The sequence below is a fragment of the Hordeum vulgare genome, chromosome 5H (assembly GCF_904849725.1).
Source record: "Hordeum vulgare subsp. vulgare chromosome 5H, MorexV3_pseudomolecules_assembly, whole genome shotgun sequence".
NCBI lineage: Eukaryota > Viridiplantae > Streptophyta > Magnoliopsida > Poales > Poaceae > Hordeum > Hordeum vulgare.
The window spans coordinates 552,235,779-552,307,867 of NC_058522.1; positions in this window are offsets into that span (position 1 = coordinate 552,235,779).

Genomic DNA, 72,089 nt, shown 5'->3' on the forward strand with positions numbered 1-72,089 from the left:
ACACTGCGGAACTCTATCGAGACGAAGCAACCCGGAAACACAAATCAACACACGGAATTCACCACACGATGCAACAACACAAATGATGCATGAGCAGCTGAATACATGCAAGTCACGGCATGGTAAATCACACAAACAAACACTACACATTAAGTGAAGTTCAATATGCAACGAGTTGCATATTGACGAAACTCCGTGTTAATTATTTAGTTCTATCCCGATTAGATACACGGCAATATTAAATGTGATTAAACATGGCAAGAGGTGAAGCGCAAATTAAACTACCCATCTAGACATTTTAAATGAGGTCGGAAATGACATATAGCATCTCCGAGACGACCTCACATGTTAATTTACAATTCTGTCCAGATCTGAATTAACACATTTAATTAGTTGTTAAACAGCAAAACAAATAGGTTCACGTGATGCTACGCGTCATTTCAAGCAATCTACACATAAAGAACATCTCCAACGGAGCTACGGTTCAAAAGTTACAAGCATCGCAAGATATGATGGCATGAATGCAAAATGTGTGCAACAACGGTCACGGGCACTTCAAAACATACAAACCGCAAGAGAACATGAAACTACACGAGATTCTAAGAAAGTTTCATATAGGACACGATCAAATCGGAGCTACGGTTCAACAACTACGAGCACAACAAGAAATCACTGCAATCTGCCAAAATCAGCCACATAGCAGTTTCTACACCCCGCAACTACGGGCTACACAACTCCGATTAACTCAAGCAAGGCATGACACGAAAGAGGGCAAGAATCACTACTACAAACAACTAACAACAACTAGCATGGCATCATGGATCACTAGGGAAAGAAGTCACAAAATGGCATCTCACTCACTATTTCAGACTTAGTGAAAATAACACCTCATGAAAGTGCAGTTTTCGATCTGAAGCAATATTGACAGCATGAAAACCTATAGCTATAGGGCAAATGGTATGAAAATTTACAGCATGCTAGAGAAACACAAGGGGTACAACTAACTCCATTGGATTAACCTCAAAAGAGCTACAAATCACAAGATAGAAGCAAGACAAGACAGCAACAAAATATAACAGACTCCAGACTTAGAAATATTTCAGCTCCTCCAAAACAGCACTATTTCAGCAACTTGAGAGCAAGCAAACCACACCTAAACATGCGTTTCTATTGCAACCAAAAATACCAGGGGCTAGTCTAAACATCCAAGAACAACTTCCTAGTTGACAACTCCTTCACGAAGCACGGAATAAATCCTACGAATTAAACAAAAGGACATCACGACAAAATATCGCGCGAACTAACTTGCTCTAATGCTAAAACTAATTGCACCCGGAAACATATAAAATATGTGGGGTTGCAACACAAAAAATAATGCCACACGAAAATGCGAGAAAATAACCTATACACGGGAAAATAAACTAACGGCAATTCCCTACACGCAAGAATACAAATGAGTGCTCTAAAATACATGGAAAAAAGGTTCCTAAAAGATGGGCATTTAATCTAAGGCATACGGGCTATCAGGGCACTCGCGAAAAATAATGCTGGACGCAAACATTATAGGACAGCACGTTAAACTAGGCGTTTGACACGTAAAACTACGTCAAATAATTATGCATGTTGCGAAAATGGATTCTATGCGCAAAGCTACCCAAAATCCATATAAAATACTCCTCGTTCTGACTTACGGATAAAAAGATACGTACGTTTAAAAATATGACATTTTTCTGAAAACAGAATAAATCGCAGGGAAAATAATTAAATACCTAAAGCCTAAATGGGCCGAAAGCGCAGGCGCATGAAAGCTAAAAGATGCCGAGGGCGTTGGATAGGGCACGGGCTAACTCACCTTTGGCCATCGGGCCAGGAGAGGAGGCACGCCGGTGCTGGCCGGTCGGGGCGCTACAGACAGGGGCAGACTGGGCCAGGGCGCGCCTAGCGCTGGGCGAGGCCCAGCTGGGCCGACGGGCGAGGCAGAGGCGCGCTTGGGCCGACGGGGCAGGCCTGGGGCTGACAACGCGAGGCGAGTGCCTCGTCCTCCTGTGCTCTCCACGAGCACGAGGTCATGGCCGTGGCGGCGGCGCACCTTCTGCCAGCGGGCGCGTGGTGCAGGGCCACGGCGGGGAGGGGATCCGGTCGGATCTGGTTGGCCAGCGCCGAATCTGGCCGTTTGGAGGCGACGGCGACCGGAGGGGCGGCGGCAGGAGGGAGATCGCGGGCGGCGCGCCATGGCAGGGCGGCCGGCTCCGATGAGCTGCTGCTGCTGGCGGCGAGGCAGGGTCCGAGGGCGAGGGAGCAGCGCGGGGTTGGCCACGGCGAGGGCGCGCTCCGGTAGCGGCGGCTGTTGGCCGGCGGCGGCGCGGCGACAGGGAAGGTGCGGGTGGAGGAGAGCTGCAGGGAGCTCGGGCTTGGCGGCGGCGGCGGATGGGCTCGGCCGGGCTCGATCTGGGCCTGGCGGGACCTGTCGGTGGGAGGAGACTGGTGGGAGGAGAGAGGCTAGGGTTTCGGGGTTAGGTGGCACGGATTTCGAGGCAGGGGAGAGGGGGCTGTCTAAAATGCACCGGGGGTATTTATAGAGGAAAAGGGGGCTAGGTTAATCGGAATCGCGTTCTAGATCCAACCGTGCGGTCGGATTCAGACGATTCCGCACGCGGGAATGGGTACGTGGCCGTGTAGGGTGGTTTACCGGAGACGAGAGAGAGAACGGGCGGCGCGGCAACGAATTATAACACACCGAAAGACGTCCGACACTAGACCGAATACGGTGCCGCTACGGGCGACCGTTCGGGTACCAGACGGTCTCCGATCGCAACGGAATTCGACAGGCGGTCTAGCGAGAACTAATTACGACCGCATGCCAATTTTCACCTCGATCACAGAAAGTTTTACGCACACTTTAATAACAGGGTTTCGACGGTGCCGCGGGCGCGTGCGAGTGCGGTCGGGCTTAGAACGGACAACGACGAGAACCGGCAACTAACAACGGATGCAAGTTTTGAAAACGGGCGGCAATGGGATGCCGATGCAATGCTGATGATGCGCATGATGCGATGATGATGCAACAAATTGAAATAACCGCACGATGAAAACAGAATAGAAGGGGAATCTTCTAGGGCGTCGGCATCGGGCTGTCACAAAATCCTTCTGCTGTTGTAACAAAAGACCTTTCCCGGCAACGGCGCCAGAAATCCTTCTGCTGCTGGCTATGCCTATAGGGATTTCCTTGGAAATATGCAAAGGATTCCCCCACGGCCTTGGAGCCTTGTTTTGCTGTTCCCTTGAAGAGGAAAGGATGATGTAGCACAGCGGCGATAAGTATTTCCCTCAGTTTGAGAACCAAGGTATCAATCCAGTAGAAGGATCGCGTCAAGTCACAAGTACCTGCACAAACACAAAGAGCTTGCACCCAACGCTATGAAGGGGTTGTCAATCCCTTATAGATTGTTTGCAAAGTGAGAACTGAAAGCAAAAAAATAAACAAAGCAAAGTAAAAGTGAAAGCTGAGATGATAGTTGTGAGTAGACCCGGGGGACGTAGTGTTCACTAGTGGCTTCTCTCATGAAAGCAAGTAGATGGAGGGGGAACGAATTACTGTCGAGCAATTGATAGAACCGCGCAAAGTCATGACGTTATCTATGGCAATGATCATACATATAGGCATCACGTCCAAAACAAGTAGACCGATACTTTCTGCATCTACTACTATTACTCCACACGTCGACCGCTATCCAGCATGCATCTAGAGTATTGAGTTCATAAGAACAGAGTAACGCCTTAAGCAAGATGACATGATGTAGATGCACAATCTCAAATCTATGATGAAAGCCCATCTTGTTACCCTTGATGGAAACAACACGATGCGTGCCTTGCTGCCCCTTCTGTCACTGGGAAAGGTCACCGCACGGTATGAACCCAAAACCAAGCACTTCTCCCATTGCAAGAATCATATATCTAGTTGGCCAAACAAAACCCAAGACTCGGAGAGACTTACAAGGATATCAAATAATGCATATAAGAAATCAGCAAAGACTCAAATATAATTCATAGATAATCTGATCACAAATCCACAATTCATCGGATCTCGACAAACACACCGCCAAGAGGATTACATCGGATAGATCTCCATGAAGGTCATGGAGAACTTTGTATTGAAGATCCAAGAGAGAGAAGAAGCCATCTAGCTACTAACTACAGATCCGTAGGTCTGAAGTAGACTACTCACGAGTCATTGGAGAGGCAATGATGTTGATGTAGAAGCCCTCCAACTCCAAAGTTCCCTCCGGCAGGGCACCGGGAAGGGTCTCCACATGAGATCTTGCGGAAACGGAAGTTCGCAGCGGTGGAAAAGTGGTTTCATGGACGCCCTGATTTTTTCTCGGATTTTAGGTAATATATAGGCAAAGAGCTAGGGCAGGGGAGCTCCAGGGAGGCCACAAGCCTGGTGTCCGCGGGCCCCCCTGGTCGCGGACACAGGGCTTGTGGGCTCCCTGTGGGCCTCCTGCCTTGGCCCTCAAGTCCCCCGATCTTCTTTTGTTTTGGAAAAAATCATTTCGGGGATTTTATTCCGTTTGGACTTTGTTCCAAAATCAGATCTGAAAATAGTCAAAAACACAAAAAAAAACAGGAATTGGCACTTGGCACTGAATTAATAAGTTAGTCCCAAGAAAGATATAAAAGGTATATAAAACATCCAAAGTTGACAAGATAACAGCATGAAACCATCAAAAATTATAGATACGTTTGAGACGTATCAAGCATCATCAAGCATAGGCGACACATCAAGATTTCTAGCAGGAGGTGGTGTCGCAAACTTACTCATAACTGAAGGTGAATCAAGTGCAGAGCTAGATGGCAGTTCCTTACCTGTCCTCGTAGTTGAGGGCAAGACTTTAGTTTTTGGATCTCTCGGATTCCTCATAGTGATCAGCAGACGTAAATCCCAAGTGACTCAGAGAATATAGTATGCCTCCCCGGCAACGGCACTAGGAAATAGTCTTGATAACCCACAAGTATAGGGGATCGCAACAGTTTTCGAGGGTAGAGTATTCAACCCAAATTTATTGATTCGACACAAGGGGAAGACAAAGAGTATTCTCAAGTATTAGAAGTTGAGTTGTCAATTCAACCACACCTGAAAGATTTAGTATGTGCAGCAGAGTATCATAGCAAGGTAGTGTGATAGCAACAATAGCAACGGTAACCAGTAGCAATAGTGACAGCAGTAGCGACAGAGTAACAGTAGCAACAGTAATAGCAGTAGCGACAGAGTAACAGTAGCAGCAGTGACAACAGTAGCGGCAAAGTAACGTAGCAAGGACCAGTAGGAAAAACTCGGAGGCATTGGATCGGTGATGGATAATTATGCCGGATGGTATTCATCATGCAATAGTTATAACACAGAGAGATATGTAACTAGCTCCAGTTCATCAATGTAATGTAGGCATGCATTTCGTATATAGTCATACGTGCTTAGGGAAAATAACTTGTATGACATCTATTGTCCATCCCTCCCGTGGCAGCGGGGTCCTAACGGAAACTACGGGATATTAAGGTTCTCCTTTTAATAAAGAACCGGACCAACGCATTAACACTCGGTGAATACATGAAGTCCTCATACTATGGTCATGTCTGGGAGTGGTTCCGGCTATTGTCACTCCGGGGTTGCCGGGTCATAACACATAGTAGGTGACTACAACTTGCAAGATAGTATCAAGAACACAAATATATTGGCGACAACATAATAGGTTCAGATCTGAAATCATGGCACTCGGGCCCTAGTGACAAGCATTCAGCATGGCAAAGTAGTAGCAACATCAATCTCAGAACATAGTGGATCCTAGGGATAAATCCCCGTCAAAACTAACTCGATTACATGATAGATCTCATCCAACCCATCACCGTCCAGCAAGCCTACGATGAGATTACTCACGAACGGTGAAGAGCATCATGTAATTGGCGATGAAGGAAGGTTGGTGATGACAATGGCGACGATCTCCCCTCTCCGGAGCCCAGAACGGACTCCAGATCTGCCCTCCAGAGGAAGAACGGGAGGTGACGGCACCTCCGTATCGTAAAACGCGATGAACTCTTCTCCTTGATTTTTTTCCGGACGAAAGGGAATAAATAGAGTTGGAATTGGAGGTGGTGGAGCAACATGGGCCCCACAAGCCTGCCAGGCGCAGCCAGGGGGGCCCGCGCCTGTTGGGCTTGTGGGCTCCTGATGACCCACAAGTATAGGGGATCAATCGTAGTCCTTTCAATAAGTAAGAGTGTCGAACCCAACGAGGATCAGAAGGCTCTGATAAACGGATTTCAGCAAGGTAATAACTGCAAGCACTAAAAGTAGCGGTAACAAGTGATGGTGTAGTGAGGTCAAACGTAACAAGTGAAAAGTAACAAGTAACAAGTAGTAGCAACGGTGCAGCAAGTGGCCCAATCCCTTTTGTAGCAAGGGACAAGCCTGAACAAAGTCTTATAGGAGGAAAAACGCTCCTGAGGACACACGGGAATTTCTGTCATGCTAGTTTCATCTGTTGGAATTATGCCCTAGAGGCAATAATGAATATGGTTATTATTATAATTCCTGTATCAAGATAATAGTTTATTATCCATGCTATAATTGTATTGAATGAAGACTCATTTACATGTGTGGATACATAGACAAAACACCGTCCCTAGCATGCCTCTAGTTGGCTAGCCAGTTGGTCAATGATAGTCAGTGTCTTCTGATTATGAACAAGGTGTTGTTGCTTGATAACTGGATCACGTCATTGGGAGAATCACGTGATGGACTAGACCCAAACTAATAGACGTAGCATGTTGATCGTGTCATTTTGTTGCTACTGTTTTCTGCGTGTCAAGTATTTATTCCTATGACCATAAGATCATATAACTCACTGACACCGGAGGAATGCTTTGTGTGTATCAAACGTCGCAACGTAACTGGGTGACTATAAATATGCTCTACAGGTATCTCTGAAGGTGTTAGTTGAGTTAGTATGGATCAAGACTGGGATTTGTCACTCCGTGTGTGACGGAGAGGTATCTCGGGGCCCACTCGGTAATGCAACATCACACACAAGCCTTGCAAGCAATGCAACTTAGTGTAAGTTGCGGGATCTTGTATTACGGAACGAGTAAAGAGACTTGCCGATAAACAAGATTGAAATAGGTATGCGGATACTGACGATCGAATCTCGGGCAAGTAACATACCGAAGGACAAAGGGAATGACATACGGGATTATACGAATCCTTGGCACTGAGGTTCAAACGATAAGATCTTCCTAGAATACGTAGGATCCAATATGGGCATCCAGGTCCCGCTATTGGATATTGACCGAGGAGTCTCTCGGGTCATGTCTACATAGTTCTCGAACCCGCAGGGTGTGCACACTTAAGGTTCGACGTTGTTTTATGCGTATTTGAGTTATATGGTTGGTTACCGAATGTTGTTCGGAGTCCCGGATGGGATCTCGGACGTCACGAGGGTTTCCGGAATGGTCCGGAAACGAAGATTGATATATAGGATGACCTCATTTGATTACCGGAAGGTTTTTGGAGTTACCGGGAATATACCGGGAATGACGAATGGGTTCCGGGAGTTCACCGGGGGGGCAACCCACCCCGTGGAAGCCCATAGGCCTTTGGGGAGACACACCAGCCCTTAGTGGGCTGGTGGGACAGCCCACAAGTTCCCTATGCGCCAAGGAGAAGAAAATCAAGAGAGAAAGAAAAAAAAGGAGGAGGTGGGAAGGAAGGGGGACTCCCTCCCACCAAACCTAGTCCAACTCGGTTTGGGGGGGGGAGAGACCTCCCCCTTGGCTCGGCCGACCCCCTTGAGGGTCCTTGGACCCCAAGGCAAGGCCCCCTCCCTCCCACCTATATATACGGAGGTTTTAGGGCTGATTTGAGACGACTTTTCCACGGCAGCCCGACCACATACCTCCACGGTTTTTCCTCTAGATCGCGTTTCTGCGGAGCTCGAGCGGAGCCCTGCTGAGACAAGGTCATCACCAACCTCCGGAGTGCCGTCACGCTGCCGGAGAACTCTTCTACTCTCCGTCTCTCTTGCTGGATCAAGAAGGTCGAGATCATCGTCGAGCTGTACGTGTGCTGAACGCGGAGGTGTCGTCCGTTCGGTACTAGATCGTGGGACTGATCGCGGGATTGTTCGCGGGGCGGATCGAGGGACGTGAGGACGTTCCACTACATCAACCGCGTTCTCTAACGCTTCTGCTGTACGGTCTACAAGGGTACGTAGATCACTCATCCCCTCTCGTAGATGGACATCACCATGATAGGTCTTCGTGCGCGTAGGAAAAATTTTGTTTCCCATGCGACGTTCCCCAACAGTGGTATCAGAGCTAGGTTCATGCGTAGATGTCTTCTCGAGTAGAACACAAAAGTTTTTGTGGGCGGTGATGTGCGTTTTTCTTCCCTCCTTAGTCTTTTCTTGATTCCGCGGTATTGTTGGATTGAAGCGGCTTGGACCGACATTACTCGTACGCATACGAGAGACTGGTTTCATCGTTACGAGTAACCCCCTTTGCTCAAAGATGACTGGCAAGTGTCGGTTTCTCCAACTTTAGTTGAATCGGATTTGACCGAGGAGGTCCTTGTGTGAGGTTAAATAGCAACTCATATATCTCCATTGTGGTGTTTGCGTAAGTAAGATGCGATCCTACTAGATACCCTTGGTCACCACGTAAAACATGCAACAACAAAATTAGAGGACGTCTAACTTGTTTTTGCAGGGTATGATTGTGATGTGATATGGCCAACGATGTGATGTGATATATTGGATGTATGAGATGATCATGTTGTAATAGAAATATCGACTTGCACGTCGATGGTACGGCAACCGGCAGGAGCCATAGGGTTGTCTTTATACTAACGTTTGTGCTTGCAGATGCGTTTACTGTTTTGCTAGGATGTAGCTTTAGTAGTAATAGCATAAGTAGCATGACAACCCCGATGGCAACATGTTGATGGATGATCATGGTGTGGCGCCGGTGACAAGAAGATCGTGCCGGTGCTTTGGTGATGGAGATCAAGAAGCACGTGTTGATGGCCATATCATGTCACTTATGAATTGCATGTGATGTTAATCCTTTTATGCACCTTATTTTGCTTAGAACGACGGTAGCATTATGAGGTGATCTCTCACTAAAATTTCAAGACGAAATTGTGTTCTCCCCGACTGTGCACCGTTGCTACAGTTCGTCGTTTCGAGACACCACGTGATGATCGGGTGTCATAGACTCAACGTTCACATACAACGGGTGCAAAAAAGTTGCGCACGCGGAACACTCGGGTTAAGCTTGACGAGCCTAGCATGTGCAGACATGGCCTCGGAACACATGAGACCGAAAGGTCGATCATGAATCATATAGTTGATATGATTAGCATAGGGATGCTTACCACTGAAACTATACTCAACTCACGTGATGATCGGACTTGGGATAGTGTAAGTGGATCATGAACCACTCAAATGACTAGAGAGATGTACTTTTTGAGTGGGAGTTTAGCATATAATTTGATTAAGTTGAACTCTAATTATCTTGAACATAGTCTAAGTCCATTTTGAATATATTTGTGTTGTAGATCATGGCTCACGCGACAGTCATCCTGAATTTTAATACGTTCCTAGAGAAAGCTAAGTTGAAAGATGATGTAAGCAACTTTGTAGACTGGGCTCGTAATCTTAAACTAATCTTACAAGCTGGGAAGAAGGATTATGTCCTTAATGCTGCGCTAGGAGATGAACCACCCGCTACGGCTGATCAGGATGTTAAGAACGCTTGGTTAGCACGTAAGGAGGACTACTCAATAGTTCAATGTGCAGTCTTGTATGGCTTAGAACCGGGACTTCAACGTCGCTTTGAGCGTCATGGAGCATTTGAGGTGTTCCAGGAGTTGGAGTTTATCTTTCAGAAGAACGCCCGGATCGAGAGGTATGAGACCTCCGATAAATTCTATGCTTGCAAGATGGAGGAAAACTCGTCTGTCAGTGAACATGTGCTCAAAATGTCTGGGTACTCAAACCGTCTAGCTGAGCTGGGGATTGAACTCCCACAAGAAGCTATCACTGACAGAATCCTTCAATCACTGCCGTCAAGCTATAAAGGCTTTGTGTTGAACTACAACATGCAAGGGATGAACAAGTCTCCCGGCGAGTTGTTTGCGATGCTGAAAGTCGCAGAGTCTGAACTCCGTAAAGAGCATCAAGTGTTGATGGTGAGCAAGACCACTAGTTTCAAGAGAAACGGCAAAGGCAAGAAGGGCAATTCGAAGAAGAGCGGCAAGCCTGTTGCCAATCCGCCGAAGAAACCCAAGGCTGGACCTAAGTCTGAAACAGAGTGCTTCTATTGCAAGGGTATGGGTCACTGGAAGCGCAATTGCCCCAAGTATCTGGCAGATAAGAAGGCGGGCAAAGAAAAATCAGGTATATTTGATATACATGTTATTGATGTGTACTTAACCGGCTCTCGTAGTAGTGCCTGGGTATTCGATACCGGTTCTGTTGCTCACATTTGCAACTCGAAGCAGGAACTGCGGAATAGACGAAGGCTGGCGAAAGATGAAGTGACGATGCGCGTAGGAAATGGTTCCAAGGTTGATGCAATCGCCGTCGGCACAGTGTCACTTCAGCTACCATCGGGATTAGTGATGAACTTAAAGCGTTGTTATTTAGTGCCTGCGTTGAGCATGAACATTATCTCTGGATCTTGTTTATTGCGAGACGGTTACTCTTTTAAGTCTGAGAATAATGGTTGTTCTATTTCTATGAGTAATATCTTTTATGGTCATGCACCGAATGTGAGAGGATTGTCCATATTGAATCTTGATAGCGATACGCATATACATAACATTGAGACCAAAAGAGTTAGAGTAAACAATGATAGCGCCATATTTTTGTGGCACTGCCGCTTGGGTCATATTGGTGTAAAGCGCATGAAGAAACTCCATGCTGATGGACTTTTGGAGTCACTTGACTTTGATTCACTTGACACGTGCGAACCATGCCTCATGGGCAAGATGACTAAGACTCCGTTCTCCGGAACAATGGAGCGTGCAAGTGACTTGTTGGAAATCATACATACCGATGTGTGTGGTCCAATGAGCGTAGAGGCACGCGGCGGATATCGTTATTTTCTCACCTTCACTGACGATTTAAGTAGATATGGTTATGTCTACTTGATGAAGCACAAGTCTGAAACATTTGAAAAGTTCAAGCAATTTCAGAGTGAAGTGGAAAATCATCGTAACAAGAAGATCAAGTTCCTACGGTCTGATCGTGGGGGTGAATATCTGAGTTTCGAGTTTGGTGCTCACTAAAGACAATGTGGAATTGTTTCGCAGTTAACACCGCCTGGAACACCACAGCGTAATGGTGTGTCCGAACGTCGTAATCGTACTTTGTTAGAGATGGTGCGATCTATGATCTCTCTTACTGATTTGCCGTTATCATTTTGGGGTTATGCATTAGAAACAGCTGCATTCACTTTAAATAGGGCACCATCAAAATCTGTTGAGACGACACCATACGAACTGTGGTATGGCAAAAGGCCAAAGTTGTCGTTTCTTAAAGTTTGGGGATGTGATGCTTATGTCAAAAAGCTTCAGCCTGAAAAGCTGGAACCCAAAGCGGAAAAGTGCGTCTTCATAGGTTACCCAAAAGAGACAGTTGGGTACACCTTCTATCTCAAATCCGAGGGCAAAGTGTTTGTTGCTAAAAATGGAGCTTTTCTCGAGAAGGAGTTTCTCTCGAGAGAATTGAGTGGGAGGAAGATAGAACTTGACGAGGTTGTCGAACCTCTCATCCCTCTGGATGGTGGCGCAGGGCAAGGGGAAACCTCTGTCGTTGCGACGCCGGTTGAGGAGGAAGTTAATGATGATGATCATGAAACTCCAGTTCAAGTTTCTGTTGAACCATGCAGGTCGACGAGATCACGCGCTGCTCCAGAGTGGTACGGTAATCCCGTCTTATCAATCATGTTGTTAGACAACAATGAACCTGCAAATTATGAAGAAGCAATGGTGGGCCCAGATTCCAACAAATGGCTAGAAGCCATGAAATCCGAGATAGGATCCATGTATGAGAACAAAGTGTGGACTTTGGAGATACTACCTGAGGGCCGCAAGGCTATTCAGAACAAATGGATCTTTAAGAAGAAGACGGACGCTGACGGTAATGTGACCGTTTATAAAGCTCGACTTGTGGCAAAGGGTTTTTCACAAATTCCAGGAGTTGACTACGATGAGACTTTCTCACCCGTAGCGATGCTTAAGTCCGTCAGAATCATGTTAGCAATAGCTGCATTTTTCGATTATGAAATCTGGCAGATGGATGTCAAAACGGCGTTCCTTAACGGTTTCCTTAAGGAAGAATTGTATATGATGCAACCCGAAGGTTTTGTCGATCCTAAAAATGCTAACAAGGTGTGCAAGCTCCAGCGATCCATTTATGGACTGGTGCAAGCATCTCGGAGTTGGAACAAACGCTTTGATGAGGTGATCAAAGCATTTGGGTTTATACAAGTGGTTGGAGAATCCTGTATTTACAAGAAAGTGAGTGGGAGCTCTGTGGCGTTTCTAATATTATATGTGGATGACATATTACTGATTGGACACAACGTAGAGCTTTTGGAGAGCATAAAAGGTTACTTGAATAAAAGTTTCTCTATGAAGGACCTAGGAGAAGCTGCTTACATTCTAGGCATTAAGATCTATAGGGATAGATCAAAACGCCTGATAGGACTTTCACAAAGCACATACCTTGATAAAGTTTTGAAGAGGTTCAAAATGGAACTGTCCAAGAAAGGGTTCTTGCCAGTTTTACAAGGTACGAGATTGAGTAAGACTCAGTGCCCAGCAACTGATGAAGATAGAGAGCATATGCGCTCCGTCCCGTATGCTTCAGCCATAGGTTCTATCATGTATGCGATGCTGTGCACTAGACCGAATGTTAGCCTGGCCATAAGTATGGCAGGTAGGTTCCAGAGTAATCCAGGAGTGGATCACTGGACAGCGGTCAAGAATATCCTGAAGTACCTGAAAAGGACTAAGGAGATGTTTCTCGTGTATGGAGGTGACGAAGAGCTCGCCGTAAAAGGTTACGTCGATGCAAGCTTTGACACAGATCCGGACGACTCTAAGTCGCAAACCGGATACGTATTTATTCTTAATGGGGGTGCAGTAAGCTGGTGCAGTTCCAAGCAAAGCATCGTAGCAGATTCTACATGTGAAGCAGAGTACATGGCTGCCTCGGAGGCGGCCAAGGAGGGTGTCTGGATGAAGCAGTTTATGACGGATCTTGGAGTGGTGCCAAACGCACTGAATCCAATAACCTTGTTCTGTGACAACACTGGTGCCATTGCCTTAGCAAAGGAGCCACTGTTTCACAAGAAGACCACACAAATCAAACGACGCTTCAAACTCATCCGCGACTACGTCGAGGAAGAGGACGTAAATATATGCAAAGTGCACACGGATCAGAATGTAGCAGACCCCCTGACTAAACCTCTTCCACCGCCAAAACATGATCGACACCAGAACTGTATGGGTGTTAGATTTATTGCAATGTAATTCACATGGTGATGTGAGGGCTGGATTATTGACTCTAGTGCAAGTGGGAGACTGTTGGAATTATGCCCTAGAGGCAATAATGAATATGGTTATTATTATAATTCCTGTATCAAGATAATAGTTTATTATCCATGCTATAATTGTATTGAATGAAGACTCGTTTACATGTGTGGATACATAGACAAAACACCGTCCCTAGCATGCCTCTAGTTGGCTAGCCAGTTGGTCAATGATAGTCAGTGTCTTCTGATTATGAACAAGGTGTTGTTGCTTGATAACTGGATCACGTCATTGGGAGAATCACGTGATGGACTAGACCAAAACTAATAGACGTAGCATGTTGATCGTGTCATTTTGTTGCTACTGTTTTCTGCGTGTCAAGTATTTATTCCTATGACCATGAGATCATATAACCCACTGACACTGGAGGAATGCTTTGTGTGTATCAAACGTCGCAACGTAACTGGGTGACTATAAAGATGCTCTACAGGTATCTCCGAAGGTGTTAGTTGAGTTAGTATGGATCAAGACTGGGATTTGTCACTCCGTGTGACGGAGAGGTATCTCGGGGCCCACTCGGTAATACAACATCACACACAAGCCTTGCAAGCAATGCAACTTAGTGTAAGTTGCGGGATCTTGTATTACGGAACGAGTAAAGAGACTTGCCGATAAACGAGATTGAAATAGGTATGCGGATACTGACGATCGAATCTCGGGCAAGTAACATACCGAAGGACAAAGGGAATGACATACGGGATTATACGAATCCTTGGCACTGAGGTTCAAACGATAAGATCTTCGTAGAATATGTAGGATCCAATATAGGCATCCAGGTCCCGCTATTGGATATTGACCGAGGAGTCTCTCGGATCATGTCTACATAGTTCTCGAACCCGCAGGGTCTGCACACTTAAGGTTCGACGTTGTTTTATGCGTATTTGAGTTATATGGTTGGTTACCGAATGTTGTTCGGAGTCCCGGATGAGATCTCGGAAATCACGAGGGTTTCCGGAATGGTCCGGAAACGAAGATTGATATATAGGATGACCTCATTTGATTACCGGAAGGTTTTCGGAGTTACCGGGAATGTACCGGGAATGACGAATGGGTTCCGGGAGTTCACCGGGGGGGCAACCCACCCTGGGGAAGCCCATAGGCCTTTGGGGAGACACACCAGCCCTTAGTGGGCTGGTGGGACAGCCCACAAGTGCCCTATGCGCCAGGAGAAGAAAATCAAGAGAGAAAGAAAAAAAAAGGAGGAGGTGGGAAGGAAGGGGGACTCCCTCCCACCAAACCTAGTCCAACTCGGTTTGGGGGGGGGAGAGTCATCCCCCTTCGCTCGGCTGACCCCCTTGAGGGTCCTTGGACCCCAAGGCAAGGCCCCCTCCCTCCCACCTATATATACGGAGGTTTTAGGGCTGATTTGAGACGACTTTTCCACGGCAGCCCGACCACATACCTCCACGGTTTTTCCTCTAGATCGCGTTTCTACGGAGCTCGGGCGGAGCCCTGCTGACACAAGGTCATCACCAACCTCCAGAGCGCCGTCACGCTGCCGGAGAACTCTTCTACCTCTCCGTCGCTCTTGCTGGATCAAGAAGGCCGAGATCATCGTCGAGTTGTACGTGTGCTGAACGCGGAGGTGCCGTCCGTTCGGTACTAGATCGTGGGACTGATCGCGGGATTGTTCGCGGGGCAGATCGAGGGACGTGAGGACGTTCCACTACATCAACCGCGTTCTCTAACGCTTCTGATGTACGGTCTACAAGGGTACGTAGATCACTCATCCCCTCTCGTAGATGGACATCACCATGATAGGTCTTCGTGCGCGTAGGAAAATTTTTGTTTCCCATGCGACGTTCCCCAACATCATCATGTTCATCTGATTTGCATTCGTTACATTGATAGTTTGATATGTGGGTGGACCGGCGCTTGGGTGCTGCCCTTACTTGGACAAGCATCCCACTTATGATTAACCTCTCTCGCAAGCATACGCAACTACAAAAGAAGAATTAAGACAACGTCTAACCATAGCATTAAACTAGTGGATCCAAATCAGCCCCTTATGAAGCAACGCATAGACTGGGGTTTAAGCTTCTGTCAATCCAGCAACCCATCATCTACTTACTACTCCCCAATGCCTTCCTCTAGGCCCAAATATGGTGAAGTGTTATGTAGTCGACGTTCACATAACACCACTAGAGGAAAAGACAACATACAGCATATCGAAATACCGAACGAATATCAAATTCACATGACTATTATCAGCATGACTTATCCCATGTCCTCAGGAACAAAAGTAACTACTCACAAAGCATAATAAGAATCATGATCAGAGGTGTAATGAATAGCATCAAGGATCTGAACATAAACTCTTTCACCAAGTAATCCAACTAGCATCAACTACAAAGAGTAATCAACACTACTAGCAACCTTACAAGTACCAATCGGAGTCGTGAGACGGAGATTGATTACAAGAGATGAACTAGGGATTGGAGAGGAGATGGTGCTGATGAAGATGTTGATGAAGATGCCTCCCCTCCGACGAGAGGAGTGTTGGTGATGACGATGGCGACGATTTCCCCCTCCGGGAGGGAAGTTTCCCCGGCAGGATCGTCCTGCCGGAGCTCTAGATTGGATTTGCTCAAGTTCCGCCTCGTGGCAGCGCCAAAACCACGAAAAAGCTCCCTTCTGATTTTTTTCTAGACCAAAACCCTTCATATAGCAAAAGAGGGGGGCTAGTGGGCCGTCAGGCAGCCCACAAGCTTGCCCTCCACCACCAGGGGGTGGCGGTGGCAGGGCTTGTGGAGCCCTGGAGGCCCCCCTCCAGTACTTCTTTCGCCCAGTATTTTTTATATAATCCCAAAAAAATCCACGTAACTTTTCAGGGCATTTTGAGATGTGCAGAATAGTGGACTAAAATTTAATCCTTTTCCAGTCCAGAATTCCAGCTGCCTGAATTCTCCCTCTTCAAATAAACCTTGCAAAATAAGTGAGAAAAGGCATAAATATGGTACCACAAAGTAATATAACAGCCCATAAAGCAATAAATATCAACATGAAAGCATGATGCAAAATGGACGTATCAACTCCCCAAGCTTAGACCTCGCTTGTCCTCAAGCGAAAACCAAGTTCCATAAACATGTCCACATGTTTAGGGACGAAGGTGTCGATAAAACATAATACAGACATGAGGGCATCATGATCACACATAGAACAGCAATACATCATAAAGATTCTTATGGGAAAGTAACAATTCCTTCACAAAGCAAAGCATGAAGCAAAAACCATACCGAGAAGTAACCAACAACAGTCCAAAGTCATTGAACCAATTGCAATTTATCACAACATCAGAAAGAGTCAAATAAATGCTTGTAAGGCAAACCCACATACTCAATCATCTCTTTGTTGGAAATATGCCCTAGAGGCAATAATAAATTAGTTATTATTATATTTCTTATTTCATGATAATCGTTTATTATCCATGCTATAATTGTATTGATTGGAAACAGAATACTTGTGTGGATACATAGACAAAACACTGTCCCTAGTAAGCCTCTAGTTGACTAGCTCGTTGATCAAAGATGGTCAAGGTTTCCTGACCATAGGCAAGTGTTGTTACTTGATAATGGGATCACATCATTAGGAGAATCATGTGATGGACTAGACCCAAACTAATAGACGTAGCATGTGGATCGTGTCATTTTGTTGCTACTGTTTTCTGTGTGTCAAGTATTTGTTCCTATGACCATGAGATCATATAACTCACTGACACCGGAGGAATGCTTTGTGTGTATCAAACGTTGCAACGTAACTGGGTGACTATAAAGATGCTCTACAGGTATCTCCGAAGGTGTTCGTTGAGTTAGTATGGATCGAGACTGGGATTTGTCACTCCGTGTGACGGAGAGGTATCTCGGGGCCCACTCGGTAATACAACATCACACACAAGCCCTGCAAGCAATGTGACTTAGTGTAAGTTGCGGGATCTTGTATTACGAAACGAGAAAAGAGACTTGCCGGTAAACGATATTGAAATAGGTATGCGGATACTAACGATCGAATCTCAGGCAAGTAACATACCGAAGGACAAAGGGAATGACATACGGGATTATATGAATCCTTGGCACTGAGGTTCAAATGATAAGATCTTCGTAGAATATGTGGGATCCAATATGGGCATCCAGGTCCCGCTATTGGATATTGACCGAGGAGTCACTCGGGTCATGTCTACATAGTTCTCGAACCCGCAGGGTCTGCACACTTAAGGTTCGACGTTGTTTTATGCGTATTTGAGTTATATGGTTGGTTACCGAATGTTGTTCGGAGTCCCGGATGAGATCAGGGACGTCACGAGGGTTTCCGGAATGGTCTGGAAACGAAGATTGATATATAAGATGTCCTCATTTGATTACCGGAAGGTTTTCGGAGTTACCGGGAATGTACCAGGAATCACGAATGGGTTCCGGGTGTTCACCGGGGGGGGGGGGGGGCAACCCACCCCGGGGAAGCCCATAGGCCTTGGGGGTGGCGCACCAGCCCTTAGTGGGCTGGTGGGACACCCCAATGAGGCCCTATGAGCCATAGGAAGAAAATCAAAGAGAAAAGGAAAGAAAAAAAGAGGAGGTGGGAAAAAGGGGAAGGACTCCTCCTTCCAAACCTAGTTAGATTCGGTTAGGAAGGGGAGGACTCCCCCCTTGGCTCGGCCGACCCCCTTGAGGGTCCTTGGACCCCAAGGCAAGGCTCCCCCTCTTCCCCCTATATATACGGAGGTTTTAGGGCTGATTTGACACAACTTTGCCACGGCAGCCCGACCACATATCTCCACGGTTTTACCTCTAGATCGCGTTTCTGCGGAGCTCGGGCGGAGCCTTGCTGAGATTAGATCACCACCAACCTCCGGAGCGCCGTCACGCTGCCAGAGAACTCATCTACCTCTCTGTCTCTCTTGCTGGATCAAGAAGGCCGAGATCATCGTCGAGCTGTACGTGTGCTGAACGCGGAGGTGCCGTCCGTTCGGCACTAGATCGTGGGACTGATCGCGGGACGGTTCGCAGGGTGGATCGAGGGACGTGAGGACGTTCCACTACATAAACCGCGTTCACTAACGCTTCTGCTGTGCGATCTACAAGGGTACGTAGATCGAATATCCCCTCTCGTAGATGGACATCACCATGATAGGTCTTCGTGCGCGTAGGAAAATTTTTGTTTCCCATGCGACGTTCCCCAATAGTGGTATCAGAGCTAGGTTCATGCGTAGATGTAATCTCGAGTAGAACACAAAAGTATTTGTGGGCGGTGATGTGCGTTTTGCTGCACTCCTTAGTTTTTTCTTGATTCCACGGTATTGTTGGATCGAAGCGGCTCGGACCGACATTACTCGTAAGCTTACGCGAGACTGGTTTCATCGCTACGAGTAACTCCGTTGCTCAAAGATGACCGGCGAGTGTCGGTTTCTCCAACTTTAGTTGAATCGGATTTGACCGAGGAGGTCCTTGTATAAGGTTGAATAGCAATTCATATATCTCCGTTGTGGTTTTTGCGTAAGTAAGATGCGATCCTACTAGATACCCATGGTCACCACATAAAACATGCAACAACAAAATTAGAGGACGTCTAACTTGTTTTTGTAGGGTATGCTTGTGATGTGATATGGCCAACGATGTGATGTGATATATTGGATGTATGATATGATCATGTTATAATAGTTAATATCGACTTGCACGTCGATGGTACGGCAACCGGCAGGAGCCATAGGGTTGTCTTTAAACTAACATTTGTGCTTGCAGATGCGTTTACTATATTGCTAGGACGTAGCTTTAGTAGTAATAGCATGAGTAGCACGACAACCCCGATGGAGACACGTTGATGGAGATCATGATGATGGAGATCATGGTGTGACGCCGGTAAAAAGAAGATCGTGCTGGTGCTTTGGTGATGGAGATCAAGAAGCACATGATGATCGCCATATCATGTCACTTATGAATTGCATGTGATGTTAATCCTTTATGCACCTTATCTTGCTTCAACGACGGTAGCATTATGAGGTGATCTCTCACTAAAATTTCAAGACGAAATTGTGTTCTCCCCGACTATGCACCATTGCGACAGTTCTTTGTTTCGAGACACCACGTGATGATCGGGTGTGATAGACTCAACGTTCACATACAACGGGTGCAAAACAGTTGCACAAGCGGAATACTCGGGTTAAGCTTGACGAGCCTAGCATGTGCAGACATGGCCTCGGAACACATGAGACTGAAAGATTGAGCATGAATCGTATAGTTGATATGATTAGCATAGAGATGCTTACCACTGAAACTATTCTCGACTCACGTGATGATCAGACTTGAGATAGTGGATTTGGATCATGTACCACTCAAATGACTAGAGAGATGTACTTTTTGAGTGGGAGTTCTTAAGTAATATGATTAATTGAACTGATTGTCATGAACATAGTCTAATGGTCTTTGCGAATTACGATGTAGCTTGCGCTATAGCTCTACTGTTTTTATATGTTCCTAGAGAAAATTTAGTTGAAAGTTGATAGTAGCAAACTTTGCAGAGGATTGTCCTCGTTGCTGCGCAGAAGGCTTATGTCCTTAATGCACCACTCGGTGTGTTGCACCTCGAGCGTCGTCTGTGGATGTTGTGAACATCCGACATACACGTTTCTGATGACTACACGATAGTTCAGTGCAAAATACTTAATGGCTTAGAAGCAAGGCGCCGAAGACGTTTTGAAACATCACGGAACATAAGTGATGTTCTAAAGAGATGAAATTGTGATTTCATGCTTGTGCCCTTGTTAAGAGGTATGAGACCTCTGACAAGATTCTTTGTCCACAAAGTAAAGGAGAAAAGCTCAATCGTTGAGCATGTGCTCAGATTGTCTGAGTACAACAATCGCTTGAATCAAGTGGGAGTTAATCTTCCAGATGAGATGGTGATGGTTCTCCAAAGTCACTGCCACCAAGCTGTGAGAGCTTCGTGATGAACTATAACATATCAAGGATAGATACAATGATCCTTGAGCGATTCACGATGTTTGACACTGCGAAAGTAGAAATCAAGAAGGAGCATCAATAGTTGATGGTTAGTAAAACCACTAAGTTTCAAGAAAGGCAAGGGCTAGAAGGGATACTTCGTGAAACGGGAAAACAGTTGCTGCACTAATGAAGACACCCAAGATTAAACCCAAACCCGAGACTAAGTGCTTCTGTAATGAGGGGAACAGTCACTGAGGCGGACCAACTCTAGATACTTGGTAGATAAGAAGGCTGGCAAAAGTCGAAAGAAGTATATTTGATATACATGATGTTGATGTGTACTTTACTAGTACTCCTAGTAGCGTGAGGGTATTGGATACCGGTTCGGTTGCTAACTGATTAGTAACATGAAATGAAAGCTACGGCATAAACGGAGACTAGCTAAAGGCGAGGTGACGATACGTGTTGGAAGTGTTTCCAACGTTGATATGATCAAACGTCGCACGCTCCCTCTACCATCGGGATTGGTGTTAAACCTAAATAATTGTTATTTGGTGCTTGCGTTAAGCATGAACATGATTGGATCGTGTTTATTGGAATACGATTATTCATTTAAAGAGAATAATGGGTACTCTATTTGCTTGCATAATCACCTTCAATGGTTTATTGAATCTCGATCGTAGTGTTACACATGTTCATGATATTGGTGCCAAAAGATACGAGGTAATGATGATAGTACCACTTACTTGTGGCACTGCCGCTTGAGTCATGTTGGTATAAATTGCATGAAGAGGCTCCATGCTGATGGATCTTTATACTCACTTGATTTTGAATCACTAGTGACATGCAAATTATACCACATGAGCAAGGCCTTGTTTTCATTGAGATGAAACAAGATAGTAACTTGTTGGAAGTGATACATTTTGATATATGCAGTCCAATGGGTGCTGAGGCACGCAGTGGATATCATTATGTTCTTACTTCAATGACGATTTGAGTGGATACAAGAGTATTTATTTAATGAATCACAAGTCTGAAATATTGAAAAGTTCAATTCTGTTTCGGAGTGAAGTTCGTCGTAACAAGAGGATAAACTGTCTACGATATGATCATAGAAATGAATATCTGAGTTACGAGTTTTGGTACGCAGTTAAGACAATGTGGAAATTGTTTCGCAGTTCATGCCACCTGGAACATCATAGTGTGATGATGTGTCTGAACGTCATAGCCACACACTATTTGGTATGGTGCATGCTATGATGTCTCTTATCGAATTACCACTATCGTTTATGGGTTATGCATTAGAGACAACCGCATTCACTTTAAATAGGGCACCGCGTATTTCCGTTGAGATGACACAGTATAGACTGAGGTTTAGAGAAATCTAAATTGTCGTTCCTTGAAAGTTTGGGGCTTCAACACTTATGTGAAAAAGTTTCAGTCTGATAAGCTCGAACCCAAAGCGGATAAATGCATCTTCATAGGATATCCCAAACCGTTGGGTACATCTCCTATCTCAGATCCGAAAGCAAAGTGTTTGTTTCTAGAAACGGATCCTTTCTCGAGGAAAGGTTTCTCTCAAATGAATTGAGTGGGAGGGTGGTAGAACTTGATGAGGTTATTGAACCATCACTTCAACCAGTGTGTAGCAGGGCGCAGGAAGTTGTTCCTGTGGCGCCTACACCAATTGAAATGAAAGCTGATGATGGTGATCATCGAGCATTGGATCAAGTTACTACAAACCTCGTAGGTTGACAAGGTCGCGTACTACTGCAGAGTTGTACGGTAACCCTGTCTTGGAGGTCATGTTGTTGAGCAACAGTGAACCTACGAGTTATGAAGAAAGCAATGGTGGGCCCGGGTTCCGACAAATGGCTGGAGGCCATGAAATCCGAGAGAGGATCCATGTATGAAAATAAAGTGTAGACTTTCGAAGAACTACTTGATGGTCATAGGACTATTGAGTAAGGATGGATCTTTAAGAGGAAGATAGACGATGATGGTGATAAGTCACTATTAAGAAAAGCTCGACTTGTCGCAAAGATGTTTCCGACAAGATCAAACAGTTGACTATGATGAGACTTTCTCACTCGTAGTGATGCTAAAAGTCGGTTAGTAGTTGCTGCATTATTTATGAAATATTGCACATAGGATTTCAAAACATTGTTTCCTCGATGGTTTCCTTGAGCAAACATTGTATGAGGTTTTGTGGATCCTAAAGATACTAGCAAGTATGCAAGCTCCAGCGATCCTTCAATGGACTGGTGCAAGCATCTCGGAGTTGGAATATACACTTTGATGAGATGATCAAAGATTTTGGGTTTGTACAAGGTTTATGAGAAACTTGTATTTCCAAAGAAGTGAGTGGGAGCACTATAGAATTTCTGATGAGTATATGTGGTTGACATATTGTGGATCAGAAGTAATGTAGAATTTCTGTAAAGCATACAAGGTTGTTTGAAAGGAGTTTTCAAGGAATACCTGGATTGCGCTACTTGAACGTTGAGCATCAAAGATCTATGGAGATAGATCGAAAGCGCTTAATAGAAGTTTCAACAAGATGCATGCCTTGACAAGTTTTTGAAGGAGTTCAAAATAGATCAGCAAAGAAGTAGTTCTTGGTTGCGTTGTGATGTGTGAATTTGAGTGAGACTCAAAACCCGACCACGGCAGAATAAAGTGAATAGACGAAGGTCGTCTTCTATGCCTTAGCCGTAGACTCTAAAGGATGACATGCCGAGTACCGCACCTGATGTGTGCCTTGCAGCAAGTCTATTAAGAGGTACACACAGTGATCCAGGATTGAATCACTGATCAGTGGTCAAAGTTATCCTTAGTAACTAAATAGACCAAGGGATTTTTCTCGATTATGGAGGTGGTTAAAGAGTTCGTCGTAAAGGGTTACGTCGATGCAAGCTTTGACACTAATCCGAATAACTATGAGTAGTGAAACGGATTCGTATAGTAGAGTAGATATTTGGAGTATTTCCGAATAGCACATAGTACCAGCATCTATAAGATGACATAAAGATTTGTAAAGAGCACACGGATCTGAAAGCTTCAAAACCGTTGACTAAAACCTCTCTCACGAGCAAGACGTGATCAGACCCCATAACTATATGGGTGTTGGATTCGTTGGAATCACATGGTGATGTGAACTAGATTATTGACTCTAGTGCAAGTGGGAGACGGTTGGAAATATGCCCTAGAGGAAATGATAAATTAGTTATAATTATATTTCTTAGTTCATGATAATCGTTTATTATCCATGCTATAATTGTATTGATTGGAAACACAATACTTGTGTGGATACATAGACAAAACACTGTCCCTAGTAAGCCTCTAGTTGACTAGCTCGTTGATCAAAGATGGTCAAGGTTTCCTGACCATAGGCAAGTGTTGTCACTTGATAACGGGATCACATCATTAGGAGAATCATGTGATGGACTAGACCCAAACTAATAGACGTAGCATGTTGATCGTGTCATTTTGTTGCTACCGTTTTCTGCGTGTCAAGTATTTGTTCCTATGACCATGAGATCATATAACTCACTGACACCGGAGGAATGCTTTGTGTGTATCAAACATCGCAAAGTAACTGGGTGACTATAAAGATGCTCTACAGGTATCTCCGAAGGTGTTCGTTGAGTTAGTATGGATCGAGATTGGGATTTGTCACTCCGTGTGACGGAGAGGTATCTCGGGGCCCACTCGGTAATACAACATCACACACAAGCCTTGCAAGCAATGTGACTTAGTGTAAGTTGCGGGATCTTGTATTACGGAACGAGTAATGAGACTTGCCGGTAAACGAGATTGAAATATTTATGCGGATACTGACGATCGAATCTCGGGCAAGTAACATACCGAAGGACAAAGGGAATGACATACGGGATTATATGAATCCTTGGCACTGAGGTTCAAACGATAAGATCTTCGTAGAATATGTGGGATCCAATATGGGCATCCAGGTCCCTCTATTGGGTATTGACCAAGGAGTCAGTCGGGTCATGTTTACATAGTTCTCGAACCCGCAGGGTCTGCACACTTAAGGTTCGACGTTGTTTTATGCATATTTGAGTTATATGGTTGGTTACCAAATTTTGTTCGGAGTCCCGGATGAGATCACGGACGTCACGAGGGTTTCCGGAATGGTCCGGAAACGAAGATTGATATACAGGATAACCTCATTTGATTACCGGAAGGTTTTCGGAGTTACTGGGAATGACGAATGGGTTCCGGGTGTTCACCGGGGGGGCAACCCACCCCGGCGAAGCCCATAGGCCTTGGGGGTGGCGCACCAGCCCTTAGTGGGCTGGTGGGACAGCCCAAGAAGGCCCTATGCGCCATGGTAAGAAAATCAAAGAGAAAAAAAAGAGGAGGTGGGAAAAAGGGGAAGGACTCCTCCTTCCAAACCTAGTTGGATTCGGTTTGGAAGGGGAGGACTCCCCCCCCCTTGGCTCGGCCGACCCCCTTGAGGGTCCTTGGACCCCAAGGCAAGGCTCCCCCTCTTCCCCCTATATATACGGAGGTTTTAGGGCTGATTTGAGACAACTTTGCCACGGCAGCCCGACCACATATCTCCACGGTTTTACCTCTAGATCGCGTTTCTGCGGAGCTCGGGCGGAGCCCTGCTGAGACGAGATCATCACCAACCTCCGGAGCGCCGTCACGCTGCCGGAGAACTCTTCTTCCTCTCCGTCTCTCTTGCTGGATCAAGAAGGCCGAGATCATCGTCGAGCTGTACGTGTGCTGAACGCGGAGGTGCCGTCCGTTCGGCACTAGATCGTGGGATTGATCGCAGGACGGTTCGCGGGGCGGATCGAGGGACGTGAGGACGTTCCACTACATCAACCGCGTTCACTAACGCTTCTGCTGTATGGTCTACAAGGGTACGTAGATCACACATCCCCTCTCGTAGATGGACATCACCATGATAGGTCTTCGTGTGCGTAGGAAATTTTTTGTTTCCCATGCGATGTTCCCAACAAAGTCAACAATAATAAAGCATGAGTACTCAACTCCAAGTTGATATATGAATATAGATCTTTCCCAAGCAGGTGACGGTAGCCAAGACTAAGGCAAAAATAGGGAATTGGTGAAGATCACCATGACTCTTACAAGGGCAAAAAGTAAAGGTACAAGATAGGCCCTTCGCAGAGGGAAGCAGAGGTTGTCATGCGCTTTTGAGGTTTGAATGCGTGTCCTCTTAGTGTGGAGGAACGTCACTTTATATTGCCTCCTGTGATAAAGAACTCTATTATGCAGTCTGTCGCTTTTATGTCTTCCTCATCACAGGTTCATACAAAGCTTATTTTCCACACACTAATAGATCATACATATTAGAGAGCAATTTTTATTGCTTGCACCAATGACAACTTACTTGAAGGATCTTATTCAATCCATAGGTAGGTATGGTGGACTCTCATGTCAAAACTGGGTTGGAGGTTTATGGATGCACAAGTAGTATCTCTACTTGGTGCGGGAGTTTTGGCTAATATGAGGTGGAAGCAATCGTCACAAGCTAAGGGATCTCCAATCTTATAACATTGTTTGGAACCAAGCAAACACAATTCATTATGTTGTCTTCCTTGTCCAACATCTACTCCTAAGCATGCAATAGTTTGGTGAGTGCTCACAATTGTAAAAAGTGTCTAAGATGATAAATTTATATGTGAACCTCTCTTTCCTTATTACTTCTTATTAATTGCAACAATGACTGAGGTCTATGTTGATTTATTATCAACAAGTTTCAATCATCATACGTGTCATATGTGAAGCTATCACTTTCCATAAGATCGTCTCATGATCTTTCATGCTATCGTTCTTTTCATACTTTTGATCATGGCACAAAGCAAAGCCCTTGACTAAGATACTCTTTATTATATAGCTCGCGAGCTCGAATACATCGGGGGAGAGACAAAAGCAAAAGACTCAAACTAAATACTAAAGACTTATTCCTCTAAGAGAAGAAATAAAAACTGAAAAAGGAAAGGACTAAAACAAAGGTAAAAGCAAAAGATATAAAGGTGATACGATACCAGGGAAACTACCCCAAGCTTGGCAGAAGCCAAGGGGATTGCCCATACCAATGCTTAGTTGTCTTCCTTTGGCGGTGATGGTGGTGGAGCTGTTGAAGTAGTGTGATCCTCCGTCTTCCAAGGCATAGGTGCTCCATCATGGCAGGATGAACGAGTCGCCGGAATCCTCAAATCTGCAGCCAACCTTATTGATTTAAATATGTACTCATACTCACAGTTTTGGTTATGCAGGTCATAGATCTGGCCCTGAAGTTGATCAACCCTGTCATAGAGCCTGGAGAGTTGTTTCCCAATGTCAATGGCATCCATCTTGTGATTGCTACTGAACTCTGTGATCATCATGTGGTTGGCGTTGAGTTCGCGCTCCACCATCCCTTGGCACTTGAAGACTTGTTGCTCCATTGCTTCGAGCCTCGTCTCCACACTTCCGGTCTTCTTAGGCCCCTCAACATCACGGATGTGCAACATCCCCTCGCTCATCTTGATAGATTGAGGGTGTTTTAGCACTTCCGTGAGGTAGGGATTGATGACCTTCTCGAAGATCTTGTCCTTAGGAGCGTTTGGGGAAGTTGTGATGATCTAGATCTGTCACGGAAACAAGCTCGAAATGAAAACAAAGGAAAACTGCACGATACGGAGATCAAAACCTTCGGGCGAATATATATTGATTTTTTATAGACCAGAAGGAGTGCTCCACAAGAAAACGGAGTCCGAGAGGCACACGAGGTGCCCACAAGCTTGCCCTCTGCCACCAGGGGGTAGGGGCGGTGGCAGGGCTTGTGGCCGCCTCGTGCGCTCTCCAGACTGCTTTTTATTTTTCTAATTTTCCAAAAATTCCAAAACGGAGGAAATTTCCTATTGGAAAAGCATCGGAGTCCAATTTCTTACCGAAACAGATACTTCTTCGTTTTGAGGGTCTGAAACAGGTTGATAAACATCCCTTATGTACTCCTCTGGAGTTATGACATTGATTATATTGGTCTCAATATTTATGGGAGTACCAGAGATGTAATGCTTGATTCTTTGCCCATTTACCACTCTAGGAAAATTTCCTTCTGTGTTATTGATTTTGATGGCACCGGAACAATATACTTCCTCGATAACATAGGGACCTTCCCATTTAGAGAGAAGCTTGCCTGCAAAGAATCTCAAACGAGAATTGTATAGCAAGACATAATCACCTACATTGAACTCTCGTTTCTGTATTCGTTTGTCGTGCCATATCTTAACCTTTTCCTTGAACAACTTGGCATTCTCATATGCCTGGGCCCTCCATTCATCTAACGAGTTGATATCAAACAACCGCTTCTCACCGGCAAGTTTGAAATCAAACTTGAGCTCTTTGATTGCCCAATAAGCTTTGTGTTCTAGCTCAAGAGGTTAATGACAGGCCTTACCGTAAACCATTTTATACGGTGACATGCCCATGGGATTCTTATAAGCAGTCCTATAAGCCCATAGTGCATCGTCAAGTTTGCTAGACCAATTCTTTCGAGATATATTGACGGTCTTTTGTAGGATCAATTTGATCTCCCTATTACTCAACTCCACTTGACCACTAGACTGAGGATGATAAGGAGATGCAACTCTATGGTTGACATCATACTTAGCGAGCATCTTGCGGAAAATACTATGAATGAAGTGTGAACCGCCATCAGTCATCAGATATCTAGGGACTCCAAATCTTGGGAATATGACTTCTTTAAGCATCTTAATAGAGGTGTGGTGATCAGAATTTTTAGTGGGGATAGCCTCTACCCACTTAGTGACGTAATCCACAGCAACTAAGATGTGAGTGTACCCATTGGAACTCGGGAAGGGTCCCATATAATCAAAGCCCCAGACATCAAATTGTTCAATGACAAGTGAATAGTTCTTAGGCATTTCCTGACGCTTACTGATATTCCCTATTCTTTGGCATTTGTCACAAGACAAGACAAACTTATGGGCATCCTTGAAGAGAGTGGGCCAATAGAAACCTAAATGCAATACCTTGTGGGCAGTTCTATCTCCAGCGTGGTGTCCTGCGTAGGCTTCGGAATGACACTTCTGCAAGATTCGTCCCTGTTCATGTTCAGGCACACAACGTCTAATAACACCATCTACTCCTTCCTTATAAAGGTGAGGATCATCCCAAAAGTAGTGTCTCAAATCAAAGAAGAATTTCTTCTTTTGCTGATAGGTGAAACTGGGTGGTATGTATTTGGCTACGATATAATTTGCGTAATCGGCATACCACGGTACACTATGTAAAGTGCGGATGACATTTAGTTGCTCATCAGGAAACTTGTCATCAATAGGTAGTGGGTCATCAAGGACATTCTCTAGCCTAGACAAGTTATCTGCTACGGGGTTACCAGCACCCTTTCGGTCAACGACGTGCAAATCAAATTCCTGTAGCAGGAGAACCCATCTGATCAGCCTAGGCTTAGCGTCCTTCTTACCCATAAGGTACTTAATAGCAGCATGATCAGAGTGAATAGTGACTTTTGAGTCAACTATATAAGATCTGAACTTTTCATATGCAAACACGACTGCTAAAAATTCCTTCTCTGTAGTGGCATAGTTTCTTTAGGCACTGTCTAGAGTTTTACTAGCATACTGAATAACATTCAACTTCTTGTCAACTCTTTGTCCTAGAACTGCACCAACAGCATAGTCACTAGCGTCGCACATGATTTCAAAGGGCAAGTTCCAGTCAGGTGGTTGAACAATAGGTGCGGTTATCAAAGCCTTCTTAAGTATTTCAAAGGCTTCCTCACAATCCTCATCAAAAACAAAAGGAACATCCTTCTGCAAGAGGTTGGTAAGAGGCCTAGAAATCTTAGAGAAGTCTTTAATGAACGTTCTATAGAAACCAGCATGACCTAGGAAACTTCGTATACCTCTGATATCTGTGGGGCAAGGCATTTTATCAATTGCATCAACCTTAGCCTTATCAACTTCAATGCCTCTTTTAGAGATCTTGTGTCCTAAGACGATACCTTCATTAACCATAAAGTGGCACTTCTCCCAATTCAAGATGAGGTTGGTATCTTCGCATCTCTGTAAGACTCGATTAAGGTTGCTGAGGCAATCATCAAAGGAAGACCCGTAAACGGAGAAGTCATCCATGAAAACCTCGACAATCTTTTCACAAAAGTTAGAGAATATAGCCATCATACATCTTTGGAAGGTGGCAGGTGCATTGCATAAGCCAAAAGGCATACGTCTATAAGCAAAGGTACCAAAGGGGCTGGTGAAAGTGGTTTTCTCCTTATCAGATTGGGCAACAGGTATTTGCGAGAAACCTGAATAACCGTCTAGAAAGCAGAAGTGTGTGTGTTTTGATAGCCTTTCTAGGATTTGGTCGATAAACGGCAAAGGATAATGATCTTTCCTGGTTGCCTTGTTCAGTTTCCGGAAGTCTATCACCATCCTATAGCCGATAATAATCCTTTGTGGGATTAGTTCATCCTTATCATTAGGAAGGACGGTGATACCTCCCTTCTTAGGTACGCAATGTACTGGACTTACCGAATCACTATGAGCAACAGGATAAATGATTCCTGCTTCCAGAAGCTTTAATATTTCTTTTCTAACGACCTAATTTCATCTTAGGATTTAATCTCCTTTGATGATCAGCAACTGGTTTAAAGTCAGGATCGGTTTTAATCTTGTGCTGACATAGAGTGGGACTAATACCCTTCAGATCATCAAGAGTATATCCAATAGCAGCACGGTGCTTCCTCAGAGTTTTTAGTAACTTCTTCTCTTTGTGCTCTGAGAGGAGGGCGCTAATAATAACAGGATATATCTCCTTCTCATCAAGATAGGCATACTTAAGAGTATCAGGCAACTGTTTAAGCTTGAACACAGGATCACCCTTTGGTGGGGGAGGATAGGCCCGGGCATAAAAACCGATGAACCGAACACCGAACCGAAACCGATACCGAAAAACCGAATTTTCGGTTTTTCTCACTCACACAACCAAATTCGGTTTTTAGTTCTACTAACCGAATAGAGTTTAGTCGGTTCGGTATTATACCTGATCACCGAACAAATAACCGAAATAACATGGGGAGTCCCTCGTCAGTCAGTCACGCGTCTAGTCAACTGTATGCAGTCGCGCGCATGTCCGGCCATGACTAACGGCCCATGGCCTGCATGAAATGCGCAGCCAGCCAGCCACGTTATAATAGTACAAGTAGCTTTTTAGGGAGCCACGTTTGGTAGCTACCAGCAGCTAGGTAGGCATGGGCCGAGCATATTATTTCAAAGTCCATACCAACCTGACATGCTTTTGTGGGCTAGTTACATGTGTAATTGTCCATGCAAAAGGGGATGGTGGTTTAGTCCCACCTCGACTACCCATGCAGATGAGGACAAAGCGCTTAGCGATATAAGCAGTTGTTGAGACCAGAAGCACTCATACCCAGACTAAACCAATTGTCTGTTCAGTATAAACTAAAACCGAACCGAACTGGTCGGTTAACCGAAATTTCGGTTAGCTTATTTTTAAAACTAATTTCGGTTTTCATCTTTCCTAACCGAATTAAAAAAAGACCGAACAGCAGAAACCGAAATTTCGGTTTCTACCGAACACCCAGGCCTAGGGGAGGATCCCCAAGCAGTTCAACAGGCAGATTATTCTTGAGAATAGGATATTGTTCTAAGACAATTTTATCTATCTCATCTCTCTCCTTCATATGCATATCATTTTCATGCTTAAGCAGATATTGCTCTAAAGGATCCGTAGGAGGTACGACAATAGAGGCAAGAGAAATAATTTCATCTCTACCAGACGACTCTCTTTCATGGGGTTGTCTTCCAAACTTGGAGAAGTTAAATTCATGAGACACACCCTCGAAACTAACTGTGACGGTCTGCTTAATGCAATCAATGTGAGCATTGACAGTGTTGAGAAAGGGTCTACCAAATATGATGGGACAAAATCTATCTTGTGCAGTACCAAGGACGAGGAAATCAGTAGGATACTTCGTCTTACCACACATGACTTCTATGTCTCTCACAATTCCCAGAGGGCAGATAGTGTCTCTATTAGCTAGCGTAATAGTGACATCAATGGGTTCTAATTCAGCAGGTGCAATCTCATCTTTGATTTCATCATATAAGGAACGGGGTATTGCGCTAACACTAGCTCCCATATCACATAAACCATGGTAACAGTGATCTCCTATCTTGACAGAAACAACGGGCAGGCCAACTACAAGTCCGTATTTGTCTTTCGCGAGAGGTTTAGCAATTCTAGCGGAGTCCTCACAGAATTTGATAACATGCCCATCTATGTCTTCGGCTAAGAGATCTTTGATAATAGCAACACTAGGTTCAACTCTAATCTCCTCAGGGGGTGCAAGTGGTCTAATGTAACCCCTACTTATCACAGTTGGAGCTTTAGAATAATCCTTTATCCTAGCAGGGTATGGTGGTTTCTCAGTGTAAGCACAAGGAACAACAGGATCACTAAAAGCAATGACTTTCTCCTCAACTAGATTGGTTTTGGCTATGTTGCTTTCTACAGGAGGATGATATTTAAACCACTTCTCTTTGGGAAGATCAACATGAGCAGCAAAAGATTCACATAGAGAAGCTACTATCTCAGAGTCAAGTCCATACTTAGCGCTAAAATCTCTAAAAGTGTTTGTCTCAACAAAAGATTTAACGCAATCAAACTGGAAATTCATACCTGACTCCTTACCTTCCTCCATCTCCCAATATTCAGAGTTGCGTTTGATTCTTTCCAATAAATTCCACTTGTGATCAATATCCTTCTTCATAAAAGAACCGGTACAAGAAGTGTCAAGCATGGTACGATCTTCCTGAGAAAGTCAAGCATAAAAGTTTTGAGTGATGATTTTTCTCGAGAGCTCATGATTGGGGCATGAATATAGCATTGAATGAGGCCTCCCCCAAGCTTGAGCTATGCTTTCCCTATCACGAGGCCAAAAGTTATAAATAAAGTTCTGATCGCAATGTACTAAATGCATAGGATAGAACTTTTGATGAAATTCCAATTTCAACCGATTGTAGTCCCGTGATCCAGTATCATCACATAGCCTATACCATGTCAACGTCTTATCCTTCAAAGATAAAGGAAAGACTTTCTTCTTTACCTCATCCTCGGACAACCTGCAAGCTTAAATAAACCATAAACTTCATCTACATAGATCAGATGCAAGTCTGGATGTGAAGATCCATCTCCTGTAAAAGGATTAGCCAGCAGTTTCTCAAGCATACCGAAGGAATTTCATAAAATATATTTTCAGTAGGTACCTCAAGTTGAGGAACAACTCCTCGTGCTTCCGTTCGTGGTGAAGATACCCCGAACAAACTCCTCAAAGGAACAATTTCCATAGTGACAAGTGACAATAAATTTCAGCACAGTATAAAAATGTTTCCTTACCAATTTCCACTTACCAAAGGCGCTTCACTCCCCGGCAACGGCGCCAGAAAAGAGTCTTGATGACCCACAAGTATAGGGGATCAATCGTTGTCCTTTCGATAAGTAAGAGTGTCGAACCCAACAAGGAGCAGAAGGCTCTGATAAACGGATTTCAGCAAGGTAATAACTGCAAGCACTGAAAGTAGTGGTAACAAGTGATGGTGTAGTGAGGTGAAATGTAAGAAGTGAAAAGTAACAAGTAACAAGTAGTAGCAACGGTGCAGCAAGTGGCCCAATCCCTTTTGTAGCAAGGCACAAGCCTGAACAAAGTCTTATAGGAGGAAAAACGCTCCCGAGGACACACGGGAATTTCTGTTATGCTAGTTTCATCATGTTCATATGATTCGCGTTCGTTACTTTTGATAGTTTGATATGTGGGTGGACCGGCGCTTGGGTGCTGCCCTTACTTGGACAAGCATCCCACTTATGATTAACCTCTCTCGCAAGCATCCGCAACTACAAAATAAGAATTAAGACAACGTCTAACCATAGCATTAAACTAGTGGATCCAAATCAGCCCCTTACGAAGCAACGCATAGACTGGGGTTTAAGCTTCTGTCACTCCAGCAACCCATCATCTACTTACTACTCCCCAATGCCTTCCTCTAGGCCCAAATATGGTGAAATTTTATGTAGTCGACATTCACATAACACCACTAGAGGAAAAGACAACATACAGCATATCAAAATACCGAACGAATATCAAATTCACATGACTATTATCAGCATAACTTATCACATGTCCTCAGGAACAAAAGTAACTACTCACAAAGCATAATCATAATCATGATCGGAGGTGTAATGAATAGCATCAAGGATCTGAACATAAACTCTTCCACCAAGTAATCCAACTAGCGTCAACTACAAAGAGTAATCAACACTACTAGCAACCTTACAAGTACCAATCAGAGTCGTGAGACGGAGATTGATTACAAGAGATGAACTAGGGATTGGAGAGGAGATGGTGCTGATGAAGATGTTCATGAAGATGCCTCCCCTCCGATGAGAGGAGTGGTGGTGATGACGATGGCAACGATTTCCCCCTCCGGGAGGGAAGTTTCCCCGGCAAGATCGTCCTGCCGGAGCTCTAGATTGGATCTGCTCAAGTTCCGCCTTGTGGCGGCGGCGAAACCACGAAATAGCTCCCTTCTGATTTTTTCTGGACCAAAACCCTTCATATAGCAAAAGAGGGGGGCTAGTGGGCCGTCAGGCAGCCCACAAGCTTGCCCTCCGCCACCAGGGGGTGGCGGTGGCAGGGCTTGTGGAGCCCTGGAGGCCCCCCTCCGATACTTCTTTCGCCCAGTATTTTTTATATAATCCCAAAAAATCCACTTAACTTTTCAGGGCATTTGGAGATGTGTAGAATAGTGGACTAAGATTTGCTCCTTTTCCAGTCCAGAACTCCAGTTGCCCGAATTCTCCCTCTTCAAATAAACCTTGCAAAATTAGAGAGAAAAGGCATAAATATGGTATCAGCTCCACGCTCCACTTCTTCGGTTGATTCTTGCACCAGTATTTTTTATATATTCCACAAAAAATCCTCGTAAATTTCCAGGTCATTCCGAGAACTTTTATTTCTGCGCAAAAACAACACCATGGCAATTCTGCTGAAAACAGCGTTAGTCCGGGTTAGTTCCATTGAAATCATGCAAATTAGAGTCCAAAACAAGGGCAAAAGAGTTTGGAAAAGTAGATACAATGGAGACGTGTCACTCTTGCATAGATTTCTTGGCTTCTTGCATATCTTCAGGACTGAGGAATAGAATACCTCTTTTCTTCGGTGTTGGCTTCGGAGGTGGTTCGGGAATAGTCCAAGCATTATTGTTGCTCAAGATATTATTCAATAGAATTTCAGCTTGTTCCATAGTTCGTTCCCTGAAAACACAACCAGCACAACTATCTAGGTGGTCCCTAGAAGCATCGGTTAGTCCATTATAAAAGATATCAAGTATTCCATTTTTCTGAAGAGGGCGGTCAGGCAAAGCATTAAGTAACTGGACAAGCCTCCCCCAAGCTTGTGGGAGACTCTCTTCTTCAACTTGCACAAAGTTATATATATCCTGCAAGGCAGCTTGTTTCTTATGGCTAGGAAAATATTTCTCAGAGAAGTAGTTTATCATATCCTGGGGACAACATACACAACCAGGAGCAAGAGAAGTAAACCAAGTCTTAGCATCACCCTTTAGTGAGAAAGAAAACATCTTAAGGATATAGTAATGGCGAATTTTTTCCTCATTCGTGAATAGGGTGGCTATATCATTCAATTTAGTAAGATGTGCTACAGCCGTTTCAGATTCATAACCATGAAAAGGGTTAGATTCAACCAAAGTGATTAACTCAGGATTGACAGAGAATTCATAATCCTTATCACTAACAAAGATGGGCGAAGTAACAAACTTAGGATCATATTTCATTCTAGCATTGAGAGATTTTTCTTTCCACTTGCGCAATAAATTCTCAAGATCATAGCTATCCTTAGAAGCAAGAAATTCTTCACCTACCTCTCCCTCCATAACACAACCCTTAGGTATATCAGGCAATTCATATCTAGGAGAACTAGGTCTAACAGGTGTAACAGCGGGTTCCACTAAAATAATTTCATCAGTTTCAGAAGTATCATCACATTCAGAGGTAACTCTAGCAATTTGTGTATCAAGAAATGCACCCAGTGGCATATCATTATCAAGCAAAACATCATCATAAGCATCATGGATAGCAGAAGCAGCATCATCAAGCACAGGCGACATATCAGAATTACCAATAGGTGGTGGTGTCGCAAATTTACTCATAACTGAAGGTGAATCAAGTGCAGAGCTAGATGGCAGTTCCTTACCTGTCCTCGTAGTTGAGGGCAAGACTTTAGTTTTTGGATCTCTCGGATTCCTCATAGTGATCAACAGACATAAATCCCAAGTGACTCAGAGAATAGAGCTATGCTCCCCGGCAACGGCGCTAGAAAAAGCTCTTGATAACCCACAAGTATAGGGGATCGCAACAGTTTTCGAGGATAGAGTATTCAACCCAAATTTATTGATTCGACACAAGGGGAGCCAAAGAATATTCTTGAGTATTAGCAGTTGAGTTGTTAATTTAACCACACCTGAAAGACTTAGTATCTGCAACAAAGTTTTAGTAGCAAAGTAATGTGATAGTAACGGTAGCAGCGGTAACAGTAGTAGTACTGACAGAAGTAGCAGTAAAGTAACTTAGCAAGGACCAGTAGGAAAAGCTCGTAGGCATTGGATAGGTGATGGATAATTATGTCGGATGACATTCATGATGTAACAGTTATAACATAGGGTGATATGTAACTAGCTCCAATTCGTCAATGTAATGTAGGCATGTATTCCGTATTTAGTCATACGTGCTTATGGAAAAGAACTTGCATGACATCTTTTGTCCATCCCTCCCATGGCAGCGGAGTCCTAATGGAAACTAAGGGATATTAAGGTCTCCTTTTAATAGAGAACCGGAACAAAGCATTAGCACATAGTGAATACATGAACTCCTCATACTATGCTCATCTCCGGGAGTGGTTCTGGCTATTGTCACTCCGGGGTTGTCGGGTCATAACACATAGTAGGTGACTACAACTTGCAAGATAGGATCAAGAACACACATATATTGATGAAAACATAATAGGTTCAGATCTGAAATCATGGCACTCGGGCCCTAGTGACAAGCATTAAGCATAGCAAAGTAGTAGCAACATCAATCTTAGAACATAGTGGATACTAGGGATCAAACCCCATCAAAACTAACTCGATTACATGATAGATCTCATCCAACCCATCACCGTCCAGCAAGCCTACGGTGAGATTACTCACGAACGATGAAGAGCATCATGGAATTGGTGATGAAGGATGGTTGGTGATGACGACGGCGTCGATTTCCCCTCTCCCGAGCCCATAACGGACTCCAGATGTGCGCTCCCGAGGAAGAACAGGTGGTGGCGGAGGCTACGTGTCGTGAAACTCGATGAACTCTTCTCTCTTAATTTTTCCTGGGCAAGATAGACTTTATAGAGTTGGAGTTGGAGGCTGCGGAGCTACATGGGCCTAACAAGCCTGCCAGGCGCGCCCTAGGGGGGTCCCGCGCCTCCTGGGCTTGTGGGCCCCTGGCTCCGTGTCTTCAAGTAATTCTTGCGCCAGTATTTTTTATATATTCCACAAAAAATCCTCGTAAGTTTCCAGGTCAATCCAAGAACTTTTATTTCTGCACAAAAACAACACCATGGCAATTCTACTGAAAATAGCGTTACTCCGGGTTAGTTCCATTCAAATCATGCAAATTAGAGTCCAAAACAAGGGCAAAAGAGTTTGGAAAAGTAGATACGATTGAGACGTATCAATCCTCAACACTATCATTGGACTCGGTAGGATCAGGTTATCGCTCTCCTTAGATGGTGTTTCTTTCTTGTTGAGCTTGTCGAAAAACTTATGCTGCTTGGCATGAAGGCAGACCATCATATGGCGAATGCCATCGGCCTTTCGCTCATCCTTGAGGGACTCGTAAACGGCTTAGTTCCCAGTGAGGATATGTCGGTTTGCCTAAACGAGCTTGGCCAAGTAGTCCTCACTGGCACGCTCAACCACGACATGCTCCATGTGGTCCACCTTCTCCTCGACAAGGGATTCAATCAAAATGTGAGAGGAATCAGGAGGCGATGTCATGTCCTCGAGGTTGGTGCTAACACCAGCTAATTCATTGACGAAAAACATCTCATGAAGAAAATATAACCTACGCATCGAACAACAACGCATAATTTTCTTCTATTCGATTAATATAAAAAATGTTGCACATACTTTTTTGCTATTTTCTAATGTGGGTCGACTTTCATTCCGTTGATGCTCCCTTTTAAGACTCTCACCTGGGTTGTTTGGCTGATATATGAAGATGGGTGGAGTGTGTCCATCGCTCCGTGTGTACGAATGCTTTGTTAGGTTCAGCTATAATGTAACATGAGTACAAAATACAGTCAAAATAGTGAGGTCAAAAGAAAAGTGTTTACTACGTGAAGAGGAAATTGAATGTCGAACTACCTTTTTTGGGTGAGATAATCATCGACATGTGGTCTTATTGACCGTGCGCTGCAGATGATGAACTACACAAAAGAGGGAGGAGCCCCACGGTATATGTATCATGACGCAATTGCCACTACGGTACCAGCCCATTCATGCGGTGTACATGAAAACTAGAACAAAATATACATCTAGGCACTCAATTTATGGGATGTGCTTATTTGGTTCATCAATCCTACTCTGAAAATGTCCATTGAACCTATTGTCAAATTGTTGAATTTAGACTTTGTTGGGGATCAAAACATGACCTACAATATTAAAATTGTTATTGATCTAGTTTTTTATATATACTTTTTGCTTTTGAACACAGCTTTGGTTCTACGCAATCATGCCAAAAAAGAAAAATCTACTTATACATGGTTCCAGGCGTCAAGTGTCACATAAATGTGAAATATTAATGTTGGAACCAAGACTTGCCACCAAACCAATCACTTGGGACAAGACCTTTCATACATCTGCATATAAAACATACATGGTATGAATGAGTTGTGGCATTTTTCCGGTATGGTTACCCGACAGATCATCTATGCTCATGTACGTATTGTCTCTTGGTTGAAAGTGTGCCCATCATCTAGGGTTGGGATGTATCAAGAATCATTATTATCCGAGGAGAAATGGGGATCATTCATTATAGCAACTTGGTGAGCAATATGGCTTGAGCCAAATTCCCGTGTTCCATCACATTGGCAAGCTGCAAGCGACTATTTTAGAACACATCCAAGACAGTATTTCCCCATTTTTGATTCTTTGTATTATCTTGCATCAGGCTATAGAAGTTAAAGAGCGCTTGCACTACAACAGCAGTTCTACCGATTAATTGAAGCCACAACATATAGAAATTAGCTAAATATTAATGAGAGAGGCCTCTTGATCTAGTTGCCTTGTCATATCATAAACCAAAGCATAGCAAAATACAGTTTCGTTCAGTCTGAAGATTGATGAAACCAAAGCAAAATAAATTTACAGAAGGCCTTGACTACTACACCTTTACCCCAACTACAAGAGTGGTTCATTCATGAACTCAATGTAACCAAAACTCCATTGATGAACTCTAACTTCTTTCAATGTAAACTAAAGTGAAAGAAAATCATGCACATCAATAGGGCAACCATATTGCGATAGCGTAATCTGTGGTGCATTTTGGTTGAACAAAACCTCCTCTTCACCCCGCATGAATTGTGTTCTATCAATAGCTCCATCATCTCCAAACAGGAGATTGTAAAAGCGAGGAGCGGTCCTCTCAGATCTCCAGGACCAACATCACCTATTCCTCCTCCTCTTGCACCATTTCTTCTTCCGAGTGTATCAGCAGCAGTACTTCCTCCTCTTGCACCATTTCTTCCTCCTCCACTAGTAGTTCTTCCTTCTCTTGCACCATTCCTTCCTCCCCTCGCAACAGTTCTTCCTCCTCTTGCAGCATTTGTTGCTACTCTTCCTACAGTGCTTCCCCCTCTTGCATGTTTTTTCTTGGGTCTTGCTAAAGCTGCTGCTTGTTGACTTGATATAGATGCTTCCTCTGCACTTGCAGTTGCTGCTCACTGACTGATCCCCCTACCCCTAGAAATTGATGTTGTCACTCTGCCTTCTGGCATAGACAATAAATTAGTTATTATTAGTTATTATTATATTTCTTAGTTCATGATAATCGTTTATTATCCATGCTATAATTGTATTGATTGGAAACACAATACTTGTGTGGATACATAGACAAAACACTGTCCCTAGTAAGCCTCTAGTTGACTAGCTCGTTGATCAAAGATGGTCAAGGTTTCCTGGCCATAGGCAAGTGTTGTCACTTGATAACGGGATCACATCATTAGGAGAATCATGTGATGGACTAGACCCAAACTAATAGACGTAGCATGTTGATCGTGTCATTTTGTTGCTACTGTTTTCTGCGTGTCAAGTATTTATTCCTATGACCATGAGATCATATAACTCACGGACACCGGAGGAATGCTTTGTGTGTATCAAACGTCGCAACGTAACTGGGTGACTATAAAGATGCTCTACAGGTATCTCCGAAGGTGTTCGTTGAGTTAGTATGGATCAATACTGGGATTTGTCACTCCGTATGACGAAGAGGTATCTCGGGGCCCACTCGGTAATACAACATCACACACAAGCCTTGCAAGCAATGTAACTTAGTGTAAGTTGCGGGATCTTGTATTACGGAACGAGTAAAGAGACTTGCCGGTAAACGAGATTGAAATAGGTATACGGATACTGACGATCGAATCTCGGGCAAGTAACATACCAAAGGACAAAGGGAATGACATACGGGATTATATGAATCCTTGGCACTGAGGTTCAAACGATAAGATCTTCGTAGAATATGTAGGATCCAATATGGGCATCCAGGTCCCGCTATTGGATATTGACCGAGGAGTCTCTCGGGTCATGTCTACATAGTTCTCGAACCCGCAGGGTCTGCACACTTAAGGTTCGACGTTGTTTTATGCGTATTTGAGTTATATGGTTGGTTACCGAATGTTTTTTGGAGTCCCGGATGAGATCTAGGACGTCACGAGGAGCTCCGGAATGGTCCGGAGGTAAAGATTGATATATAGGAAGTCCTGTTTTGGTCACCGGAAAAGTTTCGGGCTCATCGGTAGTGTACCGGGAGTGCCGGGAGGGGTGCCGGGGACCATCGGGAGGGGTGTCACGCCCCAAGGGGTCTCATGGGCTATGGGAAGAGATAAACCAGCCCCTAGTGGGCTGGAATAAGTTCCCACTAAGGCCCATAAGGTTTGAGAAGTAAAAAACACAAGGTGGAAAAAGTTTCCAAGTGGGAAGGTGGAATCCTACTCCAAGTAGGATTGGAGTAGGACTCCTCCACCTCCAATTTCGGCCAAACCTTGAGGGTTTGAGGCTGCCTCTTCCCTCCCCCTCCCTCCTATATATACTAAGGTATTAGGGCTGATTTGAGACAACTTTTGCCACGGCAGCCCGACCACATACCTCCACGGTTTTACCTCTAGATCGCGTTTCTGCGGAGCTCGGCCGGAGCCCTGCTGAGATTAGATCACCACCAACCTCCGGAGCGCCGTCACGCTGCCGGAGAACTCATCTACCTCTCCGTCTCTCTTGCTGGATCAAGAAGGCCGAGATCATCGTCGAGCTGTACGTGTGCGGAACGCGGAGGTGTCGTCCGTTCGGTACTAGATCGTGGGACTGTTCGCGGGATAGTTCGCGGGGCGGATCGAGGGACGTGAGGACGTTCCACTACATCAACCGCGTTCACTAATGCTTCTGCTGTCCGGTCTACAAGGGTACGTAGATCACACATCCCCTCTCGTAGATGGACATCACCATGATAGGTCTTCGTGCGCGTAGGAAAATTTTGTTTCCCATGCGACCTTCCCCAAGAGTGGCATCATGAGCTAGGTTCATGCGTAGATGACTTCTCGAGTAGAACACAAAAGTTTTTGTGGGCGGTGATGTGCGTTTTGCTGCCCTCCTTAGTCTTTTCTTGATTCCGCGGTATTGTTGGATTGAAGCGGCTTGGACCGACATTACTCGTACGCTTACGAGAGACTGGTTTCATCGCTACGAGTAACCCCGTTGCTCAAAGATGACTGGCAAGTGTCGGTTTCTCCAACTTTAGTTGAATCGGATTTGACCGAGGAGGTCCTTGGATGAGGTTAAATAGCAACTCATATATCTCCGTTGTGGTGTTTGCGTAAGTAAGATGCGATCCTACCAGATACCCATGGTCACCACGTAAAACATGCAACAACAAAATTAGAGGACGTCTAACTTGTTTTTGCAGGGTATGCTTGTGATGTGATATGGCCAACGATGTGATGTGATATATTGGATGTATGAGATGATCATGTTGTAATAGATAATATCGACTTGCACGTCGATGGTACGGCAACCGGCAGGAGCCATATGGTTGTCTTTAAACTAACGTTTGTGCTTGCAGATGCGTTTACTATTTTGCTAGGATGTAGCTTTAGTAGTAATAGCATGAGTAGCACGACAACCCCGATCGCGACACGTTGATGGAGATCATGATGATGGAGATCATGGTGTGACGCCGGTGACAAGAAAATCGTGCTGGTGCTTTGGTGATGGAGATCAAGAAGCGCGTGATGATGGCCATATCATGTCACTTATGAATTGCATGTGATGTTAATCCTTTTATGCACCTTATTTTGCTTAGAACGACGGTAGCATTATGAGGTGATCTCTCACTAAAATTTCAAGACGAAATTGTGTTTTCCCCGACTATGCACCGTTGCTACAGTTCGTCGTTTCGAGACACCACGTTATGATCGGGTGTGATAGACTCAACGTTCACATACAACGGGTGCAAAACAGTTGCGCACGCGGAACACTCGGGTTAAGCATGACGAGCCTAGCATGTGCAGACATGGCCTCGGAACACATGAGACCGAAAGGTCGAGCATGAATTGTATAGTTGATATGATTAGCATAGAGATGCTTACCACTGAAACTATTCTCGACTCACGTGATGATCGGACTTGAGATAGTGGATTTGGATCATGTACCACTCAAATGACTAGAGAGATGTACTTTTTGAGTGGGAGTTCTTAAGTAATATGATTAATTGAACTAATTGTCATGAACATAGTCTAATGGTCTTTGCGAATTACAATGTAGCTTGCGCTATAGCTCTACTGTTTTATATGTTCCTAGAGAAAATTTAGTTGAAAATTGATAGTAGCAAACTTTGCAGACTAAGTCTGTAAAACCGAGGATTGTCCTCGTTGCTGCGCAGAAGGCTTATGTCCTTAATGCACCACTCAGTGTGCTGCACCTCGAGCGTCGTCTGTGGATGCTATGAAGGTCCGACATACATGTTTCTGATGACTACACGATAGTTCAGTGCAAAATACTTAATGGCTTAGAAGCAAGGCGCCGAAAACGTTGTAAAATGTCACGGAACATAAGTGATGTTCTAAAGAGATGAAATTGTGATTTCATACCTGTGCCCTTGTTAAGAGGTACGAGACCTCCAACAAGATTCTTTGTCCACAAAGTAAAGGAGAAAAGCTCAATCGTTGTGCGTGTGCTCGGATTGTCTGAGTACGACAATCACTTGAATCAAGTGGGAGTTAATCTTCCAGATGAGATAGTGATGGTTCTCCAAAAGTCACTGCCACCAACCTTTGAGAGCTTCGTGATGAACTATAACATATCAAGGATAGATACAATGATCCTTGAGCGATTCGTGATGTTTGACACTGCGAAAGTAGAAATCAAGAAGGAGCATCAATAGTTGATGGTTTGTAAAACCACTAAGTTTCAAGAAAGGCAAGGGCTAGAAGGGATACTTCGTGAAACGGCAAAGAAGTTGCTGCACTAATGAAGAGACCCAAGATTAAACCCAAACCCGAGACTAAGTGCTTCTGTAATGAGGGGAACAGTCACTGAGGCGGAGCAACTCTAGATACTTGGTAGATAAGAAGGCTGGCAAAAGTCGAAAGAAGTGTATTTGATATACATGATGTTGATGTGTACTTTACTAGTACTCCTAGTAGCATGAGGGTATTAGATACCGGTTCGGTTGCTAAGTGATTAGTAACACGAAATGAAAGCTACGGCATAAACGGAGACTAGCTAAAGGCGAGGTGACGATACGTGTTGGAAGTGTTTCCAAGGTTGATATGATCAAACGCCGCACACTCCCTCTACCATCGGGATTGGTGTTAAACCTAAATAATTGTTATTTGGTGCTTGCGTTAAGCATGAACATGATTGGATCGTGTTTATTGCTATACGATTATTCATTTAAAGAGAATAATGGTTACTCTATTTTCTTGAATATTCACCTTCAATGGTTTATTGAATCTCGATCGTAGTGTTACACATGTTCATGATATTGGTGCCAAAAGATACGAGTTAATGATGATAGTACCACTTACTTGTGGCACTGCCGCTTGAGTCATGTTAGTATAAATTGCATGAAGAGGCTCCATGCTGATGGATCTTTGTACTCACCTGATTTCGAATCACTAGTGACATGCAAATCATACCACATGAGCAAGGCCTTGTTTTCATTGAGATGAAATAAGAAAGTAACTTGTTGGAAGTGATACATTTTGATGTATGCAGTCCAATGGGTGCTGAGGCATGCAGTGGATATCATTATGTTCTTATTTCACTCACGATTTGAGTAGATACAGGGGTATTTACTTAATGAATCACAAGTCTGAAATGTTGAAAAGTTCAATTCTATTTCAGAGTGAAGTTCGTCGTAACAAGAGGATAAACTGTCTACGATATGATCATGGAGATGAATATCTGAGTTACGAGTTTTGGTACGCAGTTAAGACAATGTGGAAATTGTTTCGCAGTTCATGCCACCTGGAACATCATAGTGTGATGATGTGTCTGAACGTCATAGCCACGCACTATTTGGTATGGTGCATACTGTGATGTCTCTTATCGAATTACCACTATCGTTTATGGGTTATGCATTAGAGATAACCGCACTCACTTTAAATAGGGCACCGCGTATTTCCGTTGAGATGACACAGTATAGACTGAGGTTTAGAGTAATCTAAACTGTCGTTTCTTGAAAGTTTGGGGTTTCGACACTTATGTGAAAAAGTTTCAGTCTGATAAGCTCGAACCCAAAGCGGATAAATGCTTCTTCATAGGGTATCCAAAACAGTTGGGTACATCTCCTATCTCAGATCCGAAAGCAAAGTGTTTGTTTCTAGAAACGGATCCTTTCTCGAGGAAAGGTTTCTCTCGAAAGAATTGAGTGGGAGGGTAGTAGAACTTGATGAGGTTATTGAACCATCACTTCAACCAGTGTGTAGCAGGGCGCAGGAAGTTGTTCCTGTGGCGCCTACACCAATTGAAGTGGAAGCTAATGATGGTGATCATTGAGCTTCGAATCAAGTTACTACAAACCTCGTAGGTCGACAAGCTCGCGTACTGCTGCAGAGTAGTACGGTAACCCTGTCTTGGAGGTCATGTTGTTGAGCAACAGTGAACCTACGAGTTATGGAGAAAGCGATGGTGGGCCCAGATTCCGACAAATGGCTGGAAGCCATGAAATCCGAGAGAGGATCCATGGATGAAAACAAAGTGTAGACTTTGGAAGAATTACTTGATGGTCATAGGACTATTGAGTAAAGATGGATCTTTAAAATAAGACAGACGATGATGGTGATAAGTCACTATTAAGAAAAGCTCGACTTGTCACAAAGATGTTTTCGACAAGATCAAAAAGTTAACTATGATGAGACTTTCTCACTCATAGCGATGCTAAAGGTCTGTTAGAATTATGTTAGTTGTTGATGCATTATTTATGAAATATTGCACGTAGGATGTCAAAACATTGTTTCCTCGACGGTTTCCTTGAGCAAACATTGTATGTGATACAACCAGAAGGTTTTGTCGATCCTAAAGATACTAGCAAGTATGCAAGCTCCAGTGATCCTTCAATGGACTGGTGCAAGCATCTCGGAGTTGGAATATACACTTTTATGAGATGATCAAAGATTTTGGGTGTGTACAAGGTTTATGAGAAACTTGTATTTCCAAAGAAGTGAGTGGGAGCACTATAGAATTTCTGATAGGAATATGTGGTTGACATATTGTGGATCAGAAGTAATGTAGAATTTCTGTAAAGCATACAAGGTTGTTTGAAAGGAGTTTTTCAAAGGAATACCTAGATTGCGCTACTTGAACGTTAAGCATCAAAGATCTATGGAGATAGATCGAAAGCGCTTAATAGAAGTTTCAACAAGATGCATGCCTTGACAAGTTTTTGAAGGAGTTCAAAATAGATCAGTAAAGAAGGAGTTCTTGGTTGCGTTGTAAGGTGTGAATTTGAGTAAGACTCAAAACCCGACCCCGGCAGAATAAAGAGAATAGACGAAGGTCGTCTTCTATGCCTTAGCCGTAGAATCTAAAGTATGCCATGCTGTGTACCGCACCTGATGTGTGCCTTGACTCAAAGTATGTTGAGAGGTACAGAGAGTGATTCATGATTGAATCACTAGCAGTGGTCGAAATTTATCCTTAGTAACTAAACAGACTAAGGAATTTTTCTCGATTATGGAGGTGGTTAAAGAGTTCGTCGTAAAGGGTTACGTCGATGCAAGCTTTGACACTAATCCGAATAACTATGAGTAGTGAAACGGATTCGTATAGTAGAGTAGATATTTGGAGCATTTCCGAATAGCACGTAGTAGCAGCATCTATAAAATGACATAAAGATTTGTAAAGAACGCACGGATCTGAAAGTTTCAGAACCGTTGACTAAAACCTCTCTCACGAGCAAGACGTGATCAGACCCCATAACTATATGGGTGTTGGATTCGTTGGAATCACATGGTGATGTGAACTAGATTATTGACTCTAGTGCAAGTGGGAGACTGTTGGAAATATGCCCTAGAGGCAATAATAAATTAGTTATTATTATATTTCTTAGTTCATGATAATCGTTTATTATCCATGCTATAATTGTATTGATTGGAAACACAATACTTGTGTGGATACATAGACAAAACACTGTCCCTAGTAAGCCTCTAGTTGACTAGCTCGTTGATCAAAGATGGTCAAGGTTTCCTGGCCATAGGCAAGTGTTGTCACTTGATAACGGGATCACATCATTAGGAGAATAATGTGATGGACTAGACCCAAACTAATAGACGTAGCATGTTGATCGTGTCATTTTGTTGCTACTGTTTTCTGCGTGTCAAGTATTTATTCCTATGACCATGAGATCATATAACTCACGGACACCGGAGGAATGCTTTGTGTGTATCAAACGTCGCAACGTAACTGGGTGACTATAAAGATGCTCTACAGGTATCTCCGAAGGTGTTCGTTGAGTTAGTATGGATCAATACTGGGATTTGTCACTCCGTATGACGGAGAGGTATCTCGGGGCCCACTCGGTAATACAACATCACACACAAGCCTTGCAAGCAATGTAACTTAGTGTAAGTTGCGGGATCTTGTATTACGGAACGAGTAAAGAGACTTGCCGGTAAACGAGATTGAAATAGGTATACGGATACTGACGATCGAATCTCGGGCAAGTAACATACCAAAGGACAAAGGGAATGACATACGGGATTATATGAATCCTTGGCACTGAGGTTCAAACGATAAGATCTTCGTAGAATATGTAGGATCCAATATGGGCATCCAGGTCCCGCTATTGGATATTGACCGAGGAGTCTCTCGGGTCATGTCTACATAGTTCTCGAACCCGCAGGGTCTGCACACTTAAGGTTCGACGTTGTTTTATGCGTATTTGAGTTATATGGTTGGTTACCGAATGTTGTTCGGAGTCCCGGATGAGATCTAGGACGTCGCGAGGAGCTCCGGAATGGTCCGGAGGTAAAGATTGATATATAGGAAGTCCTGTTTTGGTCACCGGAAAAGTTTCGGGCTCATCGGTAGTGTACCGGGAGTGCCGGGAGGGGTGCCGGGGACCATCGGGAGGGGTGTCACGCCCCAAGGGGTCTCATGGGCTATGGGAAGAGATAAACCAGCCCCTAGTGGGCTGGAATAAGTTCCCACTAAGGCCCATAAGGTTTGAGAAGTAAAAAACACAAGGTGGAAAGAGTTTCCAAGTGGGAAGGTGGAATCCTACTCCAAGTAGGATTGGAGTAGGACTCCTCCACCTCCAATTTCGGCCAAACCTTGAGGGTTTGAGGCTGCCTCTTCCCTCCCCCTCCCTCCTATATATACTAAGGTATTAGGGCTGATTTGAGACAACTTTTGCCACGGCAGCCCGACCACATACCTCCACGGTTTTACCTCTAGATCGCGTTTCTGCGGAGCTCGGCCGGAGCCCTGCTGAGATTAGATCACCACCAACCTCCGGAGCGCCGTCACGCTGCCGGAGAACTCATCTACCTCTCCGTCTCTCTTGCTGGATCAAGAAGGCCGAGATCATCGTCGAGCTGTACGTGTGCGGAACGCGGAGGTGTCGTCCGTTCGGTACTAGATCGTGGGACTGTTCGCGGGATAGTTCGCGGGGCGGATCGAGGGACGTGAGGACGTTCCACTACATCAACCGCGTTCACTAATGCTTCTGCTGTCCGGTCTACAAGGGTACGTAGATCACACATCCCCTCTCGTAGATGGACATCACCATGATAGGTCTTCGTGCGCGTAGGAAAATTTTGTTTCCCATGCGACCTTCCCCAAGAGTGGCATCATGAGCTAGGTTCATGCGTAGATGTCTTCTCGAGTAGAACACAAAAGTTTTTGTGGGCGGTGATGTGCGTTTTGCTGCCCTCCTTAGTCTTTTCTTGATTCCGCGGTATTGTTGGATTGAAGCGGCTTGGACCGACATTACTCGTACGCTTACGAGAGACTGGTTTCATCGCTACGAGTAACCCCGTTGCTCAAAGATGACTGGCAAGTGTCGGTTTCTCCAACTTTAGTTGAATCGGATTTGACCGAGGAGGTCCTTGGATGAGGTTAAATAGCAACTCATATATCTCCGTTGTGGTGTTTGCGTAAGTAAGATGCGATCCTACCAGATACCCATGGTCACCACGTAAAACATGCAACAACAAAATTAGAGGACGTCTAACTTGTTTTTGCAGGGTATGCTTGTGATGTGATATGGCCAACGATGTGATGTGATATATTGGATGTATGAGATGATCATGTTGTAATAGATAATATCGACTTGCACGTCGATGGTACGGCAACCGGCAGGAGCCATATGGTTGTCTTTAAACTAACGTTTGTGCTTGCAGATGCGTTTACTATTTTGCTAGGATGTAGCTTTAGTAGTAATAGCATGAGTAGCACGACAACCCCGATCGCGACACGTTGATGGAGATCATGATGATGGAGATCATGGTGTGACGCCGGTGACAAGAAAATCGTGCTGGTGCTTTGGTGATGGAGATCAAGAAGCGCGTGATGATGGCCATATCATGTCACTTATGAATTGCATGTGATGTTAATCCTTTTATGCACCTTATTTTGCTTAGAACGACGGTAGCATTATGAGGTGATCTCTCACTAAAATTTCAAGACGAAATTGTGTTTTCCCCGACTATGCACCGTTGCTACAGTTCGTCGTTTCGAGACACCACGTTATGATCGGGTGTGATAGACTCAACGTTCACATACAACGGGTGCAAAACAGTTGCGCACGCGGAACACTCGGGTTAAGCATGACGAGCCTAGCATGTGCAGACATGGCCTCGGAACACATGAGACCGAAAGGTCGAGCATGAATTGTATAGTTGATATGATTAGCATAGAGATGCTTACCACTGAAACTATTCTCGACTCACGTGATGATCGGACTTGAGATAGTGGATTTGGATCATGTACCACTCAAATGACTAGAGAGATGTACTTTTTGAGTGGGAGTTCTTAAGTAATATGATTAATTGAACTAATTGTCATGAACATAGTCTAATGGTCTTTGCGAATTACAATGTAGCTTGCGCTATAGCTCTACTGTTTTATATGTTCCTAGAGAAAATTTAGTTGAAAATTGATAGTAGCAAACTTTGCAGACTAAGTCTGTAAAACCGAGGATTGTCCTCGTTGCTGCGCAGAAGGCTTATGTCCTTAATGCACCACTCAGTGTGCTGCACCTCGAGCGTCGTCTGTGGATGCTATGAAGGTCCGACATACATGTTTCTGATGACTACACGATAGTTCAGTGCAAAATACTTAATGGCTTAGAAGCAAGGCGCCGAAAACGTTGTAAAATGTCACGGAACATAAGTGATGTTCTAAAGAGATGAAATTGTGATTTCATACCTGTGCCCTTGTTAAGAGGTACGAGACCTCCAACAAGATTCTTTGTCCACAAAGTAAAGGAGAAAAGCTCAATCGTTGTGCGTGTGCTCGGATTGTCTGAGTACGACAATCACTTGAATCAAGTGGGAGTTAATCTTCCAGATGAGATAGTGATGGTTCTCCAAAAGTCACTGCCACCAACCTTTGAGAGCTTCGTGATGAACTATAACATATCAAGGATAGATACAATGATCCTTGAGCGATTCGTGATGTTTGACACTGCGAAAGTAGAAATCAAGAAGGAGCATCAATAGTTGATGGTTTGTAAAACCACTAAGTTTCAAGAAAGGCAAGGGCTAGAAGGGATACTTCGTGAAACGGCAAAGAAGTTGCTGCACTAATGAAGAGACCCAAGATTAAACCCAAACCCGAGACTAAGTGCTTCTGTAATGAGGGGAACAGTCACTGAGGCGGAGCAACTCTAGATACTTGGTAGATAAGAAGGCTGGCAAAAGTCGAAAGAAGTGTATTTGATATACATGATGTTGATGTGTACTTTACTAGTACTCCTAGTAGCATGAGGGTATTAGATACCGGTTCGGTTGCTAAGTGATTAGTAACACGAAATGAAAGCTACGGCATAAACGGAGACTAGCTAAAGGCGAGGTGACGATACGTGTTGGAAGTGTTTCCAAGGTTGATATGATCAAACGCCGCACACTCCCTCTACCATCGGGATTGGTGTTAAACCTAAATAATTGTTATTTGGTGCTTGCGTTAAGCATGAACATGATTGGATCGTGTTTATTGCTATACGATTATTCATTTAAAGAGAATAATGGTTACTCTATTTTCTTGAATATTCACCTTCAATGGTTTATTGAATCTCGATCGTAGTGTTACACATGTTCATGATATTGGTGCCAAAAGATACGAGTTAATGATGATAGTACCACTTACTTGTGGCACTGCCGCTTGAGTCATGTTAGTATAAATTGCATGAAGAGGCTCCATGCTGATGGATCTTTGTACTCACCTGATTTCGAATCACTAGTGACATGCAAATCATACCACATGAGCAAGGCCTTGTTTTCATTGAGATGAAATAAGAAAGTAACTTGTTGGAAGTGATACATTTTGATGTATGCAGTCCAATGGGTGCTGAGGCATGCAGTGGATATCATTATGTTCTTATTTCACTGACGATTTGAGTAGATACAGGGGTATTTACTTAATGAATCACAAGTCTGAAATGTTGAAAAGTTCAATTCTATTTCAGAGTGAAGTTCGTCGTAACAAGAGGATAAACTGTCTACGATATGATCATGGAGATGAATATCTGAGTTACGAGTTTTGGTACGCAGTTAAGACAATGTGGAAATTGTTTCGCAGTTCATGCCACCTGGAACATCATAGTGTGATGATGTGTCTGAACGTCATAGCCACGCACTATTTGGTATGGTGCATACTGTGATGTCTCTTATCGAATTACCACTATCGTTTATGGGTTATGCATTAGAGATAACCGCACTCACTTTAAATAGGGCACCGCGTATTTCCGTTGAGATGACACAGTATAGACTGAGGTTTAGAGTAATCTAAACTGTCGTTTCTTGAAAGTTTGGGGTTTCGACACTTATGTGAAAAAGTTTCAGTCTGATAAGCTCGAACCCAAAGCGGATAAATGCTTCTTCATAGGGTATCCAAAACAGTTGGGTACATCTCCTATCTCAGATCCGAAAGCAAAGTGTTTGTTTCTAGAAACGGATCCTTTCTCGAGGAAAGGTTTCTCTCGAAAGAATTGAGTGGGAGGGTAGTAGAACTTGATGAGGTTATTGAACCATCACTTCAACCAGTGTGTAGCAGGGCGCAGGAAGTTGTTCCTGTGGCGCCTACACCAATTGAAGTGGAAGCTAATGATGGTGATCATTGAGCTTCGAATCAAGTTACTACAAACCTCGTAGGTCGACAAGCTCGCGTACTGCTGCAGAGTAGTACGGTAACCCTGTCTTGGAGGTCATGTTGTTGAGCAACAGTGAACCTACGAGTTATGGAGAAAGCGATGGTGGGCCCAGATTCCGACAAATGGCTGGAAGCCATGAAATCCGAGAGAGGATCCATGGATGAAAACAAAGTGTAGACTTTGGAAGAATTACTTGATGGTCATAGGACTATTGAGTAAAGATGGATCTTTAAAATAAGACAGACGATGATGGTGATAAGTCACTATTAAGAAAAGCTCGACTTGTCACAAAGATGTTTTCGACAAGATCAAAAAGTTGACTATGATGAGACTTTCTCACTCATAGCGATGCTAAAGGTCTGTTAGAATTATGTTAGTTGTTGATGCATTATTTATGAAATATTGCACGTAGGATGTCAAAACATTGTTTCCTCGACGGTTTCCTTGAGCAAACATTGTATGTGATACAACCAGAAGGTTTTGTCGATCCTAAAGATACTAGCAAGTATGCAAGCTCCAGTGATCCTTCAATGGACTGGTGCAAGCATCTCGGAGTTGGAATATACACTTTTATGAGATGATCAAAGATTTTGGGTGTGTACAAGGTTTATGAGAAACTTGTATTTCCAAAGAAGTGAGTGGGAGCACTATAGAATTTCTGATAGGAATATGTGGTTGACATATTGTGGATCAGAAGTAATGTAGAATTTCTGTAAAGCATACAAGGTTGTTTGAAAGGAGTTTTTCAAAGGAATACCTAGATTGCGCTACTTGAACGTTAAGCATCAAAGATCTATGGAGATAGATCGAAAGCGCTTAATAGAAGTTTCAACAAGATGCATGCCTTGACAAGTTTTTGAAGGAGTTCAAAATAGATCAGTAAAGAAGGAGTTCTTGGTTGCGTTGTAAGGTGTGAATTTGAGTAAGACTCAAAACCCGACCCCGGCAGAATAAAGAGAATAGACGAAGGTCGTCTTCTATGCCTTAGCCGTAGAATCTAAAGTATGCCATGCTGTGTACCGCACCTGATGTGTGCCTTGACTCAAAGTATGTTGAGAGGTACAGAGAGTGATTCATGATTGAATCACTAGCAGTGGTCGAAATTTATCCTTAGTAACTAAACAGACTAAGGAATTTTTCTCGATTATGGAGGTGGTTAAAGAGTTCGTCGTAAAGGGTTACGTCGATGCAAGCTTTGACACTAATCCGAATAACTATGAGTAGTGAAACGGATTCGTATAGTAGAGTAGATATTTGGAGCATTTCCGAATAGCACGTAGTAGCAGCATCTATAAAATGACATAAAGATTTGTAAAGAACGCACGGATCTGAAAGTTTCAGAACCGTTGACTAAAACCTCTCTCACGAGCAAGACGTGATCAGACCCCATAACTATATGGGTGTTGGATTCGTTGGAATCACATGGTGATGTGAACTAGATTATTGACTCTAGTGCAAGTGGGAGACTGTTGGAAATATGCCCTAGAGGCAATAATAAATTAGTTATTATTATATTTCTTAGTTCATGATAATCGTTTATTATCCATGCTATAATTGTATTGATTGGAAACACAATACTTGTGTGGATACATAGACAAAACACTGTCCCTAGTAAGCCTCTAGTTGACTAGCTCGTTGATCAAAGATGGTCAAGGTTTCCTGGCCATAGGCAAGTGTTGTCACTTGATAACGGGATCACATCATTAGGAGAATAATGTGATGGACTAGACCCAAACTAATAGACGTAGCATGTTGATCGTGTCATTTTGTTGCTACTGTTTTCTGCGTGTCAAGTATTTATTCCTATGACCATGAGATCATATAACTCACGGACACCGGAGGAATGCTTTGTGTGTATCAAACGTCGCAACGTAACTGGGTGACTATAAAGATGCTCTACAGGTATCTCCGAAGGTGTTCGTTGAGTTAGTATGGATCAATACTGGGATTTGTCACTCCGTATGACGGAGAGGTATCTCGGGGCCCACTCGGTAATACAACATCACACACAAGCCTTGCAAGCAATGTAACTTAGTGTAAGTTGCGAGATCTTGTATTACGGAACGAGTAAAGAGACTTGCCGGTAAACGAGATTGAAATAGGTATACGGATACTGACGATCGAATCTCGGGCAAGTAACATACCAAAGGACAAAGGGAATGACATACGGGATTATATGAATCCTTGGCACTAAGGTTCAAACGATAAGATCTTCGTAGAATATGTAGGATCCAATATGGGCATCCAGGTCCCGCTATTGGATATTGACCGAGGAGTCTCTCGGGTCATGTCTACATAGTTCTCGAACCCGCAGGGTCTGCACACTTAAGGTTCGACGTTGTTTTATGCGTATTTGAGTTATATGGTTGGTTACCGAATGTTGTTCGGAGTCCCGGATGAGATCTAGGACGTCGCGAGGAGCTCCGGAATGGTCCGGAGGTAAAGATTGATATATAGGAAGTCCTGTTTTGGTCACCGGAAAAGTTTCGGGCTCATCGGTAGTGTACCGGGAGTGCCGGGAGGGGTGCCGGGGACCATCGGGAGGGGTGTCACGCCCCAAGGGGTCTCATGGGCTATGGGAAGAGATAAACCAGCCCCTAGTGGGCTGGAATAAGTTCCCACTAAGGCCCATAAGGTTTGAGAAGTAAAAAACACAAGGTGGAAAGAGTTTCCAAGTGGGAAGGTGGAATCCTACTCCAAGTAGGATTGGAGTAGGACTCCTCCACCTCCAATTTCGGCCAAACCTTGAGGGTTTGAGGCTGCCTCTTCCCTCCCCCTCCCTCCTATATATACTAAGGTATTAGGGCTGATTTGAGACAACTTTTGCCACGGCAGCCCGACCACATACCTCCACGGTTTTACCTCTAGATCGCGTTTCTGCGGAGCTCGGCCGAAGCCCTGCTGAGATTAGATCACCACCAACCTCCGGAGCGCCGTCACGCTGCCGGAGAACTCATCTACCTCTCCGTCTCTCTTGCTGGATCAAGAAGGCCGAGATCATCGTCGAGCTGTACGTGTGCGGAACGCGGAGGTGCCGTCCGTTCGGTACTAGATCGTGGGACTGTTCGCGGGATAGTTCGCGGGGCGGATCGAGGGACGTGAGGACGTTCCACTACATCAACCGCGTTCACTAACGCTTCTGCTGTACGGTCTACAAGGGTACGTAGATCACACATCCCCTCTCGTAGATGGACATCACCATGATAGGTCTTCGTGCGCGTAGGAAAATTTTGTTTCCCATGCGACGTTCCCCAACATTATTTGCCCACTCAATGTATTTGTCCAGTTTCTTCTGAATCTTGGGGCACACTCGTTCAGTCCACTTTTTTGACTCCCGTTTCTTACCAACTATCCTATTTGTGAGCTTGGTGAAAGTGTAGTCCAACATTGACTTAATGGTAGCTCTCTTCCATCCAATATATAATTGTAAATATTTTCATATGTTCACTTCATGTTAGTATGTAATCCAACATTGACTTAATTGATATGAAGGAAAGGTGGGAGGGCAATGCAAACCTGTTGAATACTTCAGACATGTTGTTTAATAATATGTCACACTTGCAAAATGGGTTGAAGAAAGCTTTGATCCATGTTTTTGGAGCTAACTTCTCAACCCACTTATAAGCATCAAAGTTGTGATCTTTGATCTGATCCATGCTTCTCAGGTAGGCCATATCATTTGTGGATCTAGCTGTAGTCCACAAGTCATTTTTTAGCGGCTCACCCTTGTGGACTTTGTGAAAAAATCGGTAAATATGCCTAACACAATTTCTCTGTTCTGAATGAGGAAAAACCTTTTGAATTGCATTTATTAAACCCTGCAAAATAACAATAGTATCAATAGTACTAAAAGCCCACAAGTCATTGAAGAAAGTGTGCCCACCTTGTGCTTCTCACTCATAAGTTAAAAACATTATTGACTAAAGAATCGAAGCAAATGTTTAGTATTTTGAGACTATGAGTTCAACATTTTTCTCTATGAACAAATCACACTTTCGGTTCCACATATGTTCACTCCACACACTACATCAAGAATGAAATCTTGCATCAGGGGTTGCCTAACATGAATTCCTAATTGCTTTCATCAACTTGTTTGAAATAAAAGCCGCCTCCTTGAGAACCCCCATTAAACCGTAGGCCTATTCAAGATGCGGGAGTTTTGACCAGTCGCAACTAATCCATATGCCAAACATGTGCTTGAAACAGAGCCAAAACATCTCAATCAAGTGGTACAAGCCAAAGCTCCTACCACAGAAACCCTACATGCGGCGGCTGACAGAGAATCAGTAAATATAAGGGAAGGAAGACGTATGGGGTCACTCACCGTATGTAGGTGCTGCTTCCCCCGGTCGTCGGCGGCGTGGTTCATCCATCTCCTCCGACGACGGCCGCCATGGCGCAGTTCCGCCTATCACAGCGCCTCCGAACGATCGAGAAACAGAGAAGGGAGACAAAGCGGTGGGGAGTTAGAATGGATATGCAACGTTTTCTGGGTACCAATGCGCTTATTTGCACTTGAGCTCTGTTTCCATTGTCAACGGGGACTTTTTGGGCAAACAATGATAAACCCGAAGGGTTTCTTGCAAAGTAACCGTGTGCACGACTCGCGGGGAGGCCTTGGTCACTGACTGCGGGTCCATGCCACGCTAGTGTTGCTATATACGGCTACGTACAAAGACAGTGACTGTATTTGCACCGCTTTGCAAGTTAAGTGATCATAAATGCGTATTTTTCAACTTTGTGCACCAAAAAGACCATCAAGTGCAAGTTTTAAAACCCGGGTGTATTTACCTCTATTTGGTGAGGTAGGTATGATTGCATATCTCCAGGTTTGAAGTTTCTAACCAGTCCTGCCACCCAGTATTCGGCGATGGGTTCATGTAGCAGATAAAAGCTAACCATAAAGAACCATATGCATGTTAAGAAATTGTGAATGGCAAAGGCACGTACTCATATGAGTTCATAAATGGGCAAAGCATCTTCACATCAAAAATATGTACTATATGTCCTAGCTTCCCGAGCCAACTCTTTGCCCTGGTTCCTCTAGGACGACCAACATCGATCATGCGTGCGGTTTGGTTGCCTAGGCCTGGAAGGCACCGGGATTTTTTTTTGGGGCATCAACCTATTATTTCGTGAGGAACTCGGCTCCCTCGATTACACGGGCGTCTATAGAAACATCAAAGACATTTCTTTTGTCTTTTATTTTACGGTACAGCTGGCAATCGTCAAGACGAGAGATTATTAGCGTGCACGCATGTGGTGGCCTCTTTTCTTCTAACGGATGTAGATGTCTCTCGATGACCTGCACTTGCATAGTGACATGCATGTAGCTAGTCCACATATGAACAGCAAGGCCACCGCACAACTTCCACAGGCATCTGATGTGCTATCCACCACCACCTTGTAGTGTACACCCCGATGGAAGTATACAGAAATGCACGGCTGCATTGTTTTCGAGAAATGACTGAATATATTATTATTTTAGCACAATATACTAGGTTTTATTGATTGATAGTCATCTGAATACAAGCCAAGTATGTCTACACGGTTGTAAAGAACATGCAATCCTAGCTAAGGTGTGGGTTTCATAATTTGAGTATATTTTCTTGTGGACAAAAATACAGAGAGTAAAAGAAGATTTCATATTTGCAATTTCCTTATGATCTGTATTTGTTGTCGTAGATGATCACATGATTTCTTTTTAGTGTCAGATGATCACTTGATTGTTGCTTAAAGCCCAAAACTCTGCAGCTTTGCACACGTCCCCAAAAATACAGCATGTTAGGCCATCGTAGAAGGCCGGAGTGATAGGCTATTTCGTCCAGCATTTCATATTTGGCATTTAACATGTGCCAAGAGGCGCATCAACAATATCTTGCTTATAGTGAATTATATGCTTCACTCGCCTGAAGATTTTTCGTGTTGCGTTTTAAAGGTCCCCTCATTTTTTCCTCATCGTTCGGGTTTGATCCATGTAATAGTGTTCAGTCCGGTTTCTTTTGCTTTTGTTCCTTTTCGTTTTCTTTTGTTTTACTTTTCGGTTTTATTTTCTTCTTCATTGTTTGCTTTCCCTTTTTCATCGGTTTTCTTTTTCTCCTCATTTTAGTGTGTTTCTTTTCTATGTTTTATTCGATTATTTTGTTTCATTTCTTGGTTTTCACAGGATTTTTCCTTTCATCTCTTTTCTTTTTTTCTTTGTTTCTCTCTCAGTTTTGACTGTTTCCATTCTATTTTTTCATTTGTTTTCTTTGGTTTCCTTTTTCTCTTATGGCTTTATTTGTTTCTTTTGTGTTTTCATTGGTTTTCTTTGTTTCTCTTTGTTTCTTTATCATTTTCACTGTTTACTTCTTTATTCAACACATGTCTACTTTTTTCAGTATGAAATGTACATTTTTAAATTAAATGCGAAACATTTTGTTGATACACGTTTTTTTTAATACTCGATGTATCTTTTCTATGAATACATGTTGAACACCTCTTTGAATATATTGGCAACATTGTTTCAGATAAATGGTGAACAATTTTTAATGGTAATGAAATTATTTTGACTAGCGATGTACTCCCTCCGTTCACAAATATAAGATGCTTTGGATATTTCAATATGGATTACATACGGACTGAAATAAGGGAACAAACACACTAAAATGCGTTTATATACATCCGAATTAGATAAAAGTTAAAACATCTTATATTTGTGAACGGAGGGAGTACATTGTATACATCAGGAATGATTTGTGTACACATTTAACATTGTTTTTAAGTAAATGAAGAAATTTCCGTGCACATGTGAAATATTTTACTTGTATATGAACATTATTTAAACACGTGATTAATAATTTTAACCAATATATGGTTTTGATGTCTGCTTTTTTATATACATTGAACCTTTTTGTATACATAAGGAACAATTTTTACACGTGTTTAATTTTTTAAATAGATGATTAATAATTAAAAATACATGTTTTAATGTGCACTCTTTGTACACACATTGTATATATATCGCATACATTAGGAAATATCTTATATATATATATATATATATATATATATATATATATATATATATATATATATAGAAACTCTATTCATCACCTAGGGTGTATATTAAATTATTCCTCACCCGAGGTAATTTTACGATCATTTTATAAATAAATTAACATTGAAATGCAAATAGATACGTTTATATTGATTCATTACGAAAAATCTGACATAAGAAAACAAAAATATAGGTCATAAGACAAGAAAAATCACATTTTATGTATAATTTGCACTACGTTTTTATGTTTCTAATTTTACGTAAAATAAAATATTTTTAACAGTGACTGTGTATTTTTTTACGGTCTCTTTTTATGTATGAGATAAGATTAAAATTTCAGAAACGTAAAATTACGGTGTATTGATGTAAAAATGAAGGGGGTGAAGAATAAATATTCCTCACCAAGGGTGACGAATAGCGCGATCCTATATATATATATACATCCTACCACCCAGGGGTAGTTACCCCACGTGTTCCATATACTACCACGCGGGAGCATATATACTAATTTATCATTCCTATTATGTTCATATACTATATATAAGATTTTTCAAAGTGAGTTACATGAAAAAATTACAAGTTGATCCATAGTTTTTATTATATTTGTGAAATACGCACATATTTGTATGTAAAAAAGAGCATACACGAAATATGATACATACTACCAAACAAATAGTACATATACTACCTAAACATGATTATATACTACATAATACCCATACATACTCTCCGATTTGATAGATACTACATACAACATACAAAACACAAGTGGTGGTAACTACCATCGGTGGTAGATAAAATTGGTCCTATATATATATATATGTGTGTGTGTGTGTGTGTGTGTGTGTGTGTGTGTTCAAATATATGTTAGCATTTTTAAATATAGTTTTTGTATTGACTTCTAAAACACAAAATATATGTTTAGTATACATTTTTCATATATATCAAAAAAAAATCTAAACGCATTAATCATTTTGGGAATGCTTGTTTATCACTTTTTATAAGTATTTGAAATATATTTTTCTTGAAAAATAGCATAAAAGGAAACAAAAAGTTGAAAAATAAAACAGTGTAAAAGGAGCGCTTGGAGGCCTGTGGCTCTGGTACATCTACCTTGCCATGAGGGACGGGGGGAGCTCCAACCTGCCGCTAAATGCGGTAGGCCGCCCTAAGCCGCACAGGGGGCGCCCCAACTGGGCCGTCCCAGTTTGGTTTTTTTTTTCTGTTACTTTTTTCCCTTTTCTGTTTATTTGTTTTGGTTCGTTTCTTCTTTTGTTTTTGTATTTGAAGGAAAAAAATTCGAATTTGGATGACATTTTTTTAAAGCATGAACATGTTTTAAATTTTGAGAACAAAATGTTCAAAAGGAGAACAATTTTGGAAAACCTGAACAAATTTGAAAGCACGAACAAAGTTTTTAAGCACAAACATTTTTCGAATTTTAAGCACAAACATTTTAAATTTAGAACATTTTTATTAAATCAAGAACATTTTCCGAATTTCAATAATTTTTATAAAACATGAACTTAGGTTCAAAAATTACCATAGAAAAGAAGGAAAAAAAGAAAAATAAAAAAAATAAAAAACAAATAAAAAAGAAAATACGAGACAGCAAAAAGGACAAAAAATGAAGCAGAAAACGAAACTGCCTGTAGAGGGAGATGGGCCGGCCAAGTTTGCATGTCCTTGTGAGTTTGCTTGGCTATTTGACGAAAAGAGCACCAAATATGAGTTTCCAGGGACGTGACCTCCTATGTGGCGCTTCAGACGCCACGTGCGGAACGGGCGCCTGCACCGCCTCTCTTCGTGGGTCGGCCCATATAAAATGCGTTGGTTATATAAAAAACAAAAAAAGTTCACAGAATTTTCAAAAAGTTCAAATTTGCGAAAAAAATCAATGATTATGAATAAAAGTTAACCGATTTTTGGAAATATGTTAATGAATTTTACAAAAAGTTCACCGAATTCGAAAAAAATATCATCAACTTTGAAAGAAATTCATCAATTTTTTTAAATTGTTCACTGATTTTGACAAAAGTTCATAAATTGTATATTATATTCATTGATTTTTAAAAAAGTTCACCGATTTTAAAAAAAAAATCATGGGCTAAAACAGTTCACGGGCTAAAAAAGTTCATGAAGCTTTTTAGATGGGCCGACTCATTGCGGAGCGCTGCAGGCACCGGTTAGCATATTTTGCATGTTACCGACGCCTGTGACGCTAAATACAACCCCTTATGCAACCTGCACCTGTAGTAGAACCAGGTGGGCTAGCCCAGGAAAGCGAAGCGTCATTAATAGCCCTTCGTTTTGTGCACGTTGCACGAGGTTGCACATATACAGCAAGCTTCCTTTAGTAATGGGTTGGGCCATTCGTTTACGTACTGAAGGTTTTGGAATGGTTGTTGTTGTTATTGTTGTTGTTTTGTTTTATACAGATATATGGAAAAGTTTTTTCTGCTTTTGTTTTCTGGGTTTCTACTTTTTACTCGATTTTTATTACTTTTTTTATCTCTTTTCCCTATCCCTCTTTCTTTTTCCTGTTCTTTCCCATGTTTGTTTTGGCTAGTTTCATATAACTCAATAATGCTCAAATTGACGAATATGTTTCAAATGGATGTACTTTATTATGTATGCATGAAGTTTTCTAAATTTCATAATGTATTCCAATTCAGGTAGATTTTGAAAATTGTGAACATTTTTGTTATTCCACAAACATTTTGTTAACTTCGTGAACCATTTTCAAGTTGGCAATATTTTTGTAATTTAAAAATAATTCCAGTTGGTGAATTTCATAATAAAATATGTGAACTTTGTTCATACTCAAACGATATTTTCTGAAAATCATTTAATAAAATACATTAACCTTTTCAAATTTGCCAAAAAAATTAGTACACTTAATTGATTTATAAAATTTGTGAACATTTTCTATATTCTTAAATATGTATTTGAAATGTATAAGTTGTTTGAATTATAAACATGGTTTAATCCATTTGAAGCCATAAGTTTTTTTATCTTCACAAATAGTTGTTGTTTTTATTAGCTGGCTCGTGCAAACGAGCGACCGACCGACGGGACCTACCCCCTAACTATTGGGCCGAGAAGTGTCGACACTGAGTTTGCCGCATGAAGCGCCATGTTGGTGTTACATGTTTTACGTGCAACATATCTATAAAAATGTTGTACGTCGAACGTGTGTATGCCCAGTTCGATTCGGGGCAACTAGGACCTGTTGTGAGGACAATGTTTGTGGTGCACGCCGTGCACGGAACTCTCTTAGCATATTTTAAAATGCTCAAAAAAGTCTTCAAAAAATTGCACATTCAGAACATCAATCGATACTGTCAAATAAATTGAAATGAAAATTCAATCATAGCTCTAGAAACAAAAATGTTTTTTCCAGTTATTTTCAAACATCTTTAAAATGCTACGACATCCAGTGCATGGAAGCACCAAAAGGGTGGGCGCACCGGCCGGATACGTTCCTCAAACAACGCTGGTGCACCGCTTGATACAATGGACAAACATCTCTGCTTTATCCTGCTTCCTGTCGTCTCTAGTCGATTGCTAAATCAAAAGCTACGCCACTACACATATGTATTGGTTGTAGACTAATGATCAATAAATTTATATGTTTGGTATGCATAAAGTTGTATCGATGACGGTTAAAAAGAAAGCCGTATCAATGGAATAGTCACCAAGTAGATGCATGTGAATTAATGAGATGTAAAATCATATCAAATGGTTGCGGGCTCATGACATAGCGAACATATAGTTCTACTATAGACCATGAAGATGACAGACTGGAGATATAACTGAAAAGAGCAGCACATGTACTGGTTGAAGTATCTAACCTCCTCACAAGGTGATAAAAGGCAAGCTAGCTAGTGAGCCATTTCACATCCACAATGGCCAACATATCCATATGCTTTTAAGTTAGTCCTAGTTCTAGTAGACTCCTATAATGTTGACCACTAAGATTTTCCATATATTCAGATGGTACGTGGCCTCTGAATAAATTGTTTAGGCTTGGAAGGCAGCTGGAATTTCATTTTAGTAGTTTTCCTTTATCTTTTCGCAATAGATATTCTGCAACCGTCCTTGAGGAGAGATGATTACATAGGGTGTCACCTCAGGGGCGGCGCCACCGTAGGGACAGGTATGGGTGGCCTCCCCGGGTAGCTGCCGTATACACCTCAAATACCTGCTGATTTATCTATCATAGTAGGGTGTATCTATTCGTTTGGGAGAAGAGTAACAAGATGAGATAAGGAACGAACTTGAAACAATTCACCTTGAACGTAATAAGCTACCATTTAGAGCATCTACAACCGGACGTAGCAAATATGACCCTCTAAATACCTGCGGGCGCATCCGGTCAGTAACCGAGCATGCCCCTTATTTGTCCGTCGCGCAGCCACATTTCTTATTTGTTTCATATGTCTGGTCCATGCACGTGATTGGTGAAGAGGAAGAGAGGGAAAGAAAAAAATTAATAAAGAAAATAAAAAGGTGTTCGGGGGGGGGGGGGGGGGGGGGGGGGTCGCGCCTTACATGGCGGACTAGGCGCGTCCGCGAGCCCTCATATCCTCACTATATTTAAGATGTATATGAGGGTGTTGGGGAACATCGCATAGGAAACAAAAATTTTCTTACGCGCACGAAGACCTATCATGGTGATGTCCATCTACGAGAGGGGAAGTGTGATCTACGTACCCTTGTAGACCGTACAGCAGAAGCGTTAGTGAACGCGGTTGATGTAGTGGAACGTCCTCACGTCCCTCGATCCGCCCCGCGAACCGTCCCGCGATCAGTCCCACGATCTAGTGCCGAACGGACGGCACCTCCGCGTTCAGCACACGTACAGCTCGACGATGATCTCGGCCTTCTTGATCCAGCAAGAGAGACGGAGAGGTAGAAGAGTTCTCCAGCAGCGTGACGGCGCTCCGGAGGTTGGTGGTGATCTTATCTCAGCAGGGCTCCGCCCGAGCTCCGCAGAAACGCGATCTAGAGGAAAAACGGTGGAGGTATGTGGTCGGGCTGCCGTGGAAAAGTCGTCTCAAATCAGCCATAAAACCTCCGTATATATAGGGGGAAGAGGGGAAGCCTTGCCTTGGGGTCCAAGGACCCCTAAGGGTTTCGGCCGAGCCAAGGGGGGCAGCCCTCCCCTTCCAAACCGAGTCCAACTAGGTTTGGAAGGAGGAGTCCTTCTCCCTTTTCCCACCTCCTCTTTTATTTTCTCTTTGATTTTCTTCCTATGGCGCATAGGGCCTTCTTGGGCTGTCCCACCAGCCCACTAAGGGCTGGTGTGCCACCCCCAAGGCCTATGGGCTTCCCCGGGGTGGGTTGCCCCCCCCGGTGAACTCCCGGAACCCATTCGTCATTCCCGACACATTCCCGGTAACTCCGAAAACCTTCCGGTATTCAAATGAGGTCATCCTATATATCAATCTTCGTTTCCGGACCATTTCGGAAATCCTCGTGACGTCCGTGATCTCATCCGGGACTCCGAACAACATTCGGTAACCAACCATATAACTCAAATACGCATAAAACAACGCCGAACCTTAAGTGTGCAGACCCTGCGGGTTCGAGAACTATTTCAATCTCGTTTACCGGCAAGTCTCTTTACTCGTTCCTAATACAAGATCCCACAACTTACACTAAGTCACATTGCTTGCAAGGCTTGTGTGTGATGTTGTATTACCGAGTGGGCCCCGAGATACCTCTCCGTCACATGGAGTGACAAATCCCAGTCTCGATCCATACTAACTCAACGAACACCTTCAGAGATACCTGTAGAGCATCTTTATAGTCACCCAGTTACGTTGCGACGTTTGATACACACAAAGTATTCCTCCGGTGTCAGTGAGTTATATGATCTCATGGTCATAGGAATAAATACTTGACATGCAGAAAACAGTAGCAACAAAATGATACGATCAACATGCTACGTCTATTAGTTTGGGTCTAGTCCATCACGTGATTCTCCTAATGACGTGATCCAGTTATCAAGCAACAACACCTTGTTTATAATTAGAAGACACTGACTATCTTTGATCAACTGGCTAGCCAACTAGAGGCTTGCTAGGGACAGTGTTTTGTCTATGTATCCACACATGTATATAAGTCTTCATTCAATACAATTATAGCATCGATTAATAAACGATTATCTTGATACCGGAATTATAATAATAACTATATTATTATTGCCTCTAGGGCATAATTCCAGCAGTCTCCCACTTGCACTAGAGTCAATAATCTAGCCCTCACATCATCATGCGAATTACATTGTAATAAATCTAACACCCATACAGTTCTGGTGTTGATCATGCTTTGCCCGTGGAAGAGGTTTAGTCAGCGGGTCTGCTACATTCAGATCCGTGTGCACTTTGCATATATTCACGTCCTCCCCTTCGACGTAGTCGCGGATGAGGTTGAAGCGTCGTTTGATGTGTCTGGTCTTCTTGTGAAACCGTGGTTCCTTTACTAAGGCAATGGCACCCGTGTTGTCACAGAACAAGGTTATTAGATTCAGTGCACTTGGCACCACTCCAAGATCCGTCATGAACTGCTTCATCCAGACACCCTCCTTAGCTGCCTCCGAGGCAGCCATGTACTCCGCTTCACATGTAGAATCTGCTACGACGCTTTGCTTGGAACTGCGCCAGCTTACCGCACCCCCATTAAGAATAAATACGTATCCGGTCTGCGACTTAGAGTCGTCCGGATCTGTGTCGAAGCTTGCATCGACGTAACCTTTTACGGCGAGCTCTTCGTCACCTCCATACACGAGAAACATCTCCTTAGTCCTTTTCAGGTACTGCAGGATATTCTTGACCGCCGTCCAGTGATCCACTCCTGGATTACTCTGGAACTACCTGCCATTCTTATGGCCAGACTAACGTCCGGTCTAGTGCACAACATTGCATACATGATAGAACCTATGGCTGAAGCATAGGGGACGGTGCTCATATGCTCTCTATCCTCATCAGTTGCTGGGCACCGAGTCTTACTCAATCTCGTACCTTGTAAAACTGGCAAGAACCCTTTCTTGGACTGTTCCATTTTGAACCTCTTCAAAACTTTATCAAGGTATGTGCTTTGTGAAAGTCCTATCAGGCGTTTTGATCTATCCCTGTAGATCTTAATGCCTAGAATGTAAGCAGCTTCTCCTAGGTCCTTCATAGAGAAACTTTTATTCAAGTAATCCTTTATGCTCTCCAAAAACTCTACGTTGTTTCCAATCAGCAATATGTCATCCACATATAATATTAGAAACGCCACAGAGCTCCCACTCACTTTCTTGTAAATACAAGATTCTCCAACCACTTGTATAAACCCAAATGCTTTGATCACCTCATCAAAGCGTTTGTTCCAACTCCGAGATGCTTGCACCAGTCCATAAATGGATCGCTGGAGCTTGCACACCTTGTTAGCATTCTTAGGATCATATACAACTCTTCCTTAAGGAAACCGTTAAGGAACGCTGTTTTGACATCCATCTGCCAGATTTCATAATCGAAAAATGCAGCTATTGCTAACATGATTCTGACGGACTTAAGCATCGCTACGGGTGAGAATGTCTCATCGTAGTCAACTCCTTGAACTTGTGAAAAACCCTTTGCCACAAGTCGAGCTTTATAAACGGTCACATTGCCGTCAGCGTCCGTCTTCCTCTTAAAGATCCATTTGTTCTGAATAGCCTTACGGCCCTCAGGCAGTACTTCCAAAGTCCACACTTTGTTCTCATACATGGATCCTATCTCGGACTTCATGGCTTCTAGCCATTTGTTGGAATCTGGGCCCACCATTGCTTCTTCATAATTTGCAGGTTCATTGTTGTCTAACAACATGATTGACAAGACGGGATTACCGTACCATTCTGGAGCAGCACGTGGTCTCGTCGACCTGCGTGGTTCGACAGAAACTTGAACCGGAGTTTCATGATCATCATCATTAACTTCCTCCTCAACCGGCGTCGCAACGACAGAGGTTTCCCCTTGCCCTGCGCCACCATCCAGAGGGATGAGAGGTTCGACAACCTCATCAAGTTCTATCTTCCTCCCACTCAATTCTCTCGAGAGAAACTCCTTCTCGAGAAAAGCTCTGTTTTTAGAAACAAACACTTTGCCCTCGGTTTTGAGATAGAAGGTGTACCCAACTGTCTCTTTTGGGTAACCTATGAAGATGCACTTTTCCGCTTTGGGTTCCAACTTTTTAGGCTGAAGCTTTTTGACATAAGCATCACATCCCCAAACGTTAAGAAACGACAACTTTAGCCTTTTGCCGTACCACAGTTCGTATGGTGTCGTCTCAACGGATTTTGATGGTGCCCTATTTAAAGTGAATGCAGTTGTTTCTAATGCATAACCCCAAAACTATAACGGCAAATCGGTAAGAGACATCATAGATCGCACCATCTCTAATAAAGTACGATTACGACGTTTGGACACACCATTACGCTGTGGTGTTCCAGGCGGTGTCAACTGTGAAACAATTCCACATTGTCTTAAGTGAGCACCAAACTCGAAACTCAGATATTCAACCCCACGATCAGACCGTAGGAACTTGATCTTCTTGTTACGATGATTTTCAACTTCACTCTGAAATTGCTTGAACTTTTCAAATGTTTCAGACTTGTGCTTCATTAAGTAGACATAACCATATCTACTCAAATCGTCAGTGAAGGTGAGAAAATAACGATATCCGCCGCGTGCCTCTACGCTCATCGGACCACACACATCAGTATGTATGATTTCCAACAAGTCACTTGCACGCTCCATTGTTCCGGAGAATGGAGTTTTAGTCATCTTGCCCATGAGGCATGGTTCGCACGTGTCAAGTGAATCAAAGTCAAGTGACTCCAAAAGTCCATCGGCATGGAGTTTCTTCATGCGCTTTACACCAATATGACCTAAGCGGCAGTGCCACAAAAATATGGCGCTATCATTGTTAACTCTAACTCTTTTGGTCTCAATGTTATGTATTGTGTATCGCTATCAAGATTCAATATGAACAATTCTCTCACATTGGGTGCATGACCATAAAAGATGTTACTCATAGAAATAGAACAACCATTATTCTCTGACTTAAAAGAGTAACTGTCTCGCAATAAACAAGATCCAGATATAATGTTCATGCTCAACGCAGGCACTAAATAACAATGATTCAAGTTCATAACTAATCCTGATGGTAACTGAAGTGAAACTGTGCCGACGGCGATTGCATCAACCTTGGAACCATTTCCTACGCGCATCGTCACTTCATCTTTCGCCAGCCTTCGTCTATTCCGCAGTTCCTGTTTCGAGTTGCAAATATGAGCAACAGAACCGGTATCGAATACCCAGGCACTACTACGAGAGCCGGTTAAGTACACATCAATCACATGTATATCAAATATACCTGATTTTTCTTTGGCCGCCTTCTTATCAGCCAGATACTTTGGGCAATTGCGCTTCCAGTGACCCATACCCTTGCAATAGTAACACTCTGTTTCAGGCTTAGGTCCAGCTTTGGGTTTCTTCGTCGGATTGGCAACAGGCTTGCCGATCTTCTTTGAGTTACCCATCTTGCCTTTGCCGTTTCTCTTGAAACTAGTGGTCTTATTCACCATCAACACTTGATGTTCTTTACGGAGTTCAGACTCTGCGACTTTCAGCATCGCAAACAACTCACCGGGTGACTTGTTCATCCCTTGCATGTTGTAGTTCAACACAAAGCCTTTATAGCATGGCGGCAGTGATTGAAGGATTTTGTCAATGATAGCCTCTTGCGGGAGTTCAATCCCCAGCTCAGCTAGACGGTTTGAGTACCCCAGACATTTTGAGCACATGTTCACTGACAGACAAGTTCTTCTGAAAGATAAACTTCAACTCTTGAAACATCTCAAATGCTCCATGACGCTCAAAGCGACGTTGAAGTCCCGGTTCTAAGCCATACAAGACTGCACATTGAACTACTGAGTAGTCTTCCTTACGTGCTAACCAAGCGTTCTTAACATCCTGATCAGCCGTAGCGGGTGGTTCATCTCCTAGCGCAGCATTAAGGACATAATCCTTCTTCCCAGCTTGTAAGATTAGCTTAAGATTACGAGCCCAGTCTACAAAGTTGCTTCCATCATCTTTCAATTTAGCTTTCTCTAGGAACGTATTAAAATTCAGGGTGACTGTCGCCTAAGCCATGATCTACAACACAAATATATTCAAAGTGGACTTAGACTATGTTCAAGATAATTAGAGTTTAACTTAATCAAATTAATCGCTAAACTCCCACTCAAAAAGTACATCTCTCTAGTCATTTGAGTGGTTCATGATCCACTTACACTAGCTCAAGTCCGATCATCACGTGAGTTGAGCATAGTTTTAGTGGTAAGCATCCCCATGCTAATCATATCATCTATATGATTCATGATCGACCTTTCGGTCTCATGTGTTTCGAGGCCATGTCTGCACATGCTAGGCTCGTCAAGCTTAACCCAAGTGTTCCGCGTGCGCAACTGTTTTGCACCCGTTGTATGTGAAAGTTGAATCTATCACACCCGATCATCACGTGGTGTCTCGAAACGACGAACTGTAGCAACGACGCACAGTCGGGGAGAACACAATTTCGTCTTGAAATTTTTTTAGTGAGAGATCACCTCATAATGCTACCGTCGTTCTAGGCAAAATAAGGTGCATAAAAGGATTAACATCACATGCAATTCATAAGTAACATGATATGGCCATCATCACGTGCTCCTTGATCTCCATCACCAAGCACCGACACGATCTTCTTGTCACCGGCGCCACACCATGATCTCCATCAACGTGTCGCCATCGGGGTTGTCGTGCTACTCATGCTATTACTACTAAATCTACATCCTAGCAAAATAGTAAACGCATCTGCAAGCACAAACGTTAGTATAAAGACAACCCTATGGCTCCTGCCGGTTGCCGTACCATCGACGTGCAAGTCGATATTATCTATTACAACATGATCATCTCATACATCCAATATATCACATCACATCGTTGGCCATATCACATCACAAGCATACCCTGCAAAAACAAGTTAGACGTCCTCTAATTTTGTTGTTGCATGTTTTACGTGGTGACCATGGGTATCTAGTAGGATCGCATCTTACTTACGCAAACACCACAATGGAGATATATGAGTTGCTATTTAACCTCATCCAAGGACCTCCTCGGTCAAATCCGATTCAACTAAAGTTGGAGAAACTGACACCCGCCAGTCATCTTTGAGCAAGGGAGTTACTCGTAGCGATGAAACCAGTCTCTCGTAAGTGTACGAGGAATGTCGGTCCAAGCCGCTTCGATCCAACAATACCGCGGAATCAAGAAAAGACTAAGGAGGGCAGCAAAACGCACATCACCGCCCACAAAAAATTTTGTGTTCTACTCGAGAAGACATCTACGCATGAACCTAGCTCATGATGCCACTGTTGGGGAACGTCGCATGGGAAACAAAAATTTTCTTACGCGCACGAAGACCTATCATGGTGATGTCCATCTACGAAAGGGGATGTGTGATCTACGTACCCTTGTAGACCGTACAGCAGAAGCGTTAGTGAACGCGGTTGATGTAGTGGAACGTTCTCACATCCCTCGATCCGCCCCGCGAACCGTCCCGCGATCAGTCCCACGATCTAGTGCCGAACGGACGGCACCTCCGCGTTCAGCACACGTACATCTCGACGATGATCTCGGCCTGCTTGATCCAGCAAGAGAGACGGAGAGGTAGAAGAGTTCTCCGGCAGCGTGACGACGCTCCGGAGGTTGGTGGTGATCTTATCTCAGCAGGGCTCCGCCCGAGCTCCGCAGAAACGCGATCTAGAGGAAAAACGGTGGAGGTATGTGGTCGGGCTGCCGTGGAAAAGTCGTCTCAAATCAGCCCTAAAACCTCCGTATATATAGGGGGAAGAGGGGGAGCCTTGCCTTGGGGTCCAAGGACCCCTAAGGGTTTCGGCCGAGCCAAGGGGGGCAGCCCTCCCCTTCCAAACCGAGTCCAACTAGGTTTGGAAGGAGGAGTCCTTCTCCCTTTTCCCACCTCCTCTTTTATTTTCTCTTTGATTTTCTTCCTATGGCGCATAGGGCCTTCTTGGGCTGTACCACCAGCCCACTAAGGGCTGGTGTGCCACCCCCAAGGCCTATGGGCTTCCCCGGGGTGGGTTGCCCCCCAGGTGAACTCCCGGAACCCATTCGTCATTCCCGGTACATTCCCGGCAACTCCGAAAACCTTCCGGTAATCAAATGAGGTCATCCTATATATCAATCTTCGTTTCCGGACCATTTCGGAAACCCTCGTGACGTCCGCGATATCATCCGGGACTCCGAACAACATTCGGTAACCAACCATATAACTCAAATACGCATAAAACAACGTCGAACCTTAAGTGTGCAGACCCTGCGGGTTCGAGAACTATGTAGACATGACCCGAGAGACTCCTCGGTCAATATCCAATAGCGGGACCTGGATGCCCATATTGGATCCTACATATTCTACGAAGATCTTATCGTTTGAACCTCAGTGCCAAGGATTCATATAATCCCGTATGTCATTTCCTTTGTCCTTCGGTATGTTACTTGCCCGAGATTCGATCGTCAGTATCCATATACCTATTTCAATCTCGTTTACCAGTAAGTCTCTTTACTCGTTCCGTAATACAAGATCCCGCAACTTACACTAAGTCACATTGCTTGCAAGGCCTGTGTGTGATGTTGTATTACCGAGTGGGCCCCGAGATACCTCTCCGTCACATGGAGTGACAAATCCCAGTCTCGATCCATACTAACTCAACGAACACCTTCGGAGATACCTGTAGAGCATCTTTATAGTCACCCAGTTACGTTGCGATGTTTGATACACACAAAGTATTCCTCCGGTGTCAGTGAGTTATATGATCTCATGGTCATAGGAACAAATACTTGACACGCAGAAAACAGTAGCAACAAAATGACACGATCAACATGCTACGTCTATTAGTTTGGGTCTAGTCCATCACGCGATTCTCCTAATGACGTGGTCCAGTTATCAAGCAACAACACCTTGTTTACAATCAGAAGACACTGACTATCTTTGATCAACTGGCTAGCCAACTAGAGGCTTGCTAGGGACAGTGTTTTGTCTATGTATCCACACATGTATATAAGTCTTCATTCAATACAATTATAGCATGGATAGTAAACGATTATCTTGATACAGGAATTATAATAATAACTAT